Below are 72,089 nucleotides of genomic sequence, written 5' to 3'. Positions count from 1 at the left end.
AGATCATAAACATGTGAGATCAGATGACGACCATAAGACGGCGACCCTCGGCGGGATCCTAGCCGAGGAAATCCACAAGACCCCCGGCAAGCGCCTTGCCGGGGACGACTGCAACGCCACGGCAAGACCCTTGCCGGGCCCCCGGCAAGACCCTTGCCGAAGGCATCAGCGGGGCCACTGCCAGGCCCGCGCCAGCCAAGATTCCACCGCCGTCCCCAAGTAGTTGCTAGCTCAACCAGCTGGGCAGGCACCTGCGTGGCGATGGGCGGCCTCTACACCGACTCAGCAAGCACCAGCATGGTGGCATGCAACCCTTCGTGAAGGCTCCACCACCGCGCCAGCCCAGCAACCAGCCAACGTGGCACCACGATGCCTCGTCAGCTCGGGCGCGTGTCAAGGCCCGGCGAGGCGGCGACAGCTGGGACGTGCTTCCTTGCCGTCCCTGATAAAGCAAGGGGACACGTCGGCAGCACATTAAATGCGTTTGTCCGACGGTCCCAGAGGATAGGCTTATCAACTGTAGACCTTTCCACCTTCTGTGTGCCACTGTGGCAACCCCTTTTTGCCTATAAAAGGAGGCCCGAGACGACCAGGAGAGGGATTCGGCTCTTTTGGGCAAGTTGCACCCCGTAGCTAGCTCAAGAACACAAGAACATTCAATACACCCACCAAAGCAGGACTAGGGTATTATGCATCTTCGCGGCCCGAACCTGGGTAAACGATCTGTGTGCTTCCTGTCAGACTCGCTCTTTGCACAAGCTCGCGCCCGCCAACCGTAGAAGGGATCCCAGTGATTCCATAGGTGTCGTTCCCACCGACATCTTTGGCGCGCCAGGTAGGGGGCGCAGTTGTGAGAATCTGGTCTAGCAATTAGCCTAGCAATTCTTCATCGACATGGCTCCCAAGAAGAAGGCGGCCCCGGCGGTCGGTTCGCTGGGAGCCAGACGGCCTGTACCGGTGCGGGCGAGCTGCGGGCCGGTCGCGGGCAGGACCCGAGGCGCGGCCCTCGAGCACTAACATCGCTCTAGCAGTCAGAGCCTAGCGAGCGGCGCCGTTCGTGCGCGAGATGACGGGCCGCACGCTGCAAAATCCAGAGACGGAGCTGGCCCCCCCCACAGGCGGCGCGGGACCCTCCGGGGGCGTCGCCGTGCCACCCACAGGCGGCGCGGTGACCTCCAAGACGCCCACCCCGGCGCCCACAGCGCGCTCTTCCCAGGGTGTGCGCGACGAGCAGCGTCACCACACCGGTGACCCTGGACACCGCCATGGGAAGAGCCCTGTGCATCATCTGCGGGACGAAGGAGGCCAGCATGCCCGTCGAAGTGCTGGCAAAAATGGCACGCAGCCGCTGGGCCATGATAGAGCTCCTTCTAACGTGGTTAGAAGTCGAAGCGCGCCACGGTCCACGCAGCTTTCGCCACCACACACGCTAGCAGAAGCTTTGGCGCGCGCGCAGCTGCTCCTCGACTTCCCTCTTGCTGCGGAGAAGCTCGACGAGTGGAGAGCCACCATCCGGAGCCTCGTCGCCGTCGCCAACAAAGATGATCCGCGACCGGCGGGGCCCTCGGGCCGGCGCTCCGTAGAGCCACCACATGCCAGCGGTGGAAGGACCGGGGGAGCTGCAGCCACAGTGCACTCTCCTCCCCCGCACCAGTTGCCGCCGCTGCCCGTCCGTCGTGATGACGCTTGTGATAACATTTCCATAGTGTCGTCCGACCCACGGACCCACCGCGATCAGCGCCAAGTTCTTCGGGAGCGAGCCCATGAAGACGCTCAAACCACCATCGAGCGCCGGGGTGATACACGCCACCAGTCGGATAAGCGGGCGGGGCCCGCTATGGACCACCTAGCACCGGGGGGCTCCGGCGGCCTACCTTACGAGGTGGGTTGCCCAGCCTTTACCGGTGAGCAGCGGCAGTTCCAGTGGCCGTCCCACCGCATGTTCAAGCCCGACGTCGGCGAGAAGTACAATGGCAAGACCCATCCGTCAGAGTTCCTCAGCATCTACACCATCGCGATGCAAGCTGCTGGAGCTCGCGACGACAAGGTGCTTGCCAATTACTTCCCGTTGGCACTGAAGCCCAACGTCATGTCTTGGTTGATGCACTTGCCGGCGGATTCCATTTCTTCTTAGTCGGTTCTGTGCCATGAGTTCGTTGGTGCCTTCACTGGAGGCCACCAAGCTCATGGCCAGGCCAGTGATTTGCATATCATCCCCCAGAAGGAAGGGGAAACCCTGCGCAAGTACATACAGAGGTTCAGCCGGGTGCAGTACAACATCCCAGTTGTTCATCCCGCCGCCGTGATTAGCGCGTTCCTTCAGAACGTGCGCAATCACAAGATGCGTGAAGAGCTGGCGATGAACAAGGTTAAGGATGTGACCGAACTTTATGTTCTGGCCGATAGGTGCGCCCGGACTGAAGAGGGAAGGAAGTGCCCCGGTGAGGACGCCGGCGTGGAAACCGACTCTACTGATGAAGACACCGCCGCCCCGACGAAGAAGGTCCGGCATCGCAACAGGAAACGCAAGGGCAAGGCCGTGCTTGCCGTCGAGGGATCCGACAACACCGGCGCTGCCAAGAAGGCCAAGGCAGATGACCCCGGCAAGGAGATTGCCGGGTGCGTCGCGTGCCGGGCCTTGGCAGCCGCCGACAAGCCAGGAGGCTCCGACAAGCAGTATTGTAAGATCCACCGCACCAAGGGCCACGACCTCCAGAACTGCCGACAGGTCGAGCTGCTTGCCGAAAAGCAAAAGGCCGAGTATGAGAGGCGGGACAAGGAGAAGGGTCAGGATGGTGCCGAAGGATCCGGCAAGAAGTGTGGCGGCCAAGGAGGCCGCCGCGGCAAGGATAACCAGCAAGAGAAGCCCGCTCGGGGCTGTGACAAGAAGCAGGAAGACGATGATCATGACGAGGACGACGAGTCCGGCGAGCAAGAGTTTCAGAAGGCTACGGAGGCCATGTGCGTCAATGGTGGCGCCTCGCTGCACACTTCTCACCGCCAGCTCAAGCAGTGGGCGCGTGAGATCACAGCAGCGGAGCCATCGTTTGACGCTCAGAAGCCGCTGAAGTGGTCCAGCACGCCCATCATCTTTGACGCCGAGTACCACCCTGATCGCACAACTGCGGTCGGGTGTTTGCCATTGTTGGTCTCACCAACGATACGCAACCTCAAGGTGAACAAGATGCTGGTTGACGGCGGGGCCGGTCTGAACTTAATCTCGCCCGTTGTGATCAAGAGGCTGCAAATTCCCGACGGAGACCTCGAGGAGACGAGCACGTTTCAAGCGGTTAACCGGGGAAGGAGCTAGCCGAAGGGGAAGGTCACGTTGCCTGTGACGTTTGGAGGCGAGTTGAACTACAGGACGGAGAGGATTGTCTTCGATGTAGCCGAGATCCCCTTGCCCTACAATGGGATCCTCGGTCGCCCGGCACTAGCCAAGTTCATGGCAGCATCGCCTTACGCCTACAACACGCTGAAGATGCCTGGGCTGATGACCGTCATCACCGTCCCCTGCAACAAGAAGGTTGTGCTGATCTGCGCTGACCTACTCTACCGGGAAGCAGTTGCAGCAGCTGCCGCCAAGGTACTTGCTCCTGCCGCTGAAGCCCCGGGAGGGAAGAAGAAGACCGGCAAGACCTCTCGCACCCACTCCGGCAAGCGCGCCTCTTCGGAGTGTTGCGCTACCGTCGAGGACGTGCCAGAGAGCTCCACCGGCAAGAGCAAGAAATCCAGAGCTGCACCGCCACAGACCAAGAAGGTGTCCGTCAGGGAGGATGGCACGGGAGGGGCTTTCACCATTGGCTCCACCCTCGACAGCAAATAGGAAGGTGCGATCATCACCTTCCTGCGGGCGAATGTTGATGTGTTTGCATGGCAAGCATCCGACATCCCCGGTGTTCCCAGGGAGGTGATTGAGCACCACCTTGCTGTCTGTCCTCATGCGCGGCCCGTCAAGCAGAAGGTCAGGAAGCAGGCTCTGGAAAGGCAAGAGTTCATCACAGAGGAGATCAGGAAGTTAGAAGCGGTAGGCTTGGTGAGAGGAGTGCTCCATCCGACGTGGTTGGCCAATCCGCTGGTGGTACGCAAGGCAAACGGGAAGTGGAGGCTGTGTATTGATTACACAGATATCAATAAGGCTTGTCCCAAGGACCCTTTCCCGTTGCCGCACATCGACCAGATTGTTGACTCCACGGCCGGGTGTGATCTGTTGTCGTTCCTTGACGCCTACTCAGGATACCATCAGATCTTCATGACAAGAGAAGACGAAGAGAAGACAACATTCATCACCCCATGTGGTATGTATTGCTTTTTACGGATGCCTTTCGGGTTGAAGAGTGCTGTCTCAATGTTTGCAAGAGCGGTCCAAATTGGTTTTGAACCCCAGCTGCATAGAAATATGGAAGCATACATGGATGACATAGTGGTCAAGACCAAGGACAGGGCAACACTTGTACAAGATCTGGAGGAGACCTTTGCAAATTTGTGCAAGATCAACCTCAAGTTGAATCCTGAGAAGTGTGTCTTCGGAGTTCCGTCCGGCAAACTTCTCGGGTTCTTTGTGCCACAGCGTGGGATCGAGGTGAACCCAGACTAGATTAAGGCTATCGAACAGATTGAGGCGCCCAAGCGGATCAAGGATGTGCGTCGGCTCACTAGCTGCGTTGCCGCCATGAGCCAATTCATCTCCATGTCTGCCGAACGCGCCCTTCCCTTTTTCAAGATTTTGAAAAAGGCGGGCCCAATGGAGTGGACCCCGGAGGCTGAAGCAGCACTTCGGGACCTGAAGAAATACCTCTCCTCTACACCAGTACTGGTTGCGCCCAAACCACAAGAGTCGTTGCTGCTGTATCTGGCGGCGACGAATCAAGTGGTCAGCGCCGCACTGGTGGCGCAGAGGGAGGTCGATGAAGAGGCAGTGGCAACGGCAGGGCCGGCGGATGGCTAGCCAGAGATCCCCCCGGCAGGGCCTGGTGCCGGCAAGGGAGGGTCCCGGCAGGGTTTGACGTCGACAGGACAAAGCCTACGCGACCGAGAGAAGTGATGTGGAGGAAGAAGATGATGCAGCACCCGGTTTATTTTGTCAGCTCACTCTTGCAGGGGGCTAGGTCAAGATACTCCGGTGTGCAGAAATTGCTCTTCGGCCTCCTTATGGCCTCGAGGAAGCCGCGTCATTACTTCCAAGCACACGAGGTCACTGTCGTCACCCGCCTCCCGTTGCAACGGATATTGCATAATCCAGACGCAACCGGGAGGATTGTGGAGTGGGCCTTGGAGCTGTCGAGCTTTGGTTTGAAGTTTGAAAGTACTTCGATGATCCAGAGCAGAGTCCTGGCGGAGTTCATTGCGGAGTGGACCTCAACGCCCGACGAAGAAATCCAGGAGACCACTCTCCCCGGCAAGGAAGCGAGTCACGACTGGATCATGTACTTTGATGGGGCTTTCTCGCTGCAAGGCGCCGGTGCCGGTGTGCTGCTTGTCGCACCCACCGGAGAGCACCTCAAGTATGTAATCCAGATGCACTTTCCCAGGGAGATGCCACAAACATCACTGCCGAATACGAGGGGCTGCTTGCTGGTCTAAGGATCGCAGCAGACCTCGGGGTTAAGAAGCTCATCGTCAGACAAGTCAACAAGGATTATCAGAGCCCATTGATGGAGGCCTATGTAGATGAGGCGAGGAAGCTGGAAGAGCGCTTTGATGGTATACAAGCAGAGCACGTTCCCCGAGCGGAGATGAAATCGCTGATTACCTGTCAAAGCGCGCTACCTTCAAACTGCCTGTGGAACCAGGTACTTTTGTGCTTCGGCTAACTCAACCATCCGTCGAACCATCAACGGGGCAGAACAAGCGGAGGAAATCAGGCCCCGACAAGTACTTTCCCACCGAGCCCCTGGGGCCACCAGCAGGGGTAATGCCGTGGGTACTGAGCCTGCCGAGGGGCAGCTGGCTCCGGCAGGGCGCCAAGCCCTGGCCGTAGAGACGGCTGCCCCCATGACAGAAGAGATGCCTTTGGTCCTTGCCGTCGAGCCCCAGGCTCCGGCATGGGCACAACATACCGTCCGTTTCCTCCAGACAGGGGAACTTCCTGAGGAGCAGGAAGAAGCGGAAAAAGTAGCCCGTCGGTCTGCCTTGTACCAGTTCGTTGACGACGTCCTGTACAGAAAAAGACCGAACGGTGTGAAATTGAAGTGCATCCCCCGGGAGGAAGGACTGGAGCTGTTGGCAGAGATACATGGAGGCATATGTGGCTCCCACATAGGGTCGAGGGCCCTTGCCGGCAAGGCTTCTTCTGGCCCACCGCGCTCCGGGATGCAACGACACTAGTAACCAGGTGTGAAGCGTGCTAGTTCCATTCGAAGAAGCTTCATCAACCAGCTCAAGCCCTTCAAACAATCCCTCTCTCCTGGCCGTTTTCGGTCTGGGGGCTCGACATACTGGGCCCTTTCCCTCGCGCTGTCGGGGGCTTTGAGTACTTGTACGTTGCAATCGACAAGTTCACAAAGTGGCTGGAGGTGGAGGCAGTGAGGAAGGTTACTGCACAGTCAACCACCAAGTTCTTCAAAGGGCTAGTCTGCCGTTTTGGTGTGCCAAACAGAGTCATCACCGACAACGGTACGTAGTTCACAAGCCACACCTTCATGCAATACATCCAAGACCTCGGCAGCAAGGTCTGTTTCGCTTCCGTGGCACATCCACGGAGCAACGGCCAGGCGGAGAGGGAAAATGCTGGAGTGTTGCGAGGCCTGAGGACAAAGACTTTTGACAGGCTGCACAAGAGTGGAAGGCGCTGGATTGATGAGTTGTCGGCGGTTCTTTGGTCGATCAGAACGATGCCAAATCGAGCCACCGGCCAGACACCCTTTGCCCTGGTATACGTGGCAGAAGCAGTTCTCCCCACGGAACTCACATACGGGTCACCTCGAGTGCTCGCTTATGACAAGCTTGAGCAAGAGCAATTGCGGCAAGATGATTCAACGCTCCTTGAGGAAGATCATCTTCGGGCGGCTGTGAGAGCAGCACGCTACCAGCAAGCCTTGCGCCGCTACCATAGCCGCAAGGTTCATGCCTGAAGCTTTGAGGAAGGCGACCTTGTTCTTCGGCGCGTTCAGTCGGCCAAGAATTCCAACAAGTTGACGCCGAAGTGGGAAAGCCCTTATCGGGTAATACGAGTCACTAGGCTCGGCGCAGTCTGCCTGGAGACCGAAGATGTTGTCCCAGTGAGCAACTCCTGGAACATCAAACATCTTCGCAAGTTTTACCCATAAGGCGCGGTTGCCGGGCCTCCCGGCAAGCCACCTTTTGTATAAGCTTTGCCGGCAAGGCATGTAACCCTCTGTACAAAGCCAGGCGCAGACCCTGAGCATAAATAAACGAAGCGCTGGCGCCCTAAGTTTTAGCATGCATGCTAGGTTAGGTCTCTCCCTCGGTTAGGGTTGATAGTGCTTAGCGGCGGCTAACCCCTAGCCTAGAGGTCGAGTATGCATCTTTCTATCCTCTTTGGTTTGCAGGGCACGTGGACACTTCTGCTGAGCCGCTTGGGAGAAAGAGGACGAACCGGCGCTCCGGCCTCGGCAAGCCAGGACTGCCGGGGGCTAAAGTCACAAGGATCTCACCATGGCAAGCCAAGGTTGCTGGGGGCTGCGGATTCAGATAAGTCCTTCATCCCCTGTTGTGCATTTCCATATGGAACTGGGACAAATGAAACCTCGTTTTACACCGAGACCACCGTGCTCCCCCTTCTTCTTGTACCCAAGTCCCTGGGACAGAACCGGGTCGTAGACGCGGTGGCAAGGAAATAAATGAGGGGCCTAACTCTACTTCACCTCTGCCTCCGCTAAAAGCGTGAGAATGGTCGACTGAAGTCAGGGGACGACAAGGCCTGTTGCCGGGCGATAATGTTTATCCTAAAAATAACAAGGATTCATTCCTTGGCATGGGCCTCGCTCACGCACAAAGAACCCGACAGACACCCTTTTTAATTAAGAACATCCCATACAGGTACAGTTCATACGGAATTAAAAACATGAGCAAGGGGATTACAAGTCTTAAAATTAACAAGTGCCCGCAGGCTTACAAACTAAAAAGAGATAAGGTGCCCGTAATCCCTTTCTTGTCCCTCTCCTCAGAAAGTGGAACAAGACAGCAGGAGGGCAAAAAGAGTTCCTAGGCGAGGTGCGAGGAGCAGAAGGCGCCAAGAGAGCATCTCAGTGCCGACAGGAGAGCTGGAAGACGAGGTAGCGGGCCGACAATACGCGACGAAGGCGTCAGTGCCCGCGTACTCCAACTTGACGGCCGCCACCCACCTTCTTCGCCTTCTCCGGCCCTCCTACGCCAGCCGCCCAAGGAGATGACGGGGAGCGCCCCGATGGAGAGCTTGATGAGGAAGGCCCTCGGCAGGGCGCGTGGCCGAGGGAAGGGCGACGCGGTAAGTCGGAGTCGGAGTCGGCGTCCCGCCGCTCGACTCCCTCGTCGCCGCTGTCGCTGTCCTCCTCGTCACTCCCGCTTGAGGAGGAATCTTCATCGTCGGAGGAGCTCTCCACGCAGCACTTTAGGCGAGTTCCAAGATCTCCGTAGACCTTGACGGAGAGCAGGCCGCCCTCCATTAACTTGAAGTAGAGGACGAGCCCCGCCGTCAGGCTATGGATGCGAGCAAATGTCTTCCATCCGCGACGGAGGTACATAACATGAGGAGCGGGGAAGTCGACGTCGACCCACGTGCCGCCGTTCCCGCAGCCCCTCATGTGCAATTTGAGGGTCTGGGGCGGATCGAGCTCCATTTCCCAAGTAAATGGGGTAGGAAGACGGAGACGACGACACGGTGGCCGGCGCAGCCTGATGAAGAACTCCCGAGGCTGGTCCTCGACGTGGCCCTCCATCATGGGCGGCATCGCTGGCGGAGGCACGACCATCGCGCCGCCTCGTCCCCCTCTCCCTCGACTGCCGCGGCGACCTCGGCCTCGCCCCCTCCCCCTTCCTCTCGTGGCTGGCTCCGCCGCTGCGAGCTCTTGGGAAGGAGGAACACGCTGTTGAGCGGCGACCCTCGCCCCCACCATCGAAGGGCCTGCGCCCCCTCTCGCCATGACGGGTGGAAGGAAGGAGCGGAAGTGGAAGAAGATGGATGCTGGGAGAACGTGGGATGACAACCCCTCCCCCTCCTTATAAAGGGGAAGGGTCGAGGCTCGGCCGCCCCACTCGACCACTCCAGCCATCGGAGGCGCAGGGAATCAGGACCGACCTGCTGCCCCAATCAGCGACGGCCCGGTTTCCCGCCTCCACCGCCTGCCACCTGCATGGGGGATGCGTGGTGAGCGAGCAGGATCGAGGGGACGGGTGAGGCGACCGTTCCCCACCCCGTGATCATGGGGCGCGGGCGCCTTGAAGACCGCGACCCGAGTCCACTCAGTAAATGAGCCGCGCCTCTACGCCTCCCTCTTTTTCTTATGGGGAAGGCGCGAGCCGCCTCTTTACTATGATGTGACGCATGCGTGAGGGAACCGCCCCACGCATGACCCCCACGTCACACACGACCCTCCACGTCGTGCGTTCAACGCGGATCGTGGGGAAGAACAGCGGACGAAACAGTTACTACGGTAAGAATCTGCCCCACCTACCCGCGCACCGTTCTAGGCCTGGCCCAACAACGTGTCGCGCCTATGTGTGGCCCAGACCCAGGGGCTCCTGTCGGTGTACAAAAGTAGGGGCTCTCCTTTTGACCCCTTTACTTGTGCACGGGCAGTCAGAGCCACGCGCCGCGGCCACGCTTAGCAGGGCAGAGGAGGGAAGCCGGAGAGAAGCCAAAGCACAAGACAACCAAGGCAACGCCAAGACCAGGAACACAGGAGAGCAAGAGGGCGAGGTAGGCTCCCTCGACAAGATCCTTGCCGAGGCAGCCTCCGCAGTCCTGGCAAGAGCCTTGCCGGGGCAACCTGCCCGATGCTAGCGGAGCAAGCCACCCTTGAGCCCATGGGTCCCAACACCACCAACTACATTGGAACCAAGGCTCGGGAGGCGCCTCTGTGGTGGCATGCAGATCTTCGTCAAGATCATAAACCTGTGAGATCAGATGAGGACGAGAAGACGGCGACCCCTGGCGGGATCCTAGCCGAGGAAATCTACAAGATCCCCGGCAAGCGCCTTGCCGGGGACGACTGCAACGCCACGGCAAGACCCTTGCCAAAGGCATCAGCGGGGCCACTGCCAGGCCCGCGCCAGCCAAGACTCCACCTCCGTCCCCAAGCAGCTGCTAGCTCAACTAGCTGGGCAGGCACCTGCGTGGCGACGGGCGGCCTCTACACCGACTCAGCAAGCACCTGCGTGGTGGCATGCAACCCTTCGTGAAGGCTCCACCACCGCGCCATCCCAGCAGCCAGCCAACATGGCGCCACGACGCCTCGTCAGCTCGGGCGCGTGTCAAGGCCAGGCGAGGCGGCGACAGCTGGGACGTGCTTCCTTGTCGTCCCTGATAAAGCAAGGGGGACACATCGGCAGCGCATTAAATGCGTTTGTCTGACGGTCCCAGAGGATAGGCTTATCAACTGTAGACCTTTCCACCTCCTGTGTGCCACTGTGGCAACCCCCTTTTGCCTATAAAAGGAGGCCCGGGGCGACCAGGAGAGGGATTCGGCTCTTTTGGGCAAGTTGCACCCCGTAGCTAGATCAAGAACACAAGAACATTCAATACACCCACCAAAGGAGGACTAGGGTATTACGCATCATCGCGGCCTGAACCGGGGTAAACGATCTGTGTGCTTCCTGTCAGACCCGCTCTTTGCACAACCTCGCGCCCGCCAACCGTAGAAGGGATCCCAGTGATTCCATAGGTGTCATTCCTACAGACACAGCTGTCCACACGGCACCTCCTATAGCCATTAAAACCAAGACATGTGGCGTCACGTGAATGGTTAACAGAACGCACACGGTTTGAATTATACAAACGTTTGAGATATTAAAGTGGCAGCCATTTTTTCGAAATGCCTTTGTTGGATGTCATTATTCGAGTGCGCCTTCTCTGAAAATGGACACGAAAAATACCACAGCATGTCGGGTGCCATTCCATGATAGCATGCCAAGTTTCATGAATTTTAGACGAGTTTTAGATTTACTAGAATTTAAAAACAAAGTATCTCAATATTTTGCGGGCAATCAACGGTGCCCTGGTGTTTGAAATTCATTCCCATTTCTTGCATGGAACCTAAGCATGCACCCAAGGACACAGATATGATTTTCAACTAATTTATATGCACTGGAGCATGTGCATGTAGTTCAAATTTGAAATATGCACATAAATGCATTGAAAACTCAGTTAATGCATAAAAATGTCCAAACGAACCCCGAAAAATCACAAAAATTGACACAACACTCTTGTTGTTCCATGTTGACACGAGAAAAAAAATTGAAAGCAATAAGAGGCAATGGAAATCATTTCGTCCCCAAAGGTGGGACGTTCCCTATCAAAACCATCATGCTTGTTGTGAGAAGCTCTAGTTTGTGAGAAGCATATACCCAAACCTGCCCCAAATGGGATAATTTTTTTACCACGGCATGTTGATGCCGCTCCATGATACCATGCCAAGTTTCATGAATTTTAGACGAGTTTTGGATTTACTAGTATTTAAAAACCAGGTATCTCAACGTTTTGCCCGCAATCAACGGTGCCCTGGTGTTTGAAATTTATTCCCATTTCTTGCATGGGACCTAAGCATGAACCCAAGGACACAGATTTGATTTTTCAACCAATTTATATGCACTGGGGCATGTGCATGTAGTTCAAATTTGAATTATGCACATAAATGCATTGAAAACTCAGTTAATGCATAAAAATGTCCAAACAAGCCCCGAAAAATCACAAAAATTGACAAAACACTCCTGTTGTCCTATGTTGACACGAGAAAATTTTTGAAAGCAATAAGAGGCAATGGATATCATTTCATCCCAAAGGTGGGACGTTCCCTATCAAAACCATCATGCTTGTTGTGAGAAGCTCTAGTTTGTGAGAAGCTTATACCCAAACCTGCCCCAAATGGGACAAATTTTTTACCATGGCATGTTGATGCCGCTCCATGATACCATGCCAAGTTTCATGAATTTCAGAAAAGTTCTGGATTTACTAGAATTTAAAAACCAGGTATCTCAACATTTTGCTGCAATCAACGGTGCCTTGGTGTTTGAAATTCATTCCCATTTCTTGCATGGGACCTAAGCATGCACCCAAGGACACATATTTGATTTTTCAACCAATTTATATGCACTAGAGCATGTGCATAGTTCAAATTTGAATTATGCACATAAATGCATTGAAAACTCAGTTAATGCATAAAAATGTCCAAACGAACCCGGAAAAAAAATCACAAAATTGACACAACATTCTTGTTGTTATATGTTGACACGAGAAAAAAAATTGAAAGCACTAAGAGGAAATGGATATCGTTTCGTCCCCAAAGGTGGGACGTTCCCTATAGAAACTATCATGCTTGTTGTGAGAAGCTCTGGTTTGTGAGAAGCTTATACCCAAACCTGCCCCAAATGGGACAAGTTTTTTACCACGGCATGTTGACGCCGCTCCATGATAGCATGCCAAGTTTCATGAATTTCAGATGAGTTTTGGATCTACTAGAATTTAAAAACCAAGCATCTCAACGTTTTGCCGGCAATCAACAGTGCCCTGGTGTTTGAATTTCATTTCCATCTCTTGCATGGGACCTAGAAATTCACCCAAGGAGACACATGTGATTTTTCAACCAACTTTGGTGCACTGGAGCATGTGCTTGTAGTTCAAATTTGAATTATGCACATGAAATGCCTAGAAAACCTAGTTAATGTATAAAAAAGGCCAAATGAACCCCGAAAAATTCCAAGATTAAAACAACACTCCTGTTGTTCTATGTTGACACTAGAAATTTTTTGAAAGCAATAAGAGGCAATGGATATCGCTCCGTCCCCAAAGGTGGCACGTTCCCTACCGAAACCATCACGCTTGTTGTGAGAAGCTCTGGTTTGTGAGAAGCTTATACCCAAACCTGTCCCCCAATGGGACAAAAAAATTACCACGGCATGTTGATGCCGCTCCATGATACCATGCCAAGTTTCATGAATTTCAGACGAGTTTTGGATTTACTAGAATTTAAAAACCAAGTATCTCACCATTTTGCCGGCAATCAACAGCGCCCTGGTGTTTGAAATTCATTCTCATTTCTTGCATGGGACCTAAGCATGCACCCAAGGACACAGATTTGATTTTTCAACCAATTTATATGCACCGGAGCATGTGCATGTACTTTAATTTTGAATTGTGCACCTGAAATGGCTAGAAACCAGTTTAATGTATAAAATGTCCAAACGAACCCTGAATAATTCCAATTCTTTTACGACACACATATAGTTGCATGTTCACTGCAGATAAAAGGTCTAGCAATTCAAACAACGTCCATTGCCGTTGTGACCCCATTATGTAATTCAAATCAAGTAGATCCCACACAGCTTATTATCACCAACCGTGTGAGATGTAGTACAAAATATTTTGGAGCACCGTCGGTGTATAGTACGCCTATGGCTTACGCGAGAAGGTGTGTCGGCTATAGTCCACAGCCGGCGTGTCAAGCACACTAGCTCGCTCCCCAAATACTCCCGCCTCTGCATCCCTTGCAATCTCGAAAATATTACTGCCTCGTAATCTCGAAAATATCTACCGCCTGGAAGGTTTTAATGTTTGATAGCACACAATTAGTATGTGCGGACCGTGTGCGATGTCTGTTACTCCCGCTCTGCTTCAGTCCCTTGATTCAAATTTTCAGTAGCCCCGGCATTTTACCCCGCCTCTGCATCCCTCGCAATCTCAAAAATAACTGCTCGCCCTGGATCCGAATTTTCAGTAGCCCCGCCTAGTAAAATCTTCAGTTGCCGTAGTATTTCCTCAAACACAACCTTTCCTCCCCGCCCCCTCCACACATACCCCAAAACCTCCGCTCACAGAGACACACACAACCCTCGGAACCATTGGTTGGTCGCCGCCATCGTCGGCGCCTCCATCCTCAACCTCTACATGTGTGCCGGGGAGCTCGAGGAGCCAATGGCCAAAAAGAGGTTTATCGCGGCCTTTTCGCCTGACACCGGCGAGGTGGCCGCTGAGGTGTCCCCATCATCCTCCGCGGGCCCGATCCGCCGTCGCCGGTCCCCCGATCCGCCCGCCGCCATGCCCCTATGCCGGTTCGAGGACTTCCCCGTCCTCCCTCGGACCCGGCAGCCGACGAGGTCCTACCTCGGGGTCTGGCAGCGGCGGTGGGGGACGTGGGTCGCCGAGATTATAGATCAGGAGACCCACACCCGCCGGTTGCTCGGTATCTTCCACGCGGCTGAGCTCGCGGCCATGGAGTACGACCACTGGTAGGTCCACTACCACGGCGCGACAGCTAGGCTCAATTTCCCCTTCGACACACGTCCGGTCGACCTCGTTCCGCCAGAGCCAGGGGTGGTGAGCTTGGCTATGGCGCGGGAGGACCGCGAGGCGTGGGAGCGCCTTGAGGCCGAGGCCGCCGACGAGGCCTACATGCAAGAGCTCCGCCGGCAGCACCCGGAGCTCATGGAGGTGGAACGGGCGATCTTTGCCGGCGCGGAGGGCGGCGAGGTTATCGTGCTCTCCTCCGATGACGAGGTCGAAGGCGGCGAGGACGGCGGCGTGGAGGGCGGCGAGGTTATCGTGCTCTCGTACGATGACGAGGTCGAAGGCGGCGGCGGCGGCGCGGAGGGCGTCGAGGTGGGCCCCGAGGACGAGGAGATCGATGTCGACGAGTGGAGGAGTGCCTTCCCCAACGACCCCGACGACGGTACCGGCCCAGACCTGGGCTCGCGGCACACCGTACATGACGAGGAAGGATTGGCTCGACCTCTACTTCGATCGAAAGTAGGTTAGCTTAGTTTAAATTTATGTTTATGTTCGGTTATGCAAAACTATCTATGTTTATGTTTTATGTTCGGTTATTCCTGATGCAGTCAACACACATTTCCACTTCTTGTTTTGCTTAACTAGCGTGCTTAAGCCTGCACACTAAATCTCTCGTCTGTAGATTATGTTGTCTACCATGGATATATTTGGTTGATGTTTAGCCTGTTGTGCTTAACATGCCTTTATATGTACTCATGCAGGACAATATTGAGAACAGTGTTGTTTTTCATCGAGGTTAGTTTCATCGCATTGCTTATATGTACTCACTGTTCAGGATATCGGTAGTTGGTACCATATAGCCTGGGGCTGATAAGGGATTAATCGTTGAATCGGACATTTCACTGAATATATCTGTAACCCATTTATCAGTAGGTTAACTAGGGCCACATTTAATATCTGAGGCTACATAGCAACATGCATTGTACTGAATGACCAAATATACAATCCCAGGCTACATAGCAACAAGGAAGAGTGTTACCTTAATGTTCTGATGATGTCTAGATATACATGTAATAAAATCTTATATAATGGGATGGAAGGAGTGTTGTACTACATCATTTTTCAATTGTTGTTTAGCTTCTAATATTAACTTGGTGCTTTTAGGTACATATATCATTGCCAAAGATCCACACTTTGACCCTTTCTGCATATGGGGCAATGATATATTCATGAACCAGCATCAAGTGAGGAAACTGATAAAGATTGTTATTAAAATGGGTCAAAAGATGTCAATCGAACTATTTGTTTACACTTTATGCAAGACAACAGTGAACTGCAGGATGGTAAGTAAGAACCCTGTAGCCTTCTTTTTACTGCCCGTAATGAGTTGTGTTAGATGACAATATCTGAATCTTTTTTCTTTTGCAGTGGATCCTGAAGCAGTTTACTCAAGATTACCTCTCAAAGTACATGATTGGCGGCCGGCCATCACAAGGGGTTGGACTAGAGTCCTGCATGCCTTCTGCATCCAGGAGAGCACAATAGGGCCATTCCGCATCACCTTGTTCAGCGACCGGAATGTCTGTCGCCTCTTTGTTTACCATGTGTAATAGTACAAGTATAGAACCCTGGTTCATCATTCTTTATTTGGTGCTTATGTAATTCTTAAACATATGTACCTGTGAATCGAAAAATGCATAGGTTGTTTGAACCTGATGGATATGAACAAAGCTATAGCCTACTTTCAAGTTTAAATTAGGTACAATTTTAAATAGCAGCAATTAAATTAGGGTGAAATTACGTTGTGCAGGTCATTACGGCACGCACGGTTGGTAAAACACAAATGTTTGCGATATACACCATAACCCAAGACGGTTCACAGAGAGGAAACGTGTGCAAACATGCACACAGTTGCCATTTGCAAAGCGTGTGTGATGTCAAACACTATCACATATGGTGCTGGAAAACTAGATATGTGTGATTGTCTACCTATCATACACGGTTTGTAATCATGAACTGTTTGTGATGTGCCAGGCATCATAAAACTCCCGTGCCTGGAATCTGCCTGGAAAGCTCCCGTGCCTGGAATCTGCCTGGTTTTAGGTAAAACCACGAAACTCCGACTGTGATGGCAATGCAAGCACAAACGAGTAGCAAGGAGGAAGCGTTTGGGATATTCGAGATACCGAAAACGGTTATATAGGGACAACTGTATGCATCAAGGCTCCCTATCCCCGACGGTTTCTGGGTCGTGTGGGAAGGACCCCCCTATCGCCCACACTCACTTGGCGACGGTTCCAAATGACGTTGCCGAAAGGGGTTAAAAACCGTTTGTATAGCACCGACGCGTACCAGTGGTATAACAGCAACCAGGATTTCATAATCGAATTACATCAGATAGCTTCGGCACTCCGTTATGCCATTACACAACAGCACCAAGTTTCACATGCAGCATCAAAAACCTTTGGAAAGTAGCATCATACACGGTAAATAGACAGATGAATCTCATATGGGAAACTGCAGAAGCAGAAGGCAAATATTGAGCCTTCAGTGATGTTGAATGTCCTTGCAACTTTAGGCCAGTGGCTATGGATAATTGCCCGCCCAACCTTCGTCCTCTTCAGCAAGCCTTCAATATTGTACTGTGGGTGTTGAATGAATACCTTCCTCGCCTCTTGACCATTCATGTGGTTTGAGAGGTAATCATCGGTGAACTGCTTTGAAAAGTACTGAAAACAAAGATATGCATAAATCGCTGTTATAAATTTTGAAATGGCGCAAGGGGTAAAAACAAGGTAAAAGAGTTAGTAGCATCCTATAGTTGACTGATGTCTTCTTCATTGTGCAAACAAAGATCTTGCTGTTATTCGTCGCAAGGTTCTTCACCCTAACAATCTTTCTGAGTTTCTTGACTTGACTGATATTCATGGACATCTCATTTCCCCATATGCAAAATGGGTCAAACAGTGGGTCTAAGCCTCTGACAGCAGGACCTACATGTCCAAGACCAAATTGTAAGAAACCTAAATATTAGAATGATTCCTGCAACTGCACAATAATGTGCTATTACCCAAAGGACCATGCTTGAACAAACCTCGTTGGTAAACCGCAGTGTCTCCCATTGTTTCCGTGCAACACACATAAGCACTACAAAAAAATACACTTCAAGGAGTTCAAGGAGTTGACTGCGATGAGACTTTCTCACTCATAGCGATGCTAAGAGTCTGTTGGAATTATATTAGCAGTTACTGCATTATTTATGAAATCTTGCTGGTAGGATGTTAAAAACATTGTTTCCTCGACGATTTTCTTGGGGAAAGGTTGTATGTGATACAACCAGAAGGTTTTGTCAATCCTGAAATATGCTAACAAGTATGCAAAGCTCCAGCAATCCTTCTAAGGACTGGAGTAAGCATCTCGGAGATGGAATGTACGCTTTGATGAATGATCAAAGATTTTGGGTTTTTACAAAGTTTATGAGAAACTTGTATTTCCAAAGAAGTGAGTGGGAGCACTATAGAATTTTTGATGAGTATATGTTGTTAACATATTGTTGATCAAAAATGACGTAGAATTTCTGGAAAGCATACAGGGTTATTTGAAAAGTTTTTTTCAATGGAAAACCTGGATTAAGCTACTTGAACATTGAGCATCAAGATCTATAAGGATAGATCAAAAACGCTTAATAGTACTTTCAAATGAATACATACCGTGACAAGATTTTGAAGGAGTTCAAAATAGATCAGCAAAGAAGGAGTTCTTGGCTGTGTTACAAGGTGTGAGTATTGAGTAAGACTCAAGACCTGACCACGGCAGAAGAGAGAGAAAGGACGAAGGTAATCCCCTATGCTTTAGACGTAAGCTCTACAATATGCTATGCTGTGTACCGCACCTGAAGTGTGCCTTTCCATGAGTCAGTCAAGGGGTACAAGAGTGATCGGATCACATGACAGCGGTCGAACTTATCCTAGTAACTAGTGGACTAAGGAATTTTCTCGATTATGGAGGTGGTAAAAGAGTTCGTCGTAAAGGGTTACGTCGATGCAAACTTTGACACTAATCCGGATGACTCTGAGTAGTAAACCGGATTCGTATAGTAGAGCAATTATTTGGAATAGCTCCAAGTAGCGCGTGGTAGCTGCATCTACAAGATGACATAGAGATTTTTAAAGCACACACGGATCTGAAAGGTTCAGACCTGTTGACTAATAACCTCTCTCACAAGCGAGATATGAACAAACCCCATGGGTGTTGGATTCATTACAATCACATAGTGATGTGAACTAGATTATTGACTCTAGTGCAAGTGGGAGACTGTTGGAAATATGCCCTAGAGGCAATAATAAAATGGTTATTATTGTATTTCCTTGTTCATGATAATTGTCTATTGTTCATGCTATAATTGTATTAACTGGAAACCGTAATACATGTGTGAATACATAGACCACAACATGTCCCTAGTAAGCCTCTAGTTGACTAGCTCGTTGATCAATAGATTGTTATGGTTTCCTGACCATGGACATTGGATGTCATTGATAACGGGATCACATCATTAGGAGAATGATGTGATGGACAAGACCCAATCCTAAGCATAGCACAAGATCGTGTAGTTCGTTTGCTAAGAGCTTTTCTAATGTCAAGTATCATTTCCTTAGACCATGAGATTGTGCAACTCCCGGATACCGTAGGAATGCTTTGGGTGTACCAAACGTCACAACGTAACTGGGTGGCTATAAAGGTGCACTACAGGTATCTCTGAAAGTGTCTGTTGGGTTGGCACGAATCGAGACTGGGATTTGTCACTCCGTATGAGGGAGAGGTATCTCTGGGCCCACTCAGTAATGCATCATCATAATGAGCTCAATGTGACTAAGGAGTTAGCCACGGGATCATGCGTTACGGAACGAGTAAAGAGACTTGCCGGTAACGAGATTGAACAAGGTATTGGGATACCGACGATCGAAGCTCGGGCAAGTAACACACCGATGGACAAAGGGAATTGTATATGGGATTGATTGAATCCCCGACATCGTGGTTCATCCGATGAGATCATCGTGGAACATGTGGGAGCCAACATGGGTATCCAGATCCCGCTATTGGTTATTGGCCGGAGAATGTCTCGGTCATGTCTACATGGTTCCCGAACCCGTAGGGTCTACACACTTAAGGTTCGGTGACGCTAGAGTTGTTATGGGAAATAGTATGTGGTTACGGAAGGCTGCTCGGAGTCCCGGATGAGATCCCGGATGTCACGAGGAGTTCCGAAATGGTCCGGAGACGAAGATTTATATATGGGAAGTCCTTATTCGGTTGCCGGAAGTGTTCGGGGGTCTATCGGTATTGTACCGGGACCACCGGAAGGGTTTTGGGGGTCCACCGGGAGGGTCCACCTGCCTCGGAGGACCCTATGGGCTGAATATAGAGGGGAACCAGCCCCTAGGTGGGCTGGGTGCCAAAACCCCCTAGGGCCCATGCGCCTAGGGTTGGGGGGGGGACCTAAAGGGGGCGCCCCCCTTGGCTTGGGGGGCAAGCCTCCCCCCTTGGCCGCCGCCCCCCTCTAGATCCATCTGAAGGGGCCGGCCCCCCTCTCCCTTGCCCCTATAAATAGAGGGGGGTGGGAGGGCAGCCGCACCACATCCAAGGCGCAGCCCTTCCCCTCCCCAACACCTCCTCCTCCTCCCGCGAAGCTTGGCAAAGCTCTGCCGGAGAACCACGAGCTCCATCGCCACCACGCCGTCGTGCTGCTGGAGTTCTCCCTCAAATTCTCCTCTCCCCTTGCTGGATCAAGAAAGAGGAGACGTCCCCGGGCTGTACGTGTGTTGAACACGGAGGCGCCGTCCGTTCGGCGCTAGATTTGAATCGCCGCGAGTACGACTCCATCAACCGCGTTCTTGTAACGCTTCCGCTTAGCGATCTTCAAGGGTATGAAGATGCACTCCCTCTCTCTCATTGCTAGCATCTCCTAGATTGATCTTGGTGACACGTAGGAAAATTTTGAATTATTACTACGTTCCCCAACAGTGGCATCATGAGCTAGGTCTATGCGTAGATTCTATGCACGAGTAGAACACAAAGTAGTTGTGGGCGATGATTTGTTCAATTTGCTTACCGTTACTAGTCTTATCTTGATTTGGCGGAATTGTGGGATGATGCGGCCCGGACCGACCTTACACGTACACTTACGTGAGACAGGTTCCACCGACTGACATGCACTTGATGCATAAGGTGGCTAGCGGGTGTCTGTCTCTCCCACTTTAGTCGGATCGGATTCGATGAAGAGGGTCCTTATGAAGGGTAAATAGAAATTGGCATATCACCGTTGTGGCTTTTGCGTAGGTAAGAAACGTTCTTGCTAGAAACCCATAGCAGCCACGTAAAACATGCAACAACAATTAGAGGACGTCTAACTTGTTTTTGCAGGGTATGCTATGTGATGTGATATGGCCAAAAGGATGTGATGAATTATATATGTGATGTATGAGATTGATCATGTTCTTGTAATAGGAATCACGACTTGCATGTCGATGAGTATGACAACCGGCAGGAGCCATAGGAGTTGTCTTAATTTATTGTATGACCTGCGTGTCAATGAAAAACGCCATGTAATTACTTTACTTTATTGCTAACCGTTAGCCATAGTAGTAGAAGTAATAGTTGGCGAGACAACTTCATGAAGACACGATGATGGAGATCATGATGAGGAGATCATGGTGTCATGCCGGTGACGAAGGTGATCATGCCGCGCCTCGAAGATGGAGATCAAAAGGCGCAAGATGATATTGGCCATATCATGTCACTTTATGATTTGCATGTGATGCTTGTCATGTTTACATCTTCTTTGCTTAGAACGATGGTAGCATAAATAAGATGATCCCTCGCTAAAATTTCAAGAAAGTGTTCCCCCTAACTGTGCACCGTTGCGAAGGTTCATTGTTTCGAAGCACCACGTGATGATCGGGTGTGATAGATTCTAACGTTCGCATACAACGGGTGTAAGCCAGATTTACACATGCGAAACACTTAGGTTGACTTGACGAGCCTAGCATGTACAGACATGGCCTCGGAACACAAGAGACCGAAAGGTCGAACATGAGTCGTATAGTAGATGTGATCAACATGGAGATGTTCACCGTTGATGACTAGTCCGTCTCACGTGATGATCGGACACGGTCTAGTCGATTCGGATCATGTATCACTTAGATGACTAGAGGGATGTCTATCTAAGTGGGAGTTCATTAAATAATCAGATGAACTTAATTATCATGAACATAGTCAAAAGGTCTTTGCAAATTATGTCGTAGCTTATGCTTTAGTTCTACTGTTTAAGATATGTTCCTAGAGAAAATTTAGTTGAAAGTTGATAGTAGAAATTATGTGGACTGGGTCCGTAAACTGAGGATTATCCTCATTGCTGCGCAGAAGGCTTATGTCCTTAATGCACCGCTCGGTGTGTGAACCTCGAGCGTCGTATGTGGATGTTGTGAACATCTGACATACACGTTTTGATGACTACGTGATAGTTCAGTGCGTAATGCTAACGGTTTAGAATTGAGGCGCCAAAGACATTTTTGAAATGTCGCAGAACATATGAGATGTTCCAAAGACTGAAATTGGGATTTCAGACTAGTGCCCACGTCAAGAGGTATGAGACCTCTGACAAGTTTCTTCAGCCTGCAAACTAAGAAAAGCTCAATTGTTGAGCATGTGCTCAGATTGTCTGAGTACTACAATCGCTTGAATCGAGTGGGAGTTAATCTTCCAGATGAGATAGTGATGGTTCTCCATAGTCACTGCCACCAAGCTATTAGAGCTTCGTGATGAACTATAACATACCAGGGATAAACATGATGATCCTTGAGCAACTCGCGATGTTTGACACCGCGAAAGTAGAAATCAAGTAGGAGCATCAATTGTTGATGGTTAGTAAAACCACTAGTTTCAAGAAGGGCAAGGGAAAGAAGGGATACTTCATGAAACGGCAAATCAGTTGCTGCTCTAGTGAAGAAACCCAAGGTTGAACCCAAACCCAAGACTAAGTGCTTCTGTAATGAGGGGAACGGTCACTGAAGCAGAACTACCCTAGATACTTGGTAGATGAGAAGGCTGGCAAGGTCGACAGAAGTATTTGGATATACGTTATATTAATGTGTACTTTACTAGTACTCCTAGTAGCACCAGGGTAATAAATACCAGTTTGGTTGCTAAGTGTTAGTAACTCGAAATAAAAGGCTGCGAAGACTAGCTAAAGGTGAGATGACGATATGTGTTGGAAGTGTTTCCAAGGTTGATGTGATCAAACATCGCATGCTCCCTCTACCATCGGGATTGGTGTTAAACCTAAATAATTGTTATTTGGTGTTTGCGTTGAGCATAGACATGATTGGATTATGTTTATCGCAATACGGTTTTTCATTTAAGGAGAATAATGGTTACTCTGTTTATTTGAATAATACCTTCAATGGTCTTGCACCTAAAATGAATGGTTTATTGAATCTCGATCGTAGTGATACACATGTTCATGCCAAAAGATATAAGATAGTAATGATAGTACCACATACTTGTGGCACTGCCATTTGAGTCATATTGGTATAAAACGCATGAAGAAGCTCCATGGTGATGGATCTTTGGACTCACTCGTTTTTGAAAAGATTGAGACATGCGAACCATGTCTATTGGTAGATATGCATGAAGAAACTCCATACAGATGGATCGTTTGGACTCACTTGATTTTGAATCACTTGAGACATGCAAATCATACCACATGGGCAAGATGACTGAAAGGCCTCGTTTTCAGTAAGATGGAACAAGAAAGCAACTCGTTGGAAGTAATACATTTTGATGTGTGCAGTCCAATGAGTGCTGAGGCACGCAGTGGATATCGTTATGTTCTTAGTTCACAGATGATTTGAGTAGATGCTAAGTATATTTACTTGATGAAACACAAGTCTGAATTATTGAAAGGTTCAAGTAATTTCAGAGTGAAGTTGAAGATCGTCGTGACAAGAGGATAAAATGTCTATGATATGATCATAGAGATGAATATCTGAGTTACGAGTTTGGCACACAATTAAGACATTGTGGAAATTGTTTCACAACTAATACCACCTGGAACACCATAGTGTGATGGTGTGTCCGGACATCATAACTGCACCCTATTGGATATGGTGCATACCATGATGTCTCTTATCGAATTACCACTATCGTTTATGGGCTAGGCATTAGAGACAACCGCATTCACTTTAAATAGGGCACCACGCAATTCCGTTGAGACGACACCGTATGAACTATGGTTTAGAGAAACCTAAGCTGTCGTTTCTTAAAAGTTTGGGGCTGTGACGCTTATGTGAAAAAGTTTCAGGCTGATAAGCTTGAACCCAAAGCGGATAAATGCATCTTCATAGAATACCCAAAATAGTTGGGTATACCTCCTATTTCAGATCCAGAAGCAAAAGTGATTGTTTCTAGAAACGGGTCCTTTCTCGAGGAAAAGTTTCTCTCGAAAGAATTGAGTGGGAGGATGGTGGAGACTTGATGAGGTTAATGAACCGTCACTTCAACTAGTGTGTAGCAGGGCACAGGAAGTTGTTCTACACCAATTGAAGTGGAAGCTTATGATAGTGATCATGAAACTTCGGATCAAGTCACTACCAAACCTCATAGGTCGACAAGGATGCGTACTACTTCAGACTGGTACGCAATCCTGTCTTGGAAGTCATGTTGCTAGACAACAATGAACCTACGAGCTATGGAGAGGCGATGATGGGCCCGGATTCCGACGAATGGCTCGAGGCCATAAAATCCGAGAGAGGATCCATGTATAAAAGCAAAGTATAGACTTTGGAAGAACTACTTGATGGTCGTAAGGCTGTTGGGTGCAGATGGATTTTAAAAGGAAGACGGACAATGATGGTAAGTGTCACCATTAAGAAAGCTCGACTTGTCGTTAAGATGTTTTCCGACAAGTTCAAGGAGTTGACTGCGATGAGACTTTCTCACTCGTAGCGATGCTAAGAGTCTGTTGGAATTATATTAGCAGTTACTGCATTATTTATGAAATTTTGCTGATAGGATGTCAAAACATTGTTTCCTCGACGATTTTCTTGAGGAAAGGTTGTATGTGATACAACCAGAAGGTTTTGTCAATCCTGAAAGATGCTAACAAGTATGCAAAGCTCCAGCAATCCTTCTAAGGACTGGAGTAAGCATCTCGGAGTTGGAATGTACGCTTTGATGAGATGATCAAAGATTTTGGGTTTTTACAAAGTTTATGAGAAACTTGTATTTCCAAAGAAGTGAGTGGGAGCACTATAGAATTTTTGATGAGTATATGTTGTTAACATATTGTTGATCAGAAATGATGTAGAATTTCTGGAAAGCATACAGGGTTATTTGAAAAGTGTTTTTCAATGGAAAACCTGGATTAAGCTACTTGAACATTGAGCATCAAGATCTATAAGGATAGATCAAAAACGCTTAACAGTACTTTCAAATGAATACATACCGTGACAAGATTTTGAAGGAGTTCAAAATAGATCAGCAAAGAAGGAGTTCTTGGCTGTGTTACAAGGTGTGAGTATTGAGTAAGACTCAAGACTTGACCACGGCAGAAGAGAGAGAAAGGACGAAGGTCATCCCCTATGCTTTAGACGTAAGCTCTACAATATGCTATGCTGTGTACCGCACCTGAAGTGTGCCTTGCCATGAGTCAGTCAAGGGGTACAAGAGTGATCCAGGAATGGATCACATGACAGCGGTCGAACTTATCCTTAGTAACTAGTGGACTAAGGAATTTTCTCGATTATGGAGGTGGTAAAAGAGTTCGTCGTAAAGGGTTACGTCGATGCAAACTTTGACACTAATCCGGATGACTCTGAGTAGTAAACCGGATTCGTATAGTAGAGCAATTATTTGGAATAGCTCCAAGTAGCGCGTGGTAGCTGCATCTACAAGATGACATAGAGATTTGTAAAGCACACACGGATCTGAAAGGTTCAGACCCGTTGACTAATAACCTCTCTCACAAGCGAGATATGAACAAACCCCATGGGTGTTGGATTCATTACAATCACATAGTGATGTGAACTAGATTATTGACTCTAGTGCAAGTGGGAGACTGTTGGAAATATGCCCTAGAGGCAATAATAAAATGGTTATTATTGTATTTCCTTGTTCATGATAATTGTCTATTGTTCATGCTATAATTGTATTAACTGGAAACCGTAATACATGTGTGAATACATAGACCACAACATGTCCCTAGTAAGCCTCTAGTTGACTAGCTCATTGATCAATAGATGGTTATGGTTTCCTGACCATGGACATTGGATGTCATTGATAACGGGATCACATCATTAGGAGAATGATGTGATGGACAAGACCCAATCCTAAGCATAGCACAAGATCGTGTAGTTCGTTTGCTAAGAGCTTTTCTAATGTCAAGTATCATTTCCTTAGACCATGAGATTGTGCAACTCCCGGATACCGTAGGAATGCTTTGGGTGTACCAAACGTCACAACGTAACTGGGTGGCTATAAAGGTGCACTACAGGTATCTCCGAAAGTGTCTGTTGGGTTGGCACGAATCGAGACTGGGATTTGTCACTCCGTATGACGGAGAGGTATCTCTGGGCCCACTCGGTAATGCATCATCATAATGAGCTCAATGTGACTAAGGAGTTAGCCACGGGATCATGTGTTACGGAACGAGTAAAGAGACTTGCTGGTAACGAGATTGAACAAGGTATTGGGATACCGACGATTGAATCTCGGGCAAGTAACACACCGATGGACAAAGGGAATTGTATACGGGATTGATTGAATCCCCGACATCGTGGTTCATCCGATGAGATCATCGTGGAACATGTGGGAGCCAACATGGGTATACAGACCCCGCTATTGGTTATTGGCCGGAGAACGTCTCGGTCATGTCCACATGGTTCCCGAACCCGTAGGGTCTACACACTTAAGGTTCGGTGACGCTAGAGTTGTTATGGGAAATAGTATGTGGTTACCGAAGGTTGTTCAGAGTCCCGGATGAGATCTCGGACGTCATGAGGAGTTCCGGAATGGTCCGGAGATGAAGATTTATATATGGGAAGTCCTTATTTGGTTGCCGGAAGTGTTCAGGGGTCTATCGGTATTGTACCGGGACCACCGGATGGGTTCCGGGGGTCCACCGGGAGGGTCCACCTGCCCCAGAGGACCCTATGGGCTGAATATAGAGGGGGACCAGCCCCTAGGTGGGCTAGGCGACAAAAACCCCTAGGGCCCATGCGCCTAGGGTTGGGGGGAACCCTAAAGGGGGAGCCACCCTTGGCTTGGGGGGCAAGCCTCCCCCCTTGGCCACCGCCCCCCCTCTAGATCCATCTGGAGGGGCCGGCCCCCCTCTCCCTTGCCCTTATAAATAGAGGGGGGTGGGAGGGAAGACGCACCACATCCAAGGCGCAGCCCTTCCCCTCCCCAACACCTCCTCCTCCTCCCGCGAAGCTTGGCGAAGCTCTGCCGGAGAACCACGAGCTCCATCGGCAGCACGCCGTCGTGCCGCTGGAGTTCTCCCTCAACTTCTCCTCTCCCCTTGCTGGATCAAGAAGGAGGAGACGTCCCCGGGCTGTACGTGTGTTGAACGTGGAGCCGCCGTCCGTTCGGCGCTAGATCGGATCTTCCACGATTTGAATCGTCGCGAGTACGACTCCATCAACCGCGTTCTTGTAACGCTTCCGCTTAGCGATCTTCAAGGGTATGAAGATGCACTCCCTCTCTCTCGTTGCTAGCGTCTCCTAGATTGATCTTGGTGACACGTAGGAAAATTTTGAATTATTACTACGTTCCCCAACATGTATGGCCCATGACATCTTTCGGCCCATATGAGGCCCTTATTACTCTCGGCCCATTAACGGCCCGTGGTAAAACTGGCCCGTAATGAACAGTGTATCACTTTATACCCATTAACGGCACGTGGTGAAACTGGGCCGTAATGAATAGTGTACCACTTTATACCCATTAACGGCCCATTATTCTGTTGGGCCGTTTCCAGCCCATGTTATCTTTCGGCCTTCTCGGGGCCCATTTATTCTTGGGCTCATTTCCACATTTGTTTACTTACGGCCTGTTACTGTCATTTTCTGCTTGTGGGCCAAATTCAGCCCGTGGTTACAGTCGGCCCGTTTGTGGCCCGTTAATACGTTGGGCCGTTTTCATAGCGTCATCAAAATATGGGCGATTAACGACGGCCCGTTATGGTCGGCCCATGAACGGACGATTTCAACTCTAGCCCATTTACGGCCATAATGTGGTCTGTTATTGGCCCATGTTTGGCCAACTGATCATATGGCCCGTAGAAGGCCCATTGATGATACGGCCCATAGAAGGCCCATTGTGTCTACGACCCGTATAAGGCCCATTGTTTCTATGCCACGTAGAAGGCCCATTGTTTCTACGGCCCTTAGAAGGCCCATTGTTTCTACGGCACGTAGGAGGCCCATGTTAACTACAGCCGGTGGGCATCAAAGTTCGCCACCAGTGCAAATATAGGGAACACCCTACACTATACAAAAATGGCTTGCTGTTTTCTTCACCGGTGGTTGCACGTTAAGAACAAATTTTGTATCGCACCAAAACAAATTACAACTATAAAACAAAAGGAAGGTTGGCATAAAAGTTATCAGTCTAGCAGATAAATGCACCACCAGAAGTTCAGAAGCTCAGTTCATTTGACCTAACTATTACGTTTTCATGCTGTATTGTCCGATGGAGCACCATAACCTTCGCCTTCAGCTCTCCTAGGCTCCTGGACAACATAGCAAATGTCTGATAGTCTGGTTTCAAAACCATGCATATCTTGACAACATCGAACAATGTCTCTCCTTGTTTCACAAAGGTTCTCTGTTAGGGAATGGACATGTGTCTGGAGCGCAGATACAACATTGTTTTGAGCTTGCATATCTTGATCATGAGGCAGTTTGGACGAGATTGCCTTAACAACCAAGCCAGTATTACGCAGGAACGTGCTTTTGGCACTGTTAGTGGACAAGTACTGACCCACTGCAGCAAGAGCTGACATTGCGGTTATAGTTGCCTCGCCACCTTCAGAAGGTGGCGGTTCCACCATTTTTTCCATAGCTTGCTGAAAAGTTGAGGTTTTACATTAGTAGTACCAGAACAGAAGATATTAAGGAGGCAGCAAAACCAAACAAAATAGCTTTGGTCTATATACAGAACTTATTCTGGTGAACCCATGTAAAATAATAGTTGTATTTTATTGCAAAGTCCATAATAAAACCAGGTTCCAAACATATGACCATGTACCATCGCTAATGTATTGTCTATTTCTTCACATTGTATTGAGGGCTAAGGATAAAGAGACGAAGTTTATAATACGGTAAGCATAGTATGACATCATTCATATCACAAAACAACTGAGAACAGACAAACAGGCAATTGTAACGTGGTGTGGGCAAGTCCAGCACGGAACTGGATTACAGGTCAAGATCAAAGGAACATCACTCCTCTCTTTTAAACCTTGTAAGGTGCAATGATATGCTAAGACAACTGTGTATAAAATTGAAAAGAGTAATAGACATTGGCTGCAAACCATGCAGTTCAAGGCACAAGTCAGAGTAAGTAGTAGTTAAAAGGCACGAGGATTAAGGACTTACAACAGCGGCTTTGACTGGTGTAGTCATGCCCTTCTTCTTGCTGGTGTGACAGTCCTTGAAGATTTCCACAGCATTTGGTTCAGGTACTTTTTGGTCCTTGCGGGCTTTCCTCTGCATTGGGAACAAGTCAATATAGATCTGATAATATGGTACAGCGAAAAGAGTGAAACAACAGCTAATTACAAGAGCCTCGCAGTGTGCAATATAGCTACGAGATTCTGTCGTCTGTTGGAATTTCACTTTCGTACGGTTGGCCTTGTTCTTTGAATAGTTCACCTACAAGAAGATAGATTTGTGTGGCACATGCGTAAATAGGACTTCAACATGTGATCTGATCACATATATATAATGTACCTGATACTTCGGATCGGACCAGTGTTTAACGAGGCCTCTCTAGTCTTCATCAGATATATTTTCCACTGGAGATGTCTGGGCAAGTTCACTGTTAGCCTTGCCTTCAAAGTGAGTTTTCCTCAAGTTATACCAATACTGTCGCAGAGCAGACTTGAAAACATGGGTGCAAGCTTGTCTGGTTGCATCATCTTGGCTATCCAACTTGAACCTCATCTGTTGAAAATTATGGGAGTCTCATTATCAGCAACCTAGAAAGTATTGGACAGAGCAAGACGATATTACTAGTTTCCATACATAACCATACTTACAGATAAATGGTCGAGGAAGGTGTTGAACTGGGTTTCGTCTTTGTCATTCCTGTACTGAATCCATGTTGGGAGGATACGTACATGACACCTAACAGCAACCGCTGCCTCTGATACTAACTTGGCTGACTCTGTAGCATCACGTGGCCTTTTTAAACCTGCCTCAAAACGGATCTCCATTCTTCCTCCTTAACCTATCGAGCATTATCCCTGGTGTTTGTTTCCTCTTGCACCTAGGTGCTAGTCCAACAACAAACATAGGAAGTGTTAGTGTACATCAAACTGTGAGACTACATATAAAGAAGCATGCAACTATAACTTGACTCCAGCAACTACCTTCTTGCTGTTGAAGCTCACAAAGTTCATCTGATCTTGCCAACTCATCTTGTGTCAACAGTGCTTTGTTAGTAGTGTCAGGTGGCAAGGGAGCTTGGGAACGTGCTGCTAGCTGAGTTGACCAACGAGTAAATCGTGCAGCTGGTGGTACTGTGGAAGGTGTTGTAACAACTATGGTTGTCTCTGTTTGGTGGCAGCTATTTGTTTCTGTTTGGCTTGTTCTGTAGCTCATTTAGCACGGGATACCCTGTCGGTACAATTTTCCGCTGGACTTTGACCTTCTATTGCACCATCAGTACCAGCTGAATCTGCAGGATTCTTTCGCTTCCCTTTCCCTGTCGTTCTGTCTTGCTTCCTCTTTCTCTGTGCCATGTTAAGTCAAGCCGACAAGAAAAACGAATAACAATTTAGTTCTTCAGAACAAATTGATGCATGATACAGACGAACTGAACTTTGATGTTAGACAACCACATGATAGGAGGATGTAATATGTAAGAAAAACGGGGCGGCATGAGATAACCAGAACTATGATGTGTAAACTAAGCATAAGACATTTCACTAAATTAGAAGCAATGCAATGGAAGGTAGACACCATATGAAAGATGCTACAAATATCGCTCTGCCAAGTTAACAGTGTCTCATCATAAATGTCGTTTAAACAAATGTGAAGCAGTACAAGAAATAAATCATATGCAAGATGCAAACAACATCACACTATCAAGTTAAAGGTCTCTCGTCATTAGTGCCATTGCATATTCACAGCATTGCATATTCACAGCTTATGATGTGTAAACTAAGGAGAAGGCATTTCAACAAATTAGAAGCAATGAAAGCTAGACACCATATGAAAGATGCAACGAATATCACTCTACCAAGTTAAAACTGTCTCGTCATATGTGTTATTTCAACAAATTAGTAGTACAAGCTAGAAAAGAATGCGAGATGTAACCTATATCACACTCCAAAGTCAAACATGTCTTATGATAAGTGATTGTTGCAGGTCACACAACAGTAGTAATTTCATGTAAGAACATGGTGTGATAGACAGATATTGTATGTTCTAGAAACAGGAACACGTGTCTTATTCAAGTATAATGTGTAAAGTAAGCAGATGGAATTCAACAAAATTAGAAGCAATACAAGCTAGACATCACACATAACATGCAACCACATATAACAGTGCCAAGTTAGAGGGAGCACCGGTGATGGTGCACTAGGGGAGACGTGCTCATCATAAACACAACTACGTTGAGTGTCTATGCATGTGTTGTCTTGGAAATCATCTTGGGGGGATGGAGGAGTAGAAATAGAGGCCCTCCATTTGGAAGGAGCACTTTTATCCGCTGCCTTGCTAACTTCCTTCCGCTTTATTGATTTTGAATTGTCAAGTAAAACCGACAAGAAAAAACAATAAAATTCTCTCTTCAGAACTCATTCATGCATGATACTGACAATCACTACTTTGATGTAAGGCAAACACATGATACCAGGATGGAATATGTACGAAAAACAGGACGGCATGGCATGTTCACAACTGTTTGTGTAAACTAAGCAGAAACCATTCCAACAAATAAGAAGCAATGCAAGCTAGACACCACATGAAAGATGCAACCAATATGACTCTGCCAAGTTAAAAGTGTCCCATCATAAATGGAATTTCAACAAATTAGAAGCAGCGCATGCTATAAATCATATGAAAGATGCAACTAATATCGCACTGCATATACTAAAGGTGTCTCGTCATATTGATTGATGCGGGATACAAAAAAAAATAGTTTTATGTAAGGACATGCTTAATAGACAGATGTACTATGTACTAAATATAGGAAGGCATGTCACATTAACAGGTATAATGTATAAGCTAACCAGAATAGCACATGCAGTTTAACCAGATTGGAAGAATTACAATCTAGACACCATATGCAACATGCAACCACATATCACGCTGCCAAATTAGAGCAAGCACCTGTGATGCTAGTGTAGGGGAATGCGGTAATCAACTACAGAGCTACGTTAACTATCTTCATCTAGCCTTGCTGTTTCTTGAGAATCATGTCGGGAGACTGACGCTGCATTCTTTAAATGAGGAGTAATCCACTTGCCTGACTGCCTCATCATAAGTGATTGATGAGGAATACACAAGAATATTAGTTTGATGTAAGAACATGGTTAATACACAGATGTACTAGTATGTACCAAAAACAGAAAGGCATGTCATATTCAAAGGTATAATGTGCAAGCTAAGCAGATAAAATTTAACCAAATTGGAAGCAATACAAGCTAGACATCCGGCTGGAGTGGTGAGCATGATCATCTAGGACCTGAGAGCCTGGTGGGAGGCGGGCTCCTTTGCCACCACATCGTGGCTTTTTAGTTGGCTTCCAGGTGATGCCTCTCTTTGCTGGGCTTGTGTCGGTGTACAAAAGTAGGGGCACTCCTTTGTACCCCTTTACTTGTGCACGGGCAGTCAGAGCCACGCGCCATGGCCACTCCTAGCAGGGCAAGGGAGGGAAGCTGGAGAGAAGCCAAACACACAGGACGGTCAAGGCAACGCCAAGACCAGAAACACAAGAGCAAAGGGGCGAGGTGGACTCCCCCGGCAAGACCCTTTTCGGGGCGGCCTCCGCGGCCCCGGCAAGAGCCTTGCCGGGGCAACTTGCCCGACACCCGCAGAGCGAGCCACCCTTGAGCCCAAAGGTTCCGAACGCCGTCAACAGCTACGTTGGGACCAGGGCTCGGGAGGAGCCTCCGTGGTGGCATGCAGGTCTTTGTCAAGACTATAGATATATGAGATCAGATGAGAACCAGAAGACGGAAACCCTCGGCGGGATCCTTGCCGAGGAGATCCACAAGACCCCCGGCAAGCGCCTTGCCGGGGACGACTGCAACGCCACGGCAAGACCCTTGTCGGGCCCCCGGCAAGGCCCTTGCCGAGGGCGTCAGCGGGGCCACAGCCAGGCCCACGTCGACCAAGACTCCACCGCCGTCCCCAAGCAGCTGCTAGCTCAACCAGCTGGGCAGGCACCTACGTGGCGACGGGCGGCCTCTACGCCAACTCGGCAAGCACCTGCGTGGTGGCATGTAGATCTTCGTGAAGACCCTACCACCGCGCCACCTCAGCTGCCTGCCTGCCTACATGGCGCCGCATGCATCACTGGCCTGGGCGCGTGTCGAAGCAAGGCGAGGCGGCAACGGACGGGACGGGCCTCGCTCCCGTCCCCGATAAAGCTAAGGGACACCTAAGCAACGCATTAAATGCGTCTTGTCCTGTAATACGTGCGATAAGCTCGTGCACTGTAGACCTTTCCACCTCCTGTGTGCCACTGTGGCAACCCCTTTTGCCTATAAAAGGAGGCCCGAAGCGACCAGGAGAGGGATTCAGCTTTTTGGAACTACGCAGCCACCGTAGCTAGTTCAGAAGCTCAAGAACACTCAATACATCCACCAAAGCAGGACTAGGGTTTTACGCATCCTTGCGGCCCGAACCTGGGTAAACGATCCTTGTGCTGGTTCTTGCTAGACCTGCTCTCCTCGCGACCCCGCGCCCGCCGACCGTAGTAGGGATTCCTGTGATCCCATAGGTGTCATTTTCCACCGACATCTTTGGCGCGCCAGGTAGGGGGCGCAATTGTGAGAATCTGGTCTAGTAGTTAGCCTAGCAGTTCTTCATCGCCATGGCTCCCAAGAAGAAGACGATCACGGCGATTGGCTCGTCAGGAGCTGAACGGCCCGTGCCAGTGCGGGCGAGCAGCGGGCCGGTCGCGGACAGGACCCGGGCCGCAGTCCGCAAGCACCAGCACCGCTCTGGCAGTCAGAGCCTGACGAGCGGCGTTGTTCGTGCGCCAGGCGGCGGGCCACATACCGCCAAATCCAAAGACGGAGCTGGGCCCCCCGCAGGCGGCGCGGGGCCCTCCAGGAGTGTCGTTGTGCCACCCACGGGCGGCGCAGCAACCACCAAGACGCCCACGCTGGCGCCCACAGCGCTCTCTTCCCAGGGTGCACGCGACAAGCAGCGCCACCATGCTGCAGACCCCGGACATCGCCGTGGGAAGAGTCATGTGCATCATCTGCGGGACGAAGGAGTCCAACATGCCCGCCGAAGTGCTGGCGAAAATGGCACGCGGCCGCTGGGCCGTGATAGAGCTCCTTCTAACGTGGTTAGAAGTCGAAGCGCGCCACGGTCCACGCAGCTGTCGCCACCACCCACGCCAGCAGAAGCTTTGGCGTGCGCGCAACTGCTCCTCGACTTCCCTCCTGCTGCGGAGAAGCTCGACGAGTGGAGAGCCACCATTCGGAGCCTCGTCGCCGTCGCCAATAAATATGATCCTCGATCAGCGGGGCCCTCGGGCCGCCGCTCCGTCGAACCACCGCATGCCAGCGGTGGAGGGGCCGGGGGTGATGCGGCCACCGTGCACTCTCCTCCTCCACGCCAGCCACCGCGGGTGTCGGTCCGTCGCGATGACGCTTGTGATAATATTTCCATAGCGTCGTCTGACCCATGGACCCACCGCGACCAACGCCAAGTTCTTCGAGAACAAGCCCATGAAGATGCTCGGACCACTATCGTGCGCCGGCGCGATACACGCCACCAGTCGGACAAATGAGCGGGACCCGCTATGGACCACCCAGCTCCGAGGGGCTCCGACGGCCTACCTTACGAGGTGGGTTACCCGGCCTTTACCCGTGAGCTACGGCAGTTCTAGTGGCCGTCCCACCGCACGTTCAAGACCGACGTCGGCGACAAGTACGATGGCAAGACCCATCTGTCAGAGTTCCTCAGCATCTACACCATCGTGATGCAAGCTGCCGGGGGCCGCGACGACAAGGTGCTTGCCAATTACTTCCCGTTGGCACTGAAGCCCAACGTCATGTCATGGTTGATGCACTTGCCGGCGGATTCCATTTCTTCTTGGTCGGATCTGTGCCATGAGTTCGTTGGTGCCTTCACCAGGGGCCACCAAGCTCATGGCCAGGCCAGTGATTTGCATATCATTCCCCAGAAGGAAGGGGAAACTCTGCGCAAGTACATCCAGAGGTTTAGCCGGGTGCAGTACAACATCCCCGAGGTTCATCTCGCCGCCGTGATCAGCGCGTTCCATCAGAACGTGCGCAACCGCAAGGTGCACAAAGAGCTGGCGATGAACAAGGTTAAGGATGTGGCCGAACTTTATGTTCTGGCCGATAGGTGCGCCCGGGCTGAAGAGGGAAGGAAGTACCCCGGCGAGGACGCCGGCGCGGAAACCGACTCTACTGATGAAGACACCGCCGCCCCGACGAAGAAGGCCGGCGTCACAATAGGAAACGCAAGGGCAAGACCGTGCTTGCCATCGAGGGATCCGACAGCATCGGCGCCGCCAAGAAGGCTAAGGCAGACGACCCCGGCAAGGAAATTGTCGGGTGCGCCGCTTGCCGGGCCTTGGCGGCTGCCGACAAGCCGGGGGCTCCGACAAGCAGTATTGCAAGATCCATCGCACCAAGGGCCACGACCTCCAGAACTGCAGACAAGTCGAGCTGCTTGCTGAGAAGCAAAAGGCCGAGTATGAGAGGCGGGACAAGGAGAAGGGCCAGGATGGTGCCGAGGGATCCGGCAAGAAGCGTGGCGGCCAAGGAGGTCGCTGCGGCAAGGATAACCAACAAGAGAGGCCTGCTCGGGGCCGCGACAAGAAGCAAGAAGATGATGATCATGATGAGGACGACGAGTCCGGCGAGCAAGAGTTCCAGAAGGCTACAGAGGCCATGTGCGTCGACGGTGGCGCCTCACTGCATACTTCTCACCGCCAGCTCAAACAGTGGGCGCGTGAGATTACAGCAGCGGAGCCCTCGTTCGATGCTCAGAAGCCGCTGAAGTGGTCCGGCACGCCCCTCATCTTTGACGCCGAGGACCACCCTGACCGCACAACTGCGGTTGATACGTCTCCAACGTATCTATAATTTTTTATTGCTCCATGCTATATTATATTCTGTTTTGGATGTTTAATGGGCTTTATTATACACTTTTATATTATTTTCGGGACTAACCTATTAACCGGAGGCCTAGCCCAAATTGTTGTTTTTTGCCTATTTCAGTGTTTCGCAGAAAAAGAATATCAAACGGAGTCCAAACGGAATGAAACCTTCAGGAACGTGATTTTCGGAACAAACATGATCCAGAGGACTTGGAGTCCACGTAAAGCAATCAACGTGGAGAGCACGAGGCAGGGGGGCGCGCCTACCCCCCCCCCCCAGGCGCGCCCTCCACCCTCGTGGGGCCCACGTTGCTCCACCGACGTACTTCTTCCTCCTATATATACCTACGTACCCCCAAACCATCAGAGGCATCCACGAAAACCTAATTCTACCGCCGCAACCTTCCGTACTCGTGAGATCCCATCTTGGGGCCTTTTCCGGCGTCCTGCCGGAGGGGGCATTGATCACGGAGGGCTTCTACATCAACACCATAGCCTCTCCGATGATGTGTGAGTAGTTTACCTCAGACCTTCGGGTCCATAGTTATTAGCTAGATGGCTTCTTCTCTCTCTTTGGATCTCAATACAAAGTTCTCCTCGATTCTCGTGGAGATCTATTCGATGTAATCTTATTTTGCGGTGTGTTTGTCGAGACCGATGAATTGTGGGTTTATGATCAAGTTTATCTATGAACAATATTTGAATCTTCTCTGAATTGTTTTATGTATGATTGGTTATCTTTGCAAGTCTCTTCGAATTATCAGTTTGGTTTGGCCTACTAGATTGATCTTTCTTGCAATGGGAGAAGTGCTTAGCTTTGGGTTCAATCTTGCGGTGTCCTTTCCCAGTGACAGCAGGGGCAGCAAGGCACGTATTGTATTGTTGCCATCGAGGATAACAAGATGGGGTTTATATCATATTGCATGAGTTTATCCCTCTACATCATGTCATCTTGCTTAAAGCGTTACTTCGTTCTTATGAACTTAATACTCTAGATGCATGCTGGATAGCGGTCGATGTGTGGAGTAATAGTAGTAGATGCAGGCAGGAGTCGGTCTACTTGTCGCGGACGTGATGCCTATATACATGATCATACCTAGATATTCTCATAACTATGCTCAATTCTATCAATTGCTCGAAAGTAATTTGTTCACCCACCATAATACTTATGCTCTTGAGAGAAGCCACTAGTGAAACCTATGGCCCCCGGGTCTATTCTCCATCATATTAATCTTCCAACACTTAGTTATTTTTATTGCTATTTTTTTTACTTTGCATCTTTATCATAAAAATACCAAAAATATTATCTTATCATATCTATCAGATCTCACTCTCGTAAGTGACCCTGAAGGGATTGACAACCCCTTTATCGTGTTGGTTGCGAGGTTCTTATTTGTTTGCGTAGGTGCGAGGGACTCGAGCGTAGCCTCCTACTGGATTGATACCTTGGTTCTAAAAAACTGAGGGAAATACTTACGCTACTTTACTGCATCACCCTTTCCTCTTCAAGGGAAAAACCAATGCAGTTCTTAAGAGGTAGCAAGAAGGATTTCTGGCGCCGTTGCCGGGGAGTCTACGCAATAGTCAACATACCAAGTACCCATCACAAACCCTTATCCCTCGCATTACATTATTTGCCATTTGCCTCTCGTTTTCCTCTCCCCCACTTCACCCCTTGCCGTTTTATTCGCCTTCTTCCCGTATGCCTTTTTGTTTGTGTTTCCACGTGCGTTCTATTTGCTTGCATCTTTGCTTGCTAAAAATCTATTGATATGGATCCACTTAAAGTGTTCTACTTGGATCATCTTCGATCCTTATGCGCTCGTGCTGAAACCCCAACTAGCCTAGTTGATGGGAAATCTTTAGATGAGCATGCTCATTTTGTGCGTCACCGTTTGTCTGAAAAAGGGAAACTCTTATGGAATCGAATAAACAAATTGTTGTGTTATGCTTGGAATCTTTGTGAAATTTGTGATATTACTTGTTGCTCTAAGAACCCTTAAAAACACCTTCCCTACCTATGTGAGTTTAATGAAAATAAAATTTTATCTTCTTATGCAAAGGGTGTTTATAGCTACTATGATATCGAACAAATTGAAGATTTTGTTGCTTTTAAGGGTTCTTATGAAGTTGCTTCTTTGATTGAAAAGTATGATACTACTCTTTACGAATCTGAAAATCTTGACATACTTGAATATTGCTATGAAAACTATGCTCATAATGTCTATGTCAAAGAATTTATTGAAAGAATGACCATTGCTTCTAAAGAAAATAATGATATGCACGAATCTATAGATAATTATGATTCCGATGATTTGATTGAAATATCCCTTGATGAACATGATGCTTGCTATCCTTGTGGCCATGATGCCAATATTTATGAAGATGAATTTGCTATAGTTCCTTACGTTAAACATGAGATCGTTGCTATTGCACCCATACTTGGTAGTTCCTTCGATGAAAAGCATGATTGCAATAATTTTAATATAAATTTTCTTAATGTCAATTGTGCTAATAATATGCAAAACCCTAAGCTTGGGGATGCTAGTTTTGCTATGCCTACTACTTGTTGCAATGATCATGATTGGGGTGATTCTTCTTATGATCTTGAAAATTTATTTAAACCCCATGATGAATATGAGATTGATAATAGTGTTTGCAATAATATTGAAACTGGGTTTGGGAGAGTGTCAACTTTAGATCCCACATATTTGAAGAATGTTCAATCTTATGAAATTTTTGATAAAAGTAGGTTTGGAGAGGTCATGACTTTAGTTAATGTTAATCCCACTATTTTGGAAGAGTGTCAACTTTGCATACATGTGGATCGTGCTAATAATATGTTTTGTGATAGCTATATTGTCGAATTTGCTTATGATCCTACATGTAATTATTATGAGAGAGGAAAATATGGTTTTAGAAATTTTCAGGTCACTAATTTCCTCTCGTTATGTTGAGATTGCTATTGTTTCTTTCTTCTTCCTTGCATATGCTAGATCTTGGTTGTCTTGATAATTTGTTTGCTTATAAAATGCCTATGCATAGGAAGTATGTTAGACTTATATGTGTTTACCACGTGTTTTATGATGCTCCCTTTGTGCTTCAATTATTGTCTTTCTTGTGAGCATCATTGAAATCTCAATGCCTAGCTAGGGGCGTTAAACGATAGCGCTTGTTGGGAGGCAACCCAATTTTAATTTTTGTTTTTTGCTTTTTGCTTATGTTTAGGAATAAATATTTTATATAGCCTCTGGTTATATTTGTTTTTATGTTTTAATTAGTGTTTGTGCCAAGTTAAACCTATAGGATCTTCTTGGATGATAGTTATTTGATCTTGCGGTAATTTCCAGAAACTTTCTGTTCACGAAAACAATTGTTAAAAATTACCAGAACGTGATATAATATTGCTTCCAATTGCAGAATATCAATAAAAAATTATTTAGGTCGTCCTATTTTGGCTGAATTTTTAGAGTTCCAGAAGTTTGCGTTAGTTACAGATTACTACAGACTGTTCTGTTTTTGACAGATTCTATTTTTCGTGTGCTGTTTGCTTATTTGGATGAATCTATGGCTAGTAAAATAGTTTATAAACCATAGAGAAGTTGGAATACAGTAGGTTTAACACCAATATAAATAAATAATGAGTTCATTATAGTACCTTGAAGTGGTCTTTTGTTTTCTTTCGCTAACGGAGCTCACGAGATTTTCTGTTAAGTTTTGTGTTGTGAAGTTTTCAAGTTTTGGGTAAAGATTTGATGGAGTATGGAACAAGGAGTGGCAAGAGCCAAAGCTTGGGTATGCCCATGGCACCCCAAGATAATCTAAGGACACCAAAAAGCCAAAGCTTGGGGATGCCCCGGAAGGCATCCCCTCTTTCGTCCTCATCCATCGGTAAATTTACTTGGAGCTATATTTTTATTCACCACATGATATGTGTTTTGCTTGGAGCGTCTTGTATGATTTGAGTCTTTATTTGTTAATTTTCCACAATCATCCTTGCTGTACACACCTTTTGAGAGAGACACACTTGATTCGGAATTTATTAGAATACTCTATGTGCTTCACTTATATCTTTTGAGCTATATAGTTTTTGCTCTAGTGCTTCACTTATATCTTTTAGAGCACGGTGGTGGGTTTGTTTTATAGAAACTATTGTCCTCTCATGCTTCACTTATATTATTTTGAGAGTCCTACGAAACAGCGTGGTAATTTGCTTTAATTATGATAGGCATCCAAGATTAGTAAAGAAAAAAAATCTTATGAGTGTGTTGAATACTATGAGAAGTTTGATGCTTGATAATTGTTTTGAGATATGAAGATGGTAATATTAGAGTCATGCTAGTTGAGTAGTTGTGAATTTGAGAAATACTTGTGTTAAAGCTTGTGATTCCCGTGGCATGCACGTATGGTGAACCGTTATGTGATGAAGTCGGAGCATGATTTATTTATTTATTGTCTTCCTTAGGAGTGGCGGTCGGGGATGAGCAATGGTATTTTCCTACCAATCTATCCCCCTAGGAGCATGCGTGTAATACTTTGTTTCGATAACTAATAGATTTTTGCAACAAGTATATGAGTTCTTTATGACTAATGTTGAGTCCATGGATTATACGCACTCTCATCCTTCCACCATTGCTAGCCTCTCTAATACCGCGCACTTTTCGCCGGTATCATAAACCCATATACCTTCCTCAAAACAGCCACCATACCTACCTATTATGGCATTTCTATAGCCATTCCGAGATATATTGCCATGCAACTTACCACCGCTCCGTTTACTATGACATGCTTCATCATTGTCATATTGCTTTGCATGATCATATAGTTGACATCGTATTTGTGGCAAAGCCACCGTTCATATTTTTTTTATATATGTCACTCTTGATTCATTGCATATCCCGGTACTCCGCCGGAGGCATTCACATAGAGTCATATTGTTGTTCTAAGTATTGAGTTGTAATTCTTGAGTTGTAAGTAAATAAAAGTGTGATGATCATCATTATTAGAGCATTGTCCCAAGTGAGGAAAGGATGATGGAGACTATGAGTCCCCCATAAGTCGGGATGAGACTCCGGACCAAATATAAAAAAGGGAGGCCATAAAAAAAGAGAAAAGGCCAAAAAAACTGAGAGAAAAAGAGAGAAGGGACAATGCTACTATCCTTTTACCACACTTGTGCTTCAAAGTAGCACCATGATATTCATGATAGAGAGTCTCTTATGTTGTCACTTTCATATACTAGTGGGAAATTTTCATTATAGAACTTGGCTTGTACATTCCAATGATGGGCTTCCTCAAAATGCCCTAGGTCTTCGTGAGCAAGCAAGTTGGATGCACACCCACTTAGTTTCTTTTGTTGAGCTTTCATATACTTATAGCTCTAGTGCATCCGTTGCATGGCAATCCCTACTCACTCACATTGATATCTATTGATGGGCATCTCCATAGCCCGTTGATACGCCTAGTTGATATGAGACTATCTTCTCCTTTTTGTCTTCTCCACAACCACCATTCTATTCCACATATAGTGCTATGTCCATGGCTCACGCTCATGTATTGCATGAAGATTGAAAAAGTTTGAGAACATGAAAAGTATGAAACAATTGCTTGGCTTGTCATCGGGCTTGTGCTTGATTAAATACTTTGTGTGATGAAGATAGAGCATAGCCAGACTATATGATCTTGTAGGGATAACTTTCTTTGGCCATGTTATTTTGAGAAGACATAATTGCTTAGTTAGTATGCTTGAAGTATTATTGTTTTTATGTCAATATTAAACTTTTGTCTTCAATCTTTCAGATCTGAACATTCATACCACAATTAAGAGAATTACATTGAAAATTATGCCAAGTAGCATTCCACATCAAAAATTCTGTTTTGTTCATTTACCTACTCGAGGACGAGCATGAATTAAGCTTGGGGATGCTTGATACGTCTCCAACGTATCTATAATTTTTTATTGTTCCATGCTATATTATATTCTGTTTTGGATGTTTAATGGGCTTCATTATACACTTTTATATTATTTTTGGGACTAACCTATTAACCGGAGGCCCAACCCAAATTGCTGTTTTTTGCCTATTTCAGTGTTTCGCAGAAAAAGAATATCAAACGGAGTCCAAACGGAATGAAACCTTCGGGAACGTGATTTTCGGAACAAACGTGATCCAGAGGACTTGGATTCCACGTCAAGCAATCAACGTGGAGAGCACGAGGCAGGGGGCGCGCCTACCCCCCCCCCCCAGGCGCGCCCTCCACCCTCGTGGGGCCCATGTTGCTCCACCGACGTACTTCTTCCTCCTATATATTCCTACGTACCCCCAAACCATCAGAGGCATCCACGAAAACCTAATTCTACTGCCGTAACCTTCTGTACCCGTGAGATCCCATCTTGGGGCCTTTTCCGGCGTCCTGCCGGAGGGGGCATTGATCACGGAGGGCTTCTACATCAACACCATAGCCTCTCCGATTATGTGTGAGTAGTTTACCTCAGACCTTCGGGTCCATAGTTATTAGCTAGATGGCTTCTTCTCTCTCTTTGGATCTCAATACAAAGTTCTCCTCGATTCTCGTGGAGATCTATTCGATGTAATCTTCTTTTGCGGTGTGTTTGTCGGGACCGATGAATTGTGGGTTTATGATCAAGTTTATCTATGAACAATATTTGAATCTTCTCTGAATTGTTTTATGTATGATTGGTTATCTTTGCAAGTCTCTTCAAATTATCAGTTTGGTTTGGCCTACTAGATTGATCTTTCTTGCAATGGGAGAAGTGCTTAGCTTTGGGTTCAATCTTGTGGTGTCCTTTCCCAGTGACAACAGGGGCAGCAAGGCACGTATTGTATTGTTGCCATCGAGGATAACAATATGGGGTTATATCATATTGCATGAGTTTATCCCTCTACATCATGTCATCTTGCTTAAAGCGTTACTCCGTTCTTATGAACTTAATACTCTAGATGCATGCTGGATAGCGGTCGATGTGTGGAGTAATAGTAGTAGATGCAGGCATGAGTCAGTCTACTTGTCGCGGACGTGATGCCTATATACATGATCATACCTAGATATTCTCATAACTATGCTCAATTCTATCAATTGCTCAACAGTAATTTGTTCACCCACCGTAATACTTATGCTCTTGAGAGAAGCCACTAGTGAAACCTATGGCCCCCGGGTCTATTCTCCATCATATTAATCTTCCAACACTTAGTTATTTTTATTGCCGTTTATTTTACTTTGCATCTTTATCATAAAACTACCAAAAATATTATCTAATCATATCTATCAGATCTCACTCTCGTAAGTGACCATGAAGGGATTGACAACCCCTTTGTCGCGTTGGTTGCGAGGTTCTTATTTGTTTGTGTAGGTGCGAGGGACTCGAGCGTAGCCTCCTACTGGATTGATACCTTGGTTCTCAAAAACTGAGGGAAATACTTATGCTACTTTACTGCATCACCCTTTCCTCTTCAAGGGAAAAACCAACGCAGTGCTAAAGAGGTAGCATGGTCGGGTGTTTGCCATTGTTGGTCTCACCAACGATACGCAACCTCAAGGTGAACAAGTTCTGGTTGATGGCGGGGCCGGTCTTAACTTGATCTCGCCCGTTGTGATCAAAAGGCTGCATATTCCTGATGGAGACCTCGAGGAAACGGGCACATTTCAAGGGGTCAACCCGGGAAGGAGCCAGTCGAAGGGGAAGGTCACGTTGCGTGTGACGTTTGGAGGCGAGCTGAAGTACAGGACGGAGAGGATTGTCTTCGACGTAGCCGAGATCCCCTTGCCCTACAACGGGATCCTCGGCCACCCGGCACTAGCCAAGTTCATGGCGGCGTCGCACTACGCCTACAACACGCTGAAGATGCCTGGGCCGATGAACATCATCACTGTCCCCTCCAACAAGAAGGACGCACTGATCTGCGCCGACCTACTCTACCGGGAAGCAGTTGCAGCAGCTGCCGCCAAGGCACTTGCTCCTGCCGCTGAAGCCCCGGGAGGGAAGAAGAAGACCGGCAAGACCTCTCGCACCCACTCCGGCAAGCGCACCTCTTCAGAGTGTTGTGCTACCGTCGAGGACGTGCCAGAGAGCTCCACCGGCAAGAGCAAGAAATCCAGAGCTGCGCCACCAGAGACCAAGAAGGTGTTCGTCGGGGGGATGGCACGGGAGGGGCTTTTACCATAAGCTCCACCCTCGACAACAAATAGGAAGGCGCGCTCGTCACTTTCCTGCGGGCGAATGTCGATGTGTTTGCGTGGCAAGCATCTGACATCCCCGGCGTTCCCAGGGAAGTGATTGAGCACCATCTTGTTGTCTGTCCCCATGCGCGACCCGTCAAGCAGAAGGTCAGGAAGCAAGCTCTGGAACGGCAGGAGTTCATCACAGAGGAGATCAGGAAGTTGGAAGCAGCAGGCTTGGTGAGGGGGTGCTCCATCCAACGTGGTTGGCCAATCCGGTGGTGGTCTGCAAGGCAAACGGGAAGTGGAGGCTGTGTATTGATTACACAGATATCAATAAGGCTTGTCCTAAGGACCCCTTCCCGTTGCCGCGCATCGACCAGATTGTTGACTCCATGGCCGGGTGTGATCTGTTATCATTCCTCGACGCCTACTCGATCGGGCTACCACCAGATCTTCATGACAAGAGAAGACGGAGAGAAGACATCATTCATCACCCCATGTGGTACGTACTGCTTTTTACAGATGCCTTTCGGGTTGAAGAGTGCTAGCTCAACATTTGCAAGGGCAGTCCAAATTGGTTTTGAACCCCAGCTACATAGAAATATGGAAGCCTATATGGATGACATAGTGGTCAAAACCAAGGACAGGGCAACTCTTGTACAAGACTTAGAAGAGACGTTTGCCAACCAGCGCAAGATCAACCTCAAGCTGAACCCTGAGAAGTGTGTCTTCGGCGTTCCGTCGGGCAAACTTCTCCGGTTCTTTGTGTCGCAGCATGGGATCGAGGCAAACCCAGACAAGATCAAGGCTATCGAGCAGATTGAGGCGCCCAAGCGGATCAAGGATGTGCGTCGGCTACTGGCTGCATTGCCGCCATGAGCCGATTCATCTCCAAGTCTGCCGAGCGCGCCCTTCCCCTTTTCAAGATCCTGAAGAAGGCAGACCCAATGGAGTGGACCCCAGAGGCTGAAGCGGCGTTGCAAGACCTGAAGAGATACCTTTCCTCTACATCGATACTAGTTGCGCCTAAACCACAAGAGCCGTTGCTGCTGTACTTGGCAGCGACGAATCAAGTGGTCAGTGCTGCGCTAGTGGCGCAGAGGGAGGTTGACGAAGAAGCAGTGGCGGCGGACAGCAAGTCAGAGACTCCCCGGCGGGGCCCGGCACCGGCAAGGCAAAGCTCCCGGCAGGGTCTGACGCCATCGGGACGGGGCCCACATGGCCAAATGAGGTGGTGCAGAAGAAGAAGATGATGCAGCACCCGGTTTACTTTGTCAGCTCCCTCTTGCAGGGGGCTAGGTCAAGGTACTCCGGTGTGCAGAAATTGCTCTTCGGCCGCCTTATGGCCTCGAGGAAGCTGCATCATTACTTCCAAGCCCACGAGATCACTGTCGTCACCCGCCTCCCGTTGCAACGGATACTGCACAACCCAGATGCAACCGGAAGGATTGTGGAGTGGGCCTTGGAATTGTCAAGCTTTGGGTTGAAGTTTGAAAGTACTTCAACAATCCAGAGTAGAGTCCTGGCGGAGTTCATTGCAGAATGGACCTCAACGCCTGATGAAGAGATCCAGGAGACCACTCTCCCCAGCAAGGAAACAGCTCGCGACTGGATTATGTACTTTGACGGAGCTTTCTCGCTGCAAGGCGCCGGTGCTGGTGTGCTGCTCGTCACACCCACCGGAGAGCACCTCAAGTATGTAATTCAGATGCACTTTCCCAGGGAGATGTCCACCAACAACACTGCTAAATACGAGGGGTTGCTTGCCGGTCTCAGGATCGCGGCAGACCTCGGAGTTAAAAAGCTCATCGTCCGGGGTGATTCACAGCTTGTCATCAGACAAGTCAACAAGGATTATCAGAGCCCGTTGATGGAGGCCTACGTAGATGAGGTGAGGAAGCTGGAGGAGCGCTTTGACGGTATACAAGCGAAGCACGTTCCCCGAGCGGAGAACGACATCGCTGACTACCTGTCAAAGCGCGCTGCATTCAAGCTACCTGTGGAACCAGGTACCTTTTTGCTTTGGTTGACTCAACCATCCGTCGGACCATCAACGGAGCAGAACAAGCGGAGGAAATCGGGCCTCGGCAAGTACTTTCCTGCCGAGCCCCCAGGGGCCGCCGGCAAAGGTGTCATCGTGGACCCTGAGCCTGCCGAGGGGCGACCGACTCCGGCAGGCCGTCAAGCCCTGGCCGTAGAGACGGCCGCTCCCATGGCAGAAGATATGCCTTTGGTCCTTGCCGTCGAGCCCCAGGCTCTGGCATGGGCACAGCATAGCGTCCGATTCCTCCAAACAGGGGAGCTTCCTGAGGAGCAGGAAGAAGCGGAGAAAGTAACCCGTCGGTCTGCTATGTATCAGTTCGTCGATGACGTCCTGTACAGGAAGAGACCGAACTGTGTGAAATTGAAGTGCATTCCCCGAGAGGAAGGACTGAAGCTGTTGGCGGAGATACACAGAGGCATATGTGGCTCCCACATATGGTCGAGAGCCCTTGCTGGCAAGGCGTTCCGGCAGGGTTTCTTCTGGCCCACTGCCCTCCAGGATGCAACGGCACTAGTAACCAAGTGTGAAGTGTGTCAGTTCCATTCAAAGAAGCTTCATCAACCAGCTCAAGCCCTTCAAACAATCCCTCTCTCCTGGCCATTTTCGGTCTGGGGGCTCGACATACTGGGCCCCTTCCCCCGTGCAGTCGGGGGCTTTGAGTACTTGTACGTTGCAATCGACAAGTTCACAAAGTGGCCGGAGGTGGAAGTAGTGAGGAAGGTGACAGCACAGTCAGCCGTCAAGTTCTTCAAGGGACTAGTCTGCCATTTTGGTGTGCCAAATAGAGTCATCACCGACAACGACACGCAGTTCACAAGCCACGCCTTCATGCAATACATCCAAGACCTCGGCAGCAAGGTCTGTTTTGCCTCCGTGGCACACCCATGGAGCAACGGCCAAGCAGAGAGGGCAAATGCTGAAGTGTTGCGAGGCCTGAGGACAAAGACTTTTGACAAGCTGCACAAGAGCGGAAGGCACTGGATTGATGAGTTGCCGATGGTTCTTTGGTCGATCAGGACGATGCCAAATCGAGCCACCGGCCAGACACCCTTTGCCCTGGTATATGGGGCAGAGGCAGTTCTCCCCACGGAACTCACATACGGGTCACCTCGAGTGCTCGCTTACGATGAGCTTGAGCAAGAGCAATTGCGGCAAGATGACGCAACGCTCCTTGAGGAAGATCGTCTTCGGGCGGCTGTGAGAGCAGCACGCTACCAGCAAGCCTTGCGCCGCTACCATAGCCGCAAGGTTCATGCCCGAAGCTTTGAGGAAGGCGACCTTGTTCTTCGGCACGTTCAGTCGGCCAAAAATACCAACAAGTTGACGCCGAAGTGGGAAGGCCCTTATCGGGTAATACGAGTCACCAGGCCCGCCGCAGTCCACCTGGAGACCGAAGATGCTGTCCGAGTGAGCAACTCCTGGAACATTGAGCATCTTCGCAAGTTTTACCCATAAGGCGCGGCTTGCCAGGCCTCCCGGCAAGCCACCTTTTGTACAAGCTTTGCCGGCAAGGCATGTAAACCTCTGTACAAAGCCAGGCGCAGACCCTGAGCATAAATAAATGAAGCATTGGCGCCCTAAGTTATAGCATGCATGCTAGGTTGAGTCTCTCCCTCGGTTAGGGTTGATAGTGCTTAGCGGCGACTAACCCCTAGCCTAGAGGTCGAGTGTGCGTCTTTCTGTCCTCTTTGGTTCGTAGGGCACGTGGACACTTCTCCTGAGCCACTTGGGAGAAAAAGGACGGACCGGCGCTCCGACCCCGGCAAGCCGGGATTACCGGGGGCTGAACACACAAGGATCCAACCACGGCAAGACAAGGTTGCCGGGGGGCTGCGGATTCAGATAAGTCTTTCATCCCCTGTTATGCACTTCCGTACTGAACTGGGACACATGAAATCCTGTTTATATTCTTAAACCACCATGCTCCCCTTTTCCTGTACCCAAGAGCTATCCCATTGGGTCGGAACTTGGTCGTAGTCGCGGTGGCAAGAAGGTAAACGAGGGGCCTAGCTCTACTTCGCCCCGCCTCCGCCAAGAGCGCGAGAATGGTCGACCGAAGTGGGGGGACGGCAAGGCCTGTTGCCGGGCGACAATGTTTATCTTAGAAATAACAAGGACTCGTTCCTTGGCATGGGCCTCGCTCACGCACAAAGAGCCCGACAAGCACCCTTTTTCATTAAAAACGTCCCATACAGGTACAGTTCGTACGGAAATAAAAACATGAGCAAGGGGATTACAAGCTTTAAATCTAACAAGTGCCCGCAGGCTTACAAACTAAAAAGAGATAAGGTGCCCGTAATCCCTTTCTTGTCCCTCTCCTCAGAAGGTGGAGCAAGACAGCAGAGGGCAAAAGGGGCGCCTAGGCGAGGTGCGAGGAGCAGAAGGCACCAAGAGAACATCTTGGTGCCGGGAAAGGAGCTGGAAGACGAGGCAGCGGGCCGGCACTATGCGACGAAGGCGTCGGTGCCCGCGTACTCCGACTTGACGGCCGCCACCCGCCTTCTTCGCCTTCTCCGGGCCTCCTACGCCAGCCGCCCAAGGAGACGGCGGGGAGCGCCCCGATGGAGAGCTTGGCGAGGAAGGCCCTCGGCAGGTCACGTGGCTGAGGGAGGGGCGGCGCGGTCAGTCGAAGTTGGAGTCGGCATCCTACCGCTCGACTCCCTCGTCATCGCTGTCGCTGTCCTCCTCGTCACTCCCGCTTGAGGAGGAATCTTCATTGTTGGAGGAGCTCTCCACGCAGCACTTCACGCGAGTTCCAAGATCTCCGAAGACCTTGACGGAGAGCAGGCCACCCTCCATTAACTTGAAGTAGAGGACGAGCCCCACAGTCAGGCTATGGATGCGGGCAAATGTCTTCCATCCGCGATGGAGATACATAACATGCAGAGCGGGGAAGTCGACGTCGACTCGCGTGCCGCCGGTCCCGCAGCCCCTCATGTGCAATCTGAGGGTCTGGGGCGGATCGAGCTCCATCTCCTGAGCGAAGGGGGTGGGGAGACGGAGACGACGACACGGTGGCCGGCGCAGCCTGATGAAGAACTCACGGGGCCGGTCCCCGACGTGACCCTCCATCGCGGGAGGCACCGCTGGCGGAGGCACGGCCGCCGCGCCACCTCGTCCCCCTCTCCCTCGACCGCTGCGGCGACCTCGGCCACGCCCCCTCCCCCTTCCTCTTTGTGGTTGGCTCCACCGCCGCGGGCTCGTGGGGAGGAGGCCCGTGCTGATGAGTGGCGACCCTCGTCGCCACCGTCGAAGGCCCAGCACCACCTCTCGCCATGGCAGGTGGAAGAAAGAAGCAAAGGTGAAGGAGGATGGATACTGAAGGAATGTGGGATGACGCTCTCCCTCCCCCTCCTTATAAAGGGGCGAGGTCGAGACTCGGCCGCCCCACTCAGCCAATCCAGCCGTCGGAGGCGCAGGGAATCAGGACCGACCCGCTGCCCCAATCAGCGACGGCCCGGTTTCCCGCTTCCACTGCCCGCCACTTGCATGAAGGACGCGTGGCGTGCGAGCAGGGTCGAAAGGACATGTGAGGAGACCGTTCCCCGCCCCGTGACCGAGGGGGCGTGGGCGCCTTGAAGACTGCGACCCGAGTCCATCCAGTAAATGAGCCGCGCCTCCACGCCTCCCTCTTTTTATGGGGAAGGCGCGAGCCGCCTCTTTACTGTGATGTGACGCATGCGTGCGGAAACCGCCCCACGCATGACCCCCACGTCACGCATGACCCTCCACGTCGCGCACAGATCGTGGGGAAGCGCAGCGGACGGAACAGTTACTGCGGTAAAATCCGCCCCACCTGCCCGCGCACCGTTCTGGGCCTAGCCCAACAATGTGTCGCGCTTATGTGTGGCCCATGCCCGGGGGCTCCTGTCGATGTACAAAAGTAGGGGCACTCCTTTGTACCCCTTTACTTGCGCACGGGCAGTCAGAGCCACGTGCCACGGCCACTCCTAGCAGGGCAAGGGAGGGAAGCCGGAGAGAAGCCAAACACACAGGACGATCCAGGCAACGCCAAGACCAGAAACACAAAGAGCAAAGGGGCGAGGTGGACTCCCCCGGCAAGACCTTTTCCGGGGCGGCCTCCGCGGCCCCGGCAAGAGCCTTGCCGGGGCAACTTGCCCGACACCCGCAGAGCGAGCCACCCTTCAGCCCAAAGGTTCCGAACGCCGTCAACAGCTACGTTGGGACCAGGGCTTGGGAGGAGCCTCCATGGTGGTATGTAGGTCTTTGTCAAGAACATAGAAATATGAGATCAGATGAGAACCAGAAGACGGCGACCCTCGGCGAGATCCTTGCCGAGGAGATCCACGCTTGCCGGGGACGACTGCAACGCCACGGCAAGACCCTTGCCGGGCCCCCGGCAAGGCCCTTGCCGAGGGCGTCAGCGGGGCCACAGCCAGGCCCACGTCGACCAAGACTCCACCGCCGTCCCCAAGCAGCTGCTAGCTCAACCAGCTGGGCAGGCACCTACGTGGCGATGGGCGGCCTCTACGCCAACTCGGCAAGCACCTGCGTGGTGGCATGCAGATCTTCGTGAAGACCCTACCACCGCGCCACCTCAGCTGCATGCCTGCCTACATGGCACCGCATGCATCGCTGGCCTGGGCGCGGGTCGAAGCAAGGCGGGGCGGCAACGGACGGGACGGGCCTCGCTCCCGTCCCCGATACAGCTAAGAGACACCTAAGTAACGCATTAAATGCGTCTTGTCCTGTAATATGTGCGATAAGCTCGCGCACTGTAGACCTTTCCACCTCCTGTGTGCCATTGTGGCAACCCCTTTTGCCTATAAAAGGAGGCCCGAGGCGACGAGGAGAGGGATTCAACTTTTTGGAACTACGCAGCCACCGAAGCTAGTTCAGAAGCTCAAGAACACTCAATACATCAACCAAAGCAGGACTAGGGTTTTACGCATCCTCGCGGCCCGAACCTGGGTAAACGATCCTTGTGCTGGTTCCTACTAGACCTGCTCTCCTCACGACCCCACGCCCGCCGACCGTAGTTGTAGCGACCCGACCTCAAACAGTCAAGTCTCTGTGCTTCCGTGTCATCCCTGGATCGGTAATGCTGACACACACAGTACTCGAAGGATTTATAACAGAGTAGCAATCACACACTTATTACATCGAATGTCTCAAATGAGAACTTATTACAATAAATATGGCTTAAGGCCATCTAATACGATAACAGCGGAAGGCTTGGAAGATAAAGTGAGTCCATCAACTCCAACGGCATAGCTGAGCTGCACGGCAACGACCTAACGAACCTTACTCCTCGTCTGAAAACTCTGCAACATAATACGTTCCAGCCCGAAATTGGTCAGCACATGGAATATGCTGGCAATATAACACAGTAGAGCAAGAACAGAATAATGCTATCACTACATGCATATTTGGCTGGTGGAAAGCTCTATGGTTATAGTTTTGCGAAAAGCCAATTTTTCCCTACAACAAAGGAATAGATTTAACTTAACTATCATGGTAGTTGAAACATCATTGAGAAGGTTCCTCCAACTCAATCCCAATTAAAGTAATTATCAACCCAACAATATTAATTTAGAGTGTTGAGATACTTATGATAATCCAAGTACTTACTCAAGATGTCCATAACCAGGGACACGGCTAACCATGATTAGATTGTACACTCTGCAGAGGTTTGCGCACTTTTCCCCACAAGACTCGATCGCCTCCGTTGGATTTCTCGCACTACATGGTGTTTGAGAAACGGATGACCGAGACACAGTCTTTCAGAAGCATTAACTCTAACCCCGGGTAGACAGTACCAACCTACATCCCTCTACATCTGCTAGCCTACCACTGGAAGAGGTCATGCAACTTACTCAACTATGCTAGAGCCCATAATAGCTTGTGGCTGCACACGGAAGTTTCTAGCATGAAATATCTCAGTTCCCTTTGAGCCTGGGTGGCGGACCTTAGGATGATCACACGGGTACTCCGGGATATCCTAGGACAACACTGGATTCTCCAGGTGCCCGACAAGCAATCCACCCAGATGTGTATTAAAGTTGCCACCTTAAGTTGAACCATTAATTAACAAGCTCACATCTGTCATGGATTCACTCACCCAAACCACGTCTATGAGCATAGCATAGCAATATAAGCATTACGTAGAAGTAACTCCCAAGGGTTTTATAATAACAGGGCAATAGGTTCTACCACATCTACTACTTCCCAATACCCACATGTTAATCACTTCCTAATCATGCAATGTTTTGAGGATTGGAGCTAATGCAGAAAAACTAGGTATGAAAATAGTATGATCAATGTGTTACTTGCCTTGCTGACGATCCGCAAAACCTAGGGACTCGTAGTAGCACGCTTCGCACTCTGGAATTCTATCGCAAACAAACAATAGCATATATAAGCAATCGAACAAAGATGCACGGTTAAATCTCAAATAAGAAGAGCTAACCAGAAAGTTCAACTTAAGAACTCCGGTTTGCAAAAAGAATCAAATCAAACGAAGCAACGAAACTCAAACTGCGAAAGAAACAAGATTCGTTTACTAATCTGGACTAAAGTCAAATTTTACAATACCAAAATCTTGTTCAAGTTGATTAAACAGAAAGAGGGTTTCGAGACGAAGATCTAGGCGCTTGAATTGCCTGATTCCGATAAACGAGCGAAAAGATAAACTAAAACGAAAATCGGATCAGAAATCGCGATCGAAAATAATCGCGAAAACCCGAGAAAAAGAAAAACTGACGGACAGGCTAACGAACGATCGTTCGTTGTCTATGACTAACGGGCGAAAACCGTTCGTTAAAACGAACGTACGGACGAACGTTCGCTAAATAAACTAAACCAAGAAAACCAACGAACCGATCTAAAAAAATGAAACTAGGGTTTTGTAAAAAACCGACGGTTTTTACCTAAACCGAAAAAAACCAAACGGCGAGATCGGATCGGCGGCGGCTTCCGCGGCTGCGCGGCGAGGCGGGGCAGCGCGGGGCGGCGGCGCGGCAGCAGCTGCGTGCGGCTGCGGCTGCAGCAGCGGTGCAAGGCGGCGGGGCGGGCGACTTGCGGCGGCGGCGGCTTGGCTTGGGGCTCCAGGGGGGGCCCTGGGTCGGCTTTTAAAGGGGGGAGGTGGCTTGCGGGAGGGGGCGGGGAGGCGTGGCCGACTCGGCCACGGCGAGCGGCGGCGGCAGTCGCGGTCTCCACGTGGGAGACAGCGGCGCGGGGAGGCTGGGCCAGCTGGGCCTCGGCCGAGTTCGGTCCGGCGGGCTCTTTTAAAAAAACAGATTCCGTCGAAAATAAACCTTAGGAAAATAAATAAAAATCTAAAAATGCCAAAATAAATTTTCACCGTCTAAACAAAATATTTAGAACAAGATGAACATTTTCTTGGCCCTAAAATGAAATTTTGAAAACATGCAATTTTTCTAATGCGAATAAAATAGCAATAAAATCCGAATAAGATTAAATATTTGATTTTAATATCTTTCCTCCAATATTTCATTTATTTTGGAGAAGTCATATTATCTCCTCTCATATATTTTAATATGAAATATTTTCGGAGGGAAAAATAATAAATCAAATAATCCTCGTTTCAATATTTGATAAAATTCAAATATGAAAAACAGTGAAATCCCCAACTCTCTCCGAGGGTCCTTGAGTTGCTTAAATTTTCGAGGATAGCGAAACAAAATGCAACAAAAATATGATATGCATGAATGATCTATGTATAACATTCCAAATTGAAAATTTGGGATGTTACAAACCTACCCCCCTTAAGATGAATCTCGCCCTCGAGATTCGGGTTGGCTAGAAAATAGGTGTGGGTGGTCTTTGCGGAGATCATCCTCTCGTTCCCAGGTGGCTTCATCCTCGGTATGGTGGCTCCACTGAACTTTGCAAAACTTGATAACCTTGCTGCGGGTGACTCGACTGGCAAATTCAAGAATCCTGACTGGCTTCTCCTCATAGGTCAGATCACTGTCCAACTGAATTGCTTCTAGAGGCACTGTATCTCTTAGTGGTATATCGGCCATCTCAGCATGACACTTCTTCAACTGTGAAACATGAAACACATCATGAACTCCTGACAGTCCTTCAGGTAACTCCAACTTGTAGGCAACCTCTCCCATACGTTCCAAAATTCGGTACGGTCCTACAAATCTCGGGGCTAACTTTCCCTTAACTCCAAAACGTTTCACTCCTCGCAGAGGTGATACTCGCAGATAAGCTCGGTCTCCAATTTCATAGGTTACTTCCTTGCGTTTCGAGTCTGCATAACTCTTCTGCCGGGACTGAGCTACCTTCAGTCTATCTCGAATCAACCTAACCTTCTCTTCAGACTCCTTGATCAAATCTGGTCCAAACAACTGTCGATCTCCAACTTCATCCCACATCAACGGTGTTCTGCACCTTCGTCCATACAGGGCTTCGAACGGTGCCATCTTCAAACTGGCTTGGTAGCTATTGTTGTATGAGAACTCCGCGTAGGGCAAATTGTCATCCCAACTAGATCCATAATCTAGTGCACAAGCCCTCAACATATCCTCCAGAATCTGGTTGACTCTCTCGGTCTGTCCATCTGTCTGCGGGTGAAAAGATGTACTGAACTCTAGCCTTGTACCCAAAGTCTGGTGCAACTGATGCCAAAACTTTGAAGTAAACTGTGTTCCTCTATCTGATACGATGGTCCTCGGAACTCCATGCAGACATACGATCCTGGTCATGTATATCTTGGCCAACTTTGCACTCGTATAAGTGGTTTTCACTGGGATAAAGTGAGCCACTTTGGTCAATCGATCAACTACTACCCATATAGAATCATATCCTGATTTGGTCCTGGGCAATCCGGTGATAAAATCCATGCCAAGCTTATCCCACTTCCATTCGGGTATCGGCATAGGCTGTAACAATCCTGCTGGCTTTTGATGTTCCGCCTTCACTCTCTGACATACATCACATACGGCTACATACTCGGCAATGTCCTTCTTCATACCAGTCCACCAGAAACGTTCCTTCAAATCCAAATACATCTTGGTGTTTCCGGGGTGTATCGAGTATGGCGAGTCGTGAGCCTCCTGAAGTATCAACTTCCTGATCTCCGCATTATTGGGCACATAAATGCGGTCCTCAAACCATAGGGTGTCGTGCTCATCCTCACGAAAACCTTTGGCCTTTCCTTTGCTCATTCTCTCTTTTATCTCGGCAATCTCTTTATCATCCTTCTGCGCTTCTCGAATCTTTCCCAACAATGTAGACTGAACTTCCATTGCTGCAACAAAACCTCTAGGGACTATCTCCAAACGTAGTTCCCTGAGATCCTCTGCTAACTCCTTTGGCAATCCTGTGCTTACAAGGGTGTTAGCATAACTCTTCCGGCTCAAAGCGTCTGCTACGACATTGGCCTTGCCTGGATGATAATGAAGCTTCATGTCATAATCCTTTATAAGCTCCAACCATCTCCTCTGTCTAAGGTTCAGCTCCTTTTGTGTGAAAATGTACTTCAAACTCTTATGATCCGTGTACACATCACAACGGTTTCCAATAAGGTAATGTCTCCAAGTCTTGAGCGCATGCACTACGGCTGCTAACTCCAAATCATGCGTGGCATAATTCAATTCGTGCGGTTTTAGTTGTCGTGAGGCATACGAAACAACTCTTCCGTCCTGCATAAGCACACTTCCAAGTCCTAGGCGAGAGGCGTCGCAGTACACTTGGAAATCCTTACGTATATCCGGCAGAATCAGCACTGGGGCTGTAGTCAAATGTTTCTTTAACTCCTGAAAACTTGCCTCACAATCCTCCGTCCATTTAAATTTGGTATCCTTCTTCAATAACTCCGTCATTGGCTTCGCAATCTTGGAAAAATTCTCAATGAATCTCCGATAGTATCCTGCGAGTCCAAGAAAACTGCGGATCTCGCTAACTGAAGTGGGTGCCAACCACTCAGTGACTGACTGGACCTTGGTGGGATCTACTGCTATTCCTTCTCCTGATATAACATGTCCAAGGAATCCGACTTCCTTCAACCAAAACTCACATTTGCTGAACTTGGCATACAACTGGTGTTCCCTATGTTTCTCTAGAACTAAACGCAAATGCTCCTTATGCTCCTCTTCATTCTTCGAGTATACCATTATATCATCAATGAACACCACAACAAACTTATCCAAATATTCCATGAACACCTTGTTCATCATGCTCATGAAATAGGCAGGGGCGTTAGTCAGTCCAAATGACATGATCGTATACTCATATAACCCGTACCTCGTGGTGAATGCTGTCTTTGGTATATCCTTCTCTTGAATTTTCAGCTGGTGATATCCTGATCGTAGATCGATCTTCGAAAACACCTTTGCTCCTTGCAGTTGGTCAAACAAATCATTGATCATCGGCAAAGGGTATTTGTTCTTGATCGACACCTCATTCAACGCCCGATAATCAATAACCATTCTCAATGATCCATCCTTCTTCTCAACCAAGAGCACTGGGGCTCCCCACGGTGATGAACTTCGTCGAATGTAACCTTTCTCCAATAACTCCTTGATCTGCTTCTTAATCTCCTCCAGATCATTTGCGGGTATCCGGTATGGTCTCTTAGATATAGGTCCGGTGCCTGGCAACAGTTCTATCAAAAACTCGATGTCCCGATCTGGCAGCATGCCTGGTAACTCCTCTGGAAATACATCTGGGTAATCCTTTACAACAGGCACTTCTTCTTGAACGACTCCTGAGAGGGAATTTACTTGGGTTCTCCTTGTCGTATGCCTGATACATACTTGATCCTTTTTCCCTCCGGGGTGGTGAGATAAATCGACTTACTAGCACAGTCAATGCTTCCTCCATACTTTGACATCCAGTCCATGCCTAATATCACATCCAATCCTTGTGACTCCAAAATTATTAGGTCGGACGGGAAAACATGGCTACCAATGGTTAAGGGTATCCGGTCGCACCATCGGCTAGCCATATACTCTGCTCCAGGTGAACTTACTAACAGAGGGGTCCTAAGGGCTTGGGTTGGTAGTTTAAACTTATCCACGAATCCCCTTGATATGTATGAATGTGATGCACCAGTATCAAAAAGAACAAGGGCGGTAAAAGACTTCACCAAAAACTTACCGATAACTGCGTCTGGCTGCTCTTCAACCTCCTCCACGTTAATGTGGTTCACTTGTCCTTTGTTGAATGGATTGGGCTTCTTCCCAGCGCTCCCATTACCGTTTCCATTCTTCGCTTCAGGGCACTCTGTGGCATAGTGTCCAGTCTTCCCGCACTTGAAGCAAGTAATGTGACTTAGGTCTCTCTTGGTGGGTGTGGCTGGATTGGGGCGATTCTGATTGTTGCTTGTTCTGTTCCCAGTCCCATTCTTGGAACCATTGTGATTATGCGAACTTCCTCCGTTGTGGTTATGACCTCCATGATTATGAACAAGTCCTCCCGAGTTCGGGGTTAGTCGAGGCTTCTGCTAAGCTCCTGAGTTGTATCTTCCTTGCCCATACTTCCTCTTACGGCTCTCAATCTGCTGCTGCTTCCCTTCAACCATAAGAGCCTTATCTACCAACTCCTGGTAGTTGTTGAATGTTACCACCATCAACTGCATGCTCATCTCATCATTCATCCCTTCCATAAACTTCTCCTGCTTTGCGGCATCTGTGGCCACATCATCAGGGGCATAGCGAGATAACTTGCTAAACTCATCCACGTACTGGGCCACAGTACGGTTTCCCTGGCGTAAGTTGCGGAACTCACGCTTCTTCATGTTCATAGCTCCAGTTGAGGCATGGGCTGTGCGGAAAGCTTGCTGAAACTGATCCCAAGTGACGTTGGCTATGGGGAAAGTGGTCGTACAATTCTCCCACCATGAGGCTACTGGTCCATCCAATTGATGTGTGGCAAAGCGCACCTTCTCAGCATCTGTGCAACCTGCGGTGGTCAACTCCCTTCCAATACAGCGTAGCCAATCATCAGCAACTATAGGCTCGGTGCTACTGGAAAACACCGGCGGCTGCAACCTCAGAAAGCGAGCTAAGTTGTCAACTGGAGGTGGGTTGTTGTTGTTGTTGTTGTTGTTGTTGCTGCTGTTGTTGCCTTGGTTCTGGACTAACAATTGCATCAAGGCATTCTGCTGCTGGATCAACTGAGTGAGCTCCGGCGGGAAGGCAAATCCGTGCCACGTCTCGGAGGCATCTGATGGGTTTAGAGGGGAGAGATTAGAATATAAAAGGGGTCTAGTGAGAAAGCACTACCCATATGCACATGAGACAAGCACAATTATTTCACTCAATCAATCAAGCAAGGGCATACAAATGGTCTAGAACTATCGTTAAAGTGCTCAACTACTATATATACATGGGGGAATACTACTAATTATTGGGTGGTCATCTAGAAATTTTGATCGGTGGAAGACTCCATGATGTCTGCTCCAGCTTCGTCTTCAAAGTCATCTTCAATGGGGTCGGAGTCGGTGTCGTCGATGATGATGCAGTTCTCCGGACAAGTGGAATCGTCGTCCTCTCCTCCTGGCGAGGGGTCTCCCATGAATACTCCAATCTTCTTTATCAGGTCGTCGTTCTTCTCCAATAGTGTTGCAATTTCCTCCACGTATCCATCGCGTGTAGACTTAAGTTCTTCTTCCAGCTTGGTGATCCTCGTCTTCGCCTTCTTTAAATCTATCATGTCTGCGCACATCTGATTTTCCTGGCGTCGAATGTGCTGGTTTAACTCCTGGATGAAAGCTGCAATGGATCTGTCCTTCTTGGTGCTGATCATCTCCCATTGCTCATCTCGGCGCCCACATATCTGGTAGATAGTGTCTTTGAGATCCTTGTTGTAGACTTCTCCAATACACCCCATGGCAATGTGGGCTGCCATGCTCTTGCCTAGACTCCAGGTTGGTGCTTCAAAAGAAAACTCTATGGGCTTAGTGGTTGGCGAGAACGTCCTTCCTGGAACTTGAACTCGAATCATCCAGCGCTCCTCTTCTGGTAAGGTGGCGTTGTAGGTCCCGGTGAAGCTTGGTATTCCGATGTTCAGGTACCTAGTGACTTCCTTCAAGTGGCGTCCAAAGGGTGTGTCTTCATCCGGTTGTGCAAACTTGTTCCTCGAATCCGCCATCCTAAGATTAGAAAATGGAGAGGAGTCAGAAATGAGTAGAGAAGAGTGACCTATGGTTTATCTTAGTGGTCGTGTCCTACACTCAGCGTGTGCTCTGATACCATCTTGTAGCGACCCGACCTCAAACAGTCAAGTCTCTGTGCTTCCGTGTCATCCCTGGATCGGTAATGCTGACACACACAGTACTCGAAGGATTTATAACAGAGTAGCAATCACACACTTATTACATCGAATGTCTCAAAAGAGAACTTATTACAATAAATATGGCTTAAGGCCATCTAATACGATAACAGCGGAAGGCTTGGAAGATAAAGTGAGTCCATCAACTCCAACGGCATAGCTGAGCTGCACGGCAACGACCTAACGAACCTTAATCCTCGTTTGAAAAGTCTGCAACATAATACGTTGCAGCCCGAAATTGGTCAGCACATGGAATATGCTGGCAATATAACACAGTAGAGCAAGAACAGAATAATGCTATCACTACATGCATATTTGGCTGGTGGAAAGCTCTATGGTTATAGTTTTGCGAAAAGCCAATTTTTCCCTACAACAAAGGAATAGATTTATTTAACTATCATGGTAGTTGAAACATCATTGAGAAGGTTCCTCCAACTCAATCCCAATTAAAGTAATTATCAACCCAACAATATTAATTTAGAGTGTTGAGATACTTATGATAATCCAAGTACTAGATACTCAAAATGTCCATAACCAGGGACACGGCTAACCATGATTAGTTTGTACACTCTGCAGAGGTTAGCGCACTTTTCCCCACAAGACTCGATCGCCTCCGTTGGATTTCTCGCACTACATGGTGTTTGAGAAACGGATGACCGAGACACAGTCTTTCAGAAACATTAACTCTAACCCCGGGTAGACAGTACCAACCTACATCCCTCTACATCTGCTAGCCTACCACTGGAAGAGGTCATGCAACTTACTCAACTATGCTAGAGCCCATAATAGCTTGTGGCTGCACACGGAAGTTTCTAGCATGAAATATCTCAGTTCCCTTTGATCCTGGGTGGCGGACCTTAGGATGATCACACGGGTACTCCGGGATATCCTAGGACAACACTGGATTCTCCAGGTGCCCGACAAGCAATCCACCCAGATGTGTATTAAAGTTGCCACCTTAAGTTGAACCATTAATTAACAAGCTCACATCTGTCATGGATTCTCTCACCCAAACCACGTCTACGAGCATAGCATAGCATATAAGCATTACGTAGAAGTAACTCCCAAGGGTTTTATAATAACAGGGCAATAGGTTCTACCACATCTACTACTTCCCAATACCCACATGTTAATCACTTCCTAATCATGCAATGTTTTGAGGATTGGAGCTAATGCAGAAAAACTGGGTATGAAAAGAGTATGATCAATGTGTTACTTGCCTTGCTGACGATCCGCAAAACCTAGGGACTCGTAGTAGCACGCTTCGCACTCTGGGAATTCTATCGCAAACAAACAATAGCATACATAAGCAATCTATGATGCCCCTGATTTGACCGTACACTAATCATGCACGCAAATGTGTACGATCAAGATCAGGGACTCACGGGAAGATATCACAACACAACTCTACAACATAAATAAGTCATACAAGCATCATAATACAAGCCAGGGGCCTCGAGGGCTCGAATACAATTGCTCGATCATAGACGAGTCAGCGGAAGCAACAATTTCCGAGTACAGACATAAGTTAAACAAGTTTGCCTTAAGAAGGCTAGCACAAAAGTAGCAACGATCGAAAAGGCAAGGCCTCCTGCCTGGGACCTCCTAACTACTCCTCGAAGCCGAACTCCATGTAGAATCATCCAGAGGATCTCTAGCTCCTGGACTCCAGCATCTGGTTGCGACAATCAGGTATAGAAAGGGGAAAAGAGGGAGAAAGCAACCGTGAGTACTCATCCAAAGTACTCGCAAGCAAGGAGCTACACTACATATGCATGGGTATATGTGTAAAGGGCCATATCAGTGGACTGAACTGCAGAATGCCAGAATAAGGGGGGATAGCTAGTCCTGTCGAAGACTACGCTTCTGGCCACCTACATCTTGCAGCATGTAGAAGAGAGTAGATGGTAAGTTCACCAAGTAGCATCGCATAGCATAATCCTACCCGGCGATCCCCTCCTCGTCGCCCTGTTAGAGAGCGATCACTGGGTTGTATCTGGCACTTGGAAGGGTGTGTTTTATTAAGTATCCAGTTCTAGTTGTCATAAGGTCAAGGTACAACTCCGGGTCGTCCTTTTACCGAGGGACACGGCTATTCGAATAGATAAACTTCCCTGCAGGGGTGCACCACATAACCCAACACGCTCGATCCCATTTGGCCAGACACACTTTTCTGGGTCATGCCCGGCCTCGGAAGATCAACACATCGCAGCCCCACCTAAGCACAACAGAGAGGTCAGCACGCCGGTCTAACCCTATGCGCGCAGGGGTCTGGGCCCATCGCCCTATGCACACCTGCACGTTGCGTACGCGGCCGGAAGCAGGCCTAGCCTAGTGGCGTTCCAGTCCAATCCGGCGCGTGCCACTCAGTCGCTGACGTCACGAAGGCTTCGGCTGATACCACGACGCCGGGATACCCATAACTACTCCCGCGTAGATGGTTAGTGCGTATAGACCAAATGGCCAGACTCAGATCAAATACCAAGAACTCGTTAAGCATGTTATGTATCCGCGAACGCCGACCAGGGCCAGGCCCACCTCTCTCCTAGGTGGTCTCAACCTGCCCTGTCGCTCCGCCATAAAGTAACAGTCGGGGGCCGTCAGGAACCCAGGCCCACCTCTACCGGGGTGGAGCCACCTGTCCTTTCCGCCCCCTCATCAGAATCACTTGCGGGTACTCCTCGAGCCGACCCAACTTTAGTCACCACATGTGTCATGTATATAATGTATATAGGATATACCCGTGATCACCTCCCGAAGTGATCATGGCCCAGTAGTATAGCATGGCAGACGGACAAGAGTGTAGGGCCACTGATGGGTCACTAGCATCCTATACTAAGCAGTAGGATAGCAGGTAAGGGTAACAACTGTAGCAACAATGACAGGCTATGCATCAGGATAGGATTAACGGAAAGCAGTAACATGCTACACTACTCTAATGCAAGCAGTATAGAGAAGAATAGGCGATATCTGGTGATCAAGGGGGGGCTTGCCTGGTTGCTCTGGCAAGTAGGGGTCGTCAACTCCGTAGTCGAACTGGGGTTCGCCGGTAGTCTGGGGGTCTACCGGAAAGAAATAACGGAGGGGGAACACAATAAATAACAGAGCAATCAAAGCAACACAAAGCGTAACATGACAATACGCGGTGCTAGGTGTGCCCTAACGCGGTAGTAGGTGATATCGGCAAAGGGGGGAAACATCCAGGAAAGTTTTCCCGAAGTTTGCATTTTTTGGACAGATGAAACGGAGGGGGAAAGTTGCAAGTTTGCTATGCTAGGGACGTCTGGCGGACGAACGGACTGCATATTCGGATTCGGCTCGTCGTTCTGAGCAACTTTCATGTAGAAAGTATTTTCATCTGAGCTACGGTTTAAAAGATATGATTTTCTAAAGATTTACTAATTTCTGGAATTTAATTAATCATTTAATTTAATTCGAAATTGGATTTATGATATCAGCATGATGTCATGCTGACATCAGTAGTCAACAGGGGTTGACTAAGTCAAACTGACATGTGGGTCCAATGGGACCCACCGGTCATTCTCTGTTTAGGTTAATTAGGGTTTATCTAATTAATTACTGTTTAGTTAAATTAACTAATTAATTAGATTAATTTAAACATGATTAATTAACTTAATTAATTTAGTTAATTAATTTAGTTAATTAATTAATTAATTAAATTTATTTTTATTATTTGTTTTATTTATTTATTTATTTTTAATTCTTTTTTTCTTTTAACGTTCTCTGGGCTGGGCGGGGCCCATGTGTCATACGCCCTAAGGGCCATAGCGGGTTCGGGTGGGCATGGCGGGCAGCGGGGCGAAGAGGTGCCCGCACGCCCGGGCCACCAGGGGGTGCGGCGAGGCCGTAGAGGCGAGGGTGGTCGTCGGAGCATGCCCACTGTGAGCAGGCGGAGCAAGGCGGCCGCACGGGGCAGGGGCGCGGGCATCACGCCCGACGTGCGTGCAGGGGCGCGGCGTCGCGCGGGAAGCAGCGAGGCGACAGAGAGCATGCAGGGGGAGGCGCGGCGGCGTGCGACTGTGGGTGTGCGCGCGCAAGCAGTGGTGCAGCCGGGCACGAGAGTGGCTGCGGAGTGCGCCCCGGGAGGGGCGTGAGCGCGAGCGGAGCGGAGCAACGGTGGTCGGGCAGCGCGTGGTGCGCGGCGAGCGCGCAGCTGGGCATGCCGGAGCGCAGCGCGAGGGGAAAAGGAGGAGAGGCCGGGGCCTCACCGCGGATCCGTAGGACCAAGGCAGCGGGGCTCGGGGAGGAGTCGGGGATGCGGGATCCGGCAACGTTGCCGAGGTGGAGTAGCTCCGGACGGCGTCGGGCGACGAGGCGCGGCGTCGAGGTGGCTCCAGGGACGGTGAGTGGCGGGCGGTGTCGAGGGCGCCGGCGACGTCGGGGCGGCCCCCTCCTGATCCAGATCGGGATCGGGCAGAGGGGGCGAGGGAGAGGGGGGTCGGCGAGGAGGAGGTCGAGGACGGCCTGTCCGGTAGGGAGGCGGTGCCGGCGATCGGTGTCGGGGGCGCGCGACGGGCGTTGGGGCTCGGGGCGCAGCCCGATCCAGACGCGGGGGAGGGGATCGAAGGGAGTGGGGAAGTGGGGGTGAACGTGGTGTGACTGGGTTAGGGTTTCGGGGAGTGGATAAGGGGAGTGGGGGAGTGCGCGGCAAGGTGGGCCGGCCTGGCGGCCCGGTGGGTTGCGGCCTGGTGGGCCAAAGCCCAATTGGCCGGGGGGTTTTCTTTTCATTTTTTTTGTGTTTCTTTTCTGTTTTATTTTAGTTTTGTAAAATGCCAAATGAGCACCTAAATTAGTATTACTAATTAGTCCACTGCCACAATTAACTTGGCACCTAAATAAAATATTTTGTAATTGTTGAGTATTTAAAGTATTTAAATAATAGTTTTGCTACTGTTTTATTACCATTTGAACATTTTATAAAAGTGTGGTTCTCCACCATAATTACCTACGCATTATTTGGCACAACCCGAACATTTTAGTTTTAAAGTTTGAAAACTTTTGTTGTTTGCCTTTTATTCAATTTTGAATTTGAATTGGTTTTTGAACTAACGCGAGATTATCAACACTAACAGAGGTGACGTGGCATCATTAGCGTAGGTTTACCGTAGCATAATTATCCAGGCGTCACAATTCTCCTCCACTACACGAAATCTCGTCCCGAGATTTAAGAGGGAAGTAAAGGGGGAAGGTTCGGGTTACGAAATTCTAGGGAGTGTTCTTGGGCTTGGTTGTTCTTCTCGAAGAGGTTGATCCATTACATTGATGTCTTCATTCTGCTGTCTCAGGTCATCATGATAAAGTTGTCGTCCTTTCTTCGGGGACTCCATCGTACTTACGACAGAGTAAGGGGGGTATTCTGGAAGAACGGACCTCTGCAGGGTTTACTATCTGGTCAATATCATCGGGGAAGGTGGCGGAAAGTAACTCTCGAACTAAATCTTAAGAAAAGCCGAGAGGAAGTAAGAAAGTACCATGAGGAGTTTCAAACGGGTAGGCAATCGTTCGAAGCCTGAAACAAAGTGTGAAAGGGGTTCAAAGCAATCAGAATAAGTATTATGTCTGATGCCAGTATAGATCAGTAGGACGGTGGTCCGTGAATTACATACGAGGCCACGCGCGATGAATAAATTTGGGAACAGGGGGTGCACAGGAGAGTCAGGTTTCGATCCTGTGGAACTGTGGGTTATGGGCCCACCATGTGGGTTAAAAGTAGGAAGGGCGGTGACATCTTGCACGATCATGATAGCAAGGCATGTCAGAGGGTAGCCTGTCAGTTATATGTCAGCAACATCGTCGGTACCAAGGGCGAGGGACGAAGAGAACCATTTTCCTGCTCGTTGAAACGAGGCGGACCATTAGGCAAAGTTCTCGTCCATCGGTGGTTACCGTAATGTCACCAACAATAGTAACAGGGTCTTACTGACAGAGTTGTACACCGAGGTGTTTACATAAGCAGGAGAATATTACTGCCTAGATCATATAGATCACCAGAAAGGTTAAACCAAACAATGGAAAGGAAAATATGATTATCAGATTAAACAAAAGAATGGAAAGGAGAATGTGTTTAAACACATATTTCAAGGGTATATCCTTCCCAAGGACAAGCTGAGCATGATATCCATGACAGGATATAATGTAGAAAACTCTTTAGGTAGGGGAGAGAGATTTCATGACATTACCCATACAATGGTGTTTGGATAATTGAGCAGGAAACATTTAGCATTGGGCTTCAAATGTTCCTGTTGAAAATCGGAGTACCATAGACATGCTTCGAGATAGCAAAAAAATGATCCATTAGGAACAACTTATAGAATAAGTCTTACAATTTCCTCATGGAAGAATAGTTAACCTTGCTAAAAGGGAAAACTTATAACAATAGGTCCTCCCGCCAGGTGTGCTGGGTATCATCACCTTACCGGGTCATAAATAGGCCAATGTTATAACTCTTGGAAATATGTTCCAACCATCATATCTGACCGAGATTCAGATCTGATTGGTGTCAGGATAACTCAGACTCAGGATGCCTGAGAAGAAAGGTGCAACACAAATTGTCGAAACGACATCGAAGATTCTCGGGAGATGAACTATGGAAGCGAGTTCCGAACAAGGGTTCATCATTACATCAAGGAGAGGTGAGGAGGTGACTGATTGACTCAGCGACAATCCATTGAGATTTCCAAAAGATGGATTTCCACCACTATGTGAACAAGGAGATAACATTAGCTAGATCGAATGACTTAATGATGTATGCTCGAGGAAAGCATACACAGTTAAACATTGGTTGAAATGTGCACCCGAAATATGGGCTAGGTAGCACAATCAATGTTCGAATGATGATTCATTAAGCCATAGACGTAGAATGAAACTATAGACCAATAACTTCAAAGCAATAGGGTTGCTAGAAGTTTAGAATTTACACATCACGGACCATTTGTCGGTATTCCTTTTAGAAACAACACGGGGACCAAGAAAGAATGGTGATGGGGAGAAGTATCACTGTACCAAGATGTCATACGAGGTGGTGAAATTCTTACGACATTCTTGACATAAAAGATGGTAATACTCCAAGGTAGAACATATCATAAGCTAGATAGCAAGGAAATCAAGGTACAACACAAAACACGAACAAGTTTGTGTTGAATGGAAGGCAATAAAATGGTCGATGATAAAACAAATCATCGAGGGCAAGGATGGTATGATGGTATTTCTCATCCAGAATTCGATAGATATCTTGGAAGAGCTCAGAATGTTGATGATGTTCACGACGCATTTGTAGCGAGAATTTATGAAGAGGTAATCGATCGGCGATGACATCAAGTCAAAGGAATGATGAAGCGAAAAGTTATTGGAACCAGGGGTACGACACAAACTCGAAATCAAGCTTGCTGTTCAAGGCGGAATGATATGACGAGGAAAATCGACGTAAGCTTAGCTCATCGTCGAAAGTGGTGCTCCGGGAATAAAGACCAGGTAGCACAGTTAAAATCGTCACGATAATGACATAGCCGAGCAGGCTAGGGATGACGTGATCGAGTACGAACTCATAAACAAAGGAGATTACTAAGAGTTGTTTAATCGTGATGCGGACTCGATTCAGTTGTCGGTGTCCTTGAGGGGTTCTAACAACTCAGAACCCGTTGGAAAAATTGGAATTAGTGAGAAATAATAGCTGATGAAGACTCATAAGATGCAACACAGTTCTTAGATATTCTCGAGATACCAGGGGGTAATACTCGACGACAGATCAAAGTAGAGGTTAGATTGGGTTTTGCTCTGTAGAATTCAAGTGCTTAAACTTGAACGAGAAATGGTGTTTAAAGGAGAAAGTGGTCGGAACCACGATTGCAAAAGGCCAGATCCCAGATATAAGATGAACTTATACCAAGGGAATAATTAATTTAAGAAAAGCTTTAATGATAAGATCTACATCGTGTCCATGGGCATGAACGCATAGGTTCAAGGTCGACTCCCACTTCTTCAATGCATAACCTTCCATTCGCTTCTCATATTTTGATAATGACATTAGTTGTCGAAAATTTTACCTGGTGCAATACCAGATAAGTATGTCCCGCGAAATCTTTCGGGTTCACATAGATTAAGGAAGGCATAGGTTCAACCCATCGGGGCATCGTAGAAAGATATACTACAAATTTCAGGAGTAAATAACACAAGCTCAAAAGTAGAGCATGGTTGACAAAGTAGAGGATACAATTTACCAAAGGCATTATGTATCCGAGGAAAAGCTCACCAGGTTATTCAATATGAAGGACACTGTCGGATAAAATCCAACAAAGGAACCAATGGTCCACAAGGGATCTGATGTGAGCATCGGTACTCAACCAGAGGAAGAAGAATGCAAGGAGATCTGATTATAGAAACATCTGACTAACTCAAAGTTCAAATGCAAAAGAATTATGATTTCCAAATCAGGGGGTCAGAAGCAACGCTCTGATCAAGGATGGATAAGTTGAGTAGGCTTAGGGGTACAATCGATGGCAATTTGATAGGTCGAGATCCGGCTCACGTTTAAAATGACGTCTGAGCCGGAAGAATGAATTCTAGGATATGATTGAGGATTGCGAGCATTCGCAACAAATTGAATCAACGGACTCAAAATGATAATGACAAGAGATGCCAATAAGATTACGAGACTTATGGGATTAATCATAATTAAAGCAAGCAAGAAATTCCAGAGCAATAGGTTGTTGAGGATTTTCGAAAGATCGAATGGTATTTCGAAGACTTGTGAAATACACGAATCATTTGGGGATGAGCGGATACTCGATAAGTGCGAGAAATTATTCGTAGGGGTATTCAGGTGGAAAAGAACTGCAAGGCAGTGGTACAAGGGATTCTTAAAAAGCCAGAGAGCAATTCGATGTATCTGGTAATAACACGAGAAACTCAGAGTAATTGTATGAACAACAAGTGTATGTTGTTATCCATATGGATATATCGGTAGTAGGGAATTGAAAAGGCAGAGGGCACAAGGGTCTCGGGCATGATCAAAGAGTATCTTCAACATCTTCTGGTGCAGTCGGCGACCATCTGTGATAAAGGGCTCTCCGGGAGAAAGTATTTACGAGAACTTACAGTTAGTCCTTTTAGCAAAATCATTTAACCCGGATAGGAGAGAGTTCAGAGTCCCAGAGTATAGACAAGGAGTAAAAGATCCTAATACCACCCAATGGCGACGTGGGCCCGTAAGCCACACAGCCATGTTAGTAAAAGTTTAGCAATGACTAGACTCAACTTCGACCAAGGAGTTGGAAAGGGGGGATTCCTACAGGCAGTTGGCTCTGATACCAACTTGTGACGCCCCCGATTTGACCATACACTAATCATGCACGCAAATGTGTACGATCAAGATCAGGGACTCACGGGAAGATATCACAACACAACTCTACAACATAAATAAGTCATACAAGCATCATAATACAAGCCAGGGGCCTCGAGGGCTCAAATACAATTGCTCGATCATAGACGAGTCAGCGGAAGCAACAATTTCCGAGTACAGACATAAGTTAAACAAGTTTGCCTTAAGAAGGCTAGCACAAAAGTAGCAACGATCGAAAAGGCAAGGCCTCCTGCCTAGGACCTCCTAACTACTCCTCGAAGCCGAACTCCATGTAGAATCATCCAGAGGATCTCTAGCTCCTGGACTCCAGCATCTGGCTGCGACAATCAGGTATAGAAAGGGGAAAAGAGGGAGAAAGCAACCGTGAGTACTCATCCAAAGTACTCGCAAGCAAGGAGCTACACTACATATGCATGGGTATATGTGTAAAGGGCCATATCAGTGGACTGAACTGCAGAATGCCAGAATAAGGGGGGATAGCTAGTCCTGTCGAAGACTACGCTTCTGGCCACCTCCATCTTGCATCATGTAGAAGAGAGTAGATGGTAAGTTCACCAAGTAGCATCGCATAGCATAATCCTACCCGGCGATCCCCTCCTCGTCGCCCTGTTAGAGAGCGATCACCGGGTTGTATCTGGCACTTGGAAGGGTGTGTTTTATTGAGTATCCAGTTCTAGTTGTCATAAGGTCAAGGTACAACTCCGGGTCGTCCTTTTACCGAGGGACACGGCTATTCGAATAGATAAACTTCCCTGCAGGGGTGCACCACATAACCCAACACGTTCGATCCCATTTGGCCGGACACACTTTTCTGGGTCATGCCCGGCCTCGGAAGATCAACACGTCGCAGCCCCACCTAAGCACAACAGAGAGGTCAGCACGCCGGTCTAACCCTATGCGCGCAGGGGTCTGGGCCCATCGCCCTATGCACACCTGCACATTGCGTACGCGGCCGGAAGCAGACCTAGCCTAGTGGCGTTCCAGTCCAATCCGGCGCGCGCCACTCAGTCGTTGACGTCACGAAGGCTTCGGCTGATACCACGACGTCGGGATACCCATAACTACTCCTGCGTAGATGGTTAGTGCGTATAGACCAAATGGCCAGACTCAGATCAAATACCAAGAACTCGTTAAGCGTGTTATGTATCCGCGAACACCGACAAGGGCCAGGCCCACCTCTCTCCTAGGTGGTCTCAACCTGCCCTGTCGCTCCGCCATAAAGTAACAGTCGGGGGCCGTCAGGAACCCAGGCCCACCTCTACCGGGGTGGATCCACCTGTCCTTTCAGCCCCCTCATCAGAATCACTTGCGGGTACTCCTCGAGCCGACCCGACTTTAGTCACCACATGTGTCATGTATATAATGTATATAGGATATACCCGTGATCACCTCCCGAAGTGATCACGGCCCAGTAGTATAGCATGGCAGACGGACAAGAGTGTAGGGCCACTGATGGGTCACTAGCATCCTATACTAAGCAGTAGGATAGCAGGTAAGGGTAACAACTGTAGCAACAATGACAGGCTATGCATCAGGATAGGATTAACGGAAAGCAGTAACAAGCTACACTACTATAATGCAAGCAGTATAGAGAAGAATAGGCGATATCTGGTGATCAAGGGGGGGCTTGCCTGGTTGCTCTGGCAAGTATGGGTCGTCAACTCCGTAGTCGAACTGGGGTTCGCCGGTAGTCTCGGGGTCTACCGGAAAGAAATAACGGAGGGGGAACACAATAAATGACAGAGCAATCGAAGCAACACAAAGCGTAACATGACAATACGCGGTGCTAGGTGTGCCCTAACGCGGTAGTAGGTGATATCGGCAAAGGGGGGAAACATCCGGGAAAGTTTTCTCGAAGTTTGCATTTTTTGGACAGATGAAACGGAGGGGGAAAGTTGCAAGTTTGCTATGCTAGGGACGTCTGGCGGACGAACGGACTGCGTATTCGGATTCGGCTCGTCGTTCTGAGCAACTTTCATGTAGAAAGTATTTTCATCTGAGCTACGGTTTAAAAGACATGATTTTCTAAAGATTTACTAATTTCTGGAATTTAATTAATCATTTAATTTAATTCAAAATTGGATTTATGACATCAGCATGATGTCATGCTAACATCAGCAGTCAACAGGGGTTGACTAAGTCAAACTAACATGTGGGTCCAATGGGACCCACCTGTCATTCTCTATTTACGTTAATTAGGGTTTATCTAATTAATTACTGTTTAGTTAAATTAACTAATTAATTAGATTAATTTAAATAGGATTAATTAACTTAGTTAGTTAATTAATTAATTAAATTTATTTTTATTATTTGTTTTATTTATTTATTTATTTTTAATTCTTTTTTTCTTTTAACGTTCTCTGGGCTGGGCGAGGCCCATGTGTCATAGGCCCTAAGGGCCATAGCGGGTTCGGGTGGGCGTGGCGGGCAGCGGGGCGAAGGGGTGCCCGCACGCCCGGGCCACCAGGGGGTGCGGCGAGGCCGTAGAGGCGAGGGTGGTCGTCGGAGCATGCCCACTGTGAGCAGGCGGAGCAAGGCGGCCGCACGGGGCAGGGGCGCGGGCATCACGCCCGACGTGCGTGCAGGGGCGCGGCGTCGCGCGGGAAGCAGCGAGGCGACAGAGAGCATGCAGGGGGAGGCGCGGCGGCATGCGGCTGTGGGTGTGCGCGCGCAAGCAGTGGTGCAGCCGGGCGCGAGAGCGGCTGCGGAGTGCGCCCCGGGAGGGGCGTGAGCGCGAGAGGGACGGAGCAACGGTGGTCGGGCAGCGCGTGGTGCGCGGCGAGCGCGCAGCTGGGCATGCCGGAGCGCAGCGCGAGGGGAAAAGGAGGAGAGGCCGGGGCCTCACCGCGGATCCGTAGGGCCAAGGCAGCGGGGCTCAGGGAGGAGTCGGGGATGCGGGATCCGGCAACGTTGCCGAGGTGGAGTAGCTCCGGACGGCGTCGGGCGACGAGGCGCGGCGTCGAGGTGGCTCCAGGGACGGTGACTGGCGGGCGGTGTCGAGGGCGCCGGCGACGTCGGGGCGGCCCCCTCCTGATCCAGATCGGGATCGGGCAGAGGGGGCGAGGGAGAGGGGGGTCGGCGAGGAGGAGGTCGAGGACGACCTGTCCGGTAGGGAGGCGGCGCCGGCGATCAGTGTCGGGGGCGCGTGACGGGCGTTGGGGCTTGGGGCGCAGCCCGATCCAGACGGGGGGGAGGGGATCAAAGGGAGTGGGGAAGTGGGGGTGAACGTGGTGTGACTGGGTTAG

This window comes from Triticum aestivum, chromosome 2D (assembly GCF_018294505.1).
Source record: "Triticum aestivum cultivar Chinese Spring chromosome 2D, IWGSC CS RefSeq v2.1, whole genome shotgun sequence".
NCBI lineage: Eukaryota > Viridiplantae > Streptophyta > Magnoliopsida > Poales > Poaceae > Triticum > Triticum aestivum.
The sequence above is the reverse complement of the archived record's forward strand: the minus strand, read 5'-3'. Positions refer to the sequence as shown.